Genomic DNA, 67,252 nt, shown 5'->3' with positions numbered 1-67,252 from the left:
TCCGGCCAGGAGTGCCGCCGGGCCAGCCCGCCCTGCAGGGCAGGAGTGGGGGGGATACATGCCCCCGAACCCCTCTCCTCGCCCGCTCTCATCTCCTGCCCCTGCCCCGCAGAGGCCAATCCAACTGGAGGACAAAGGGCAAGGCAGCTAAGAGGATGCAAAACCCAGAGGTCAGCCTGCCGGGGGGCCCAGGGCAGTCGCGGAGGGGTGGGGAGCGGAGGGGCGGCCCTGGGCGTGTGTCCAGCACCAGTGCCGGCTAGGGTGGCTGTGCCTGTTGCGACAACGAATGCCTGTCACTCGAGGACTTGGCAGATCTTCATGCCTTGCAAGGAGAGCCACAGAGCACGCAGCGTGCTGCGCTGTGACAGCGGGTCTCCCTCACTCGCAGGGAGGACAGAGGCGGCTCCTGCTTTCTATCCGGCCGCGCCCCAGGAGAAGCGTCAGGCCTTTTTATTTACATCGCAAGCTGTTTGACGCACCCTGAAGCTACGCTTAGGGATGGAGTGGAGACGCTCACAACCAATGCTACGCCGTATTTCTCTGTTAACGTTTATTTTACCAACTCAGAAACCTTGGAGGCCGGCCCCACCCCCCCAACCCCGGAAGTTTAAAAAAAGATAAAAGAGCAAAACTCGTATCTGAACGGTGCTGGTGGGTCTTTATTCCACTGTCTCAGGGCAGCCGGCCTGCTACAGGGACCCGCTGAAATTCCGGGGACGGGAGCAAGAAAGCAGCTCCAGGCTCAGAATGCTGAGTCACGGAGAGCAGGCGCTGGCCGCTGCGGGGAGGTGGTTACAGAAGGAAGAACGCCGTGCGCGCGAATGTTCACATTTGACACATCTTGCGGGGCGAGCAGGGGAGGTGGAGGGGAGGAGGGCGGAGGGGAGTTGAAGGCGGTGCCTGCTTTGGATCAGGGAGGAGGCCAGGCCCAGACCAGGCTCCTCCCTGGGGCTCATCTTTACTCAGCCGGGTGGTGCCAGCCCCTGGGCCTCCCTGAGCTCACTGTCACAACGTCCCTGTGGGGTAGCTGTCGCCCCCGTTGGCCGGACGAGGACAAAGCCACCGGTCACTAGGGATGTCTGCATCTGAGCCCAGGTGTGCACCTCCAGAGGCTGGGTTCTCAGTCATTCAGGCCGAATTTTTGCCCTTTCTGTGTGTTACCTGTATTATCATTTACTTAATATTGTTTTGAAAATGACCTTTTTTTTTTTTTTTGGTACGGTAAGCAGTTTTGTTTTAAAAGGAAGCTGGATCACTACCGTGAACGGAGAGCTACACTCACCTATCTTAAATAAGGTGACTAGGCATCCCCGGTGGTGCAGTGGTTAAGAATCCGCCTGCCAATGCAGGGGACACGGGTTCGAGCCCAGGTCCGGGAAGATCCCACAGGCCGTGGAGCAACTAAGCCCGTGCGCCACAGCTACTGAGCCCACGTGCCTAGAGCCCGTGCTCCACAGCAAGAGAAGCCACCGCGATGAGAAGCCCAGGCACTGCAACGAAGAGTAGCCCCCCGCTCGCTGCAACTAGAGAGAGCCCGTGCGCAGCAACGAAGACCCGACGCAGCCAAAAAAAAAAAAAAAGAAATTGGATTGTGTGCTAGTAGTCAGTAAATGTTTAATAACCGGCTTTCCAAAAATGAATGTATTATGCACACATAGTATAAATCTTACTGATGTCAATGACCTGTATAGCACACAATTTACAAATTAAAAAAACCCACAGGGCTTCCCTGGTGGCGCAGTGGTTGAGAGTCCGCCTGCCGATGCAGGGGAAGCCGGTTTGTGCCCCGGTCCGGGAAGATCCCACGTGCCGCGGAGTGGCTGGGCCCGTGAGCCGCGGCCGCTGAGCCTGCGCGTCCGGAGCCTGTGCTCCGCAACGGGAGAGGCCACAGCAGTGAGAGGCCCACATACCACAAAAAAAAAAAAAAAAAAAAAAAAACCCCACAGAACTCTCTATTGTAAATTCTGTATAGCCGTTTGATTCCTTCAAAATGCTTTCATTGCTTTCTGCTGAACTTTTCCATCTGTGGCCAACCTGTGGTTGAAATTGACGAATGAGTGTATTAAGACGTGGACGTTGGTTGATATCGTCAAGGTTAAAGTGAAGCAACAAAGACATTTGTCAGAATTTCACTTAGTCCATTCATTGTCATCAGTGATATGAGTGGCTTCTTTGCTGAACTGGGTAAGAGTTTTTGAATCCTGGGAAAATACTTCCTCACTTTTTTTGTTCTATTTGCAATGTAATGGATTCCCAAATGTGACAAACTTTTAAGTGAAAGCTGCACTACTAACACTTTTACCTTCACTTTCTTATGTCTCGATAATAAGACAATAAATCAAGCCCCAATTTGTAGCACTTGCTGATTTCTGTGGTGTAACTACTCCTACCATGGCCCTTTTCAGATTACCAACGTGACACCGCTGAGCGTGATGCAGATTTGGGAATAGAAGGGCAGAGCTCGCCTTTTATAGTATTTCCACTGTACGGATACAAAAGACATAAATAGCTGTAACAGCCGAGATAGTAGTTAGATGTAGCAAAATAATTTGGAAGTTGCCAGTATTTAATACTTCTGTTTTTAAATATAATTTATTTAATTATAAATTGCTATGACTTAATTTTTAATAAGAGCTGTGTTTATCAACGGAACCTCCAGATTCCTCAGAAATTCTGTCACCACTGGTGGGTGTCAGCTCCAGTGTACCAGTGATCTCAGCCTTACCTTGAAACTAGGCATATTGTATGTGCATGAAGCTTGGAGCCAGTGGCCAGAATAATTTCTGCTCTTTTCAGAAGTACACACTCCACTGTGCCCTACCTCAACAGAATAACGGAGTTTGTCTCTCCCCTTACTTCTCTAACTTCGAATCCTCTACTTTCCGTCTTCTGACGCTGCTCCCTAGATATTCCTCAGACGCACCAGGCATGTCCACCTCAGGGCCTTGGCACTTGCTATTTTCCCTGCCTAGAATGTTCTTCCTCCAGCTATCTGCATGGTTCGCTCCCTTCCCTCCTTCAGCTCTTTGCTCAAATGTCACCTTCTCAGCGAGGTTTTCCCTGCCCACCTTGCTTATAACTGCAGCCCCTCCTCTCCATTCCCCTGCTGACTATCCCTCTTCCTGGCTTTATTTTTCTCCCTAGCATCAAGTACTTTCAATGTATTACACCGTATACGATCTTCCTATTTTGTTTATGGCCTGTTTTCATCCGCAAGAATGTAAGCAACTCTTTTAATGTGGGATCCTCCGCGTATAGGACAGTGCCTAGCACAGGGTATGTGGTCAATACATATTTGTTGAGTATATAAGTGATTGAATAGTAGAAGCCCAATAAATATGTATTGAATAAACAGATAAATGAATGAATGAATGTTGCCTCAAGTTCTGGAGGCATCAGATTATCAGGAAGAGATTTTAAAACTATATATATATCTAGCTTTATTGAGATATAATTCATATTCCATACAGTTCACCCACTTGATGTATACAATTCAGTGGTATTTGATGTGTTCAGAGTTTTGAGATCATCACTAATACCAATTTTAGAACATTTATATCACTCCAGAAAGAACCTCATGCCCATTAGCAGTCACTGTCCATTGCCTCTGAATCCCCCCAGCCCTAAGCAACCGTTAATCTATTTCTGCGTCTGTCGATTTGCCTATTCTGTATATATATATCTATGGAATTGTACAACATGTGACCTTTTTTTTTTTTTTTTGTGGTATGCGGGCCTCTCACTGCTGTGGCCTCTCCCGTTGCGGAGCACAGGCTCCGGACGCGCAGGCTCAGCAGCCATGGCTCACGGGCCCAGCCGCTCCGCGGCACGTGGGATCTTCCCAGACCGGGGCACGAACCCGTGTCCCCTGCATCGGCAGGCGGATTCTCAACCACTGCGCCACCAGGGAAGCCCAACTTGTGACCTTTTATATCTGGCTTCTTTCACTTAGCGTAGTGTTTTCAAGGTTCATCTATGTTATGGCTTGTGTTAGTACTTTATTTCTTTATTTTGATGAATAATAGTCCACTCTATGGATATACCACGTTTTATTTATTCATTCCTCAGTTGATGTATGTTTAGGTTTGTTCCATTTTTTCACTCTAATGGATAATGCTACCATGAACGTTCGTGCCCAAGCTTTTGCGTGGATATATGTTTTCATTTCTCTTGGATATATACCTGGGAATAGAATTGCTGGGTCCTGTGATGCCCTCTGTGTTTATTTTGGAGAACTGCCCGTCATCAGTGTATGAGATTTCCAACTTCTTCACATCCTCATCAATACCTGTCATTTTTATTACAGCCGTCTTAGGAGGTGTCAAATGATTAGTGAATTCGTTTTGCATTCCTTTCTTTTCTTAAATTGAAGTATAGTTGATTTACAATTTTGTGTTAGTTTCAGATGTACAGCAAAGTCATTCAGATATTATTTCCAGCTTCTTTTCTATTATGGTTTGTTACAAGATATTGAATATAGTTCTCTGTGCTATACAGTAAATCCTTGCTGTTTATCTATTTTATATCTAATAGTGTATATCTCTAATCCTATACTCCTAGTTGAACCCTTCCCCCCTTCCCCCTTTGGTAACCATAAGTTTGTTTTCTATGTCTGTGAGTCTGTTTTTGTTTTGTAAATAAATTCATTTGTATTATTTTTTAGATTCTACATATAAATGATATATAATATTTGTCTTTGTCTGACTTACTTCACTTAGTTTGATATTCTCTAGGTCCATCCATGTTGATGCATATGGCAATATTTCATTCTTTTTTTATGCCTGAGTAATATTCCATTATATATATATATATACATATATATATGTGTGTATATATATATATATATATATGAGGGACACTTAGGTTGCGTCTGTGTCTTGGCTATTATAAATAGTGCTGGTTTACATTTCTGTGATGGCTAATGGTGCTGAGCATCTTTTCATGTGCGTATAGGCTGTTTTTCTATCTTTGGAGAAATGACTGTCAATTTTTAAATTTGGATTGTCTTTTTGTTGAGTTGTAAGAATTCTTTATATATTTTGAATACTAGACGTTTATTAGATATATGATTTACAAAAACTTGTGGGCTGTCTTTCACTCTGTTCTTGATGGTGTTCTTTGAAGCACAAATGCTTTAACTTAAAAAAAATTTTTTTTAATTATTATTATTATTTGGGCTGCGTTGGGTCTTTGTTGTGGCACGCAGGATCTTTTGTTGTTGTTGTTGCCTCATGTGGGCCCTTTGTTGAGGTGCGTGGGCTTCTCTCTAGTTGTGGCATGAAGTTTTCTCTCTCTAGTTGCGGCGTGCGAGTTAAGTTGCCCTGTGGCATGTGGGATCTTAGTTCCCTGATTAGGGGTCAGACCCGTGTCCCCTGCATTGGAAGGTGGACTGTTTACCACTGGACCACCAGGAAGTCCCACAAATGTTTTAAATTTTGATGGTGTCCAGTTTACCTCAGTTTTCTGTTGTGCTTGTGCTTTTGCTGTCATAGCTAAGAAACAGTCACCTAACTCAAGGTTATAAGGATTTACACCTAGGTTTTCTTCTAAGAGTTTTATAATTTTCACTCTTACATTTAGGTCTTTGATCCATCTTGAGTTAACTTTAGTGCATGGTGTGAGGTAGCTATCCAACTTAATTATTTTGCACATACATATCCAATGGTCCCAGCACCATTCATTGAAAAAGCTATTTTCCCACATTGAATTGTTTTGGCACCCTTGTCTAAAACAAGGGGAGATTTTAAATCAGATTTTTGTGATTATATTTGCTTCTTTGTGATTTACTTTGGTGGAAGCACTGAGAAGTCTAGTTAAAGTCTATTTAGGTATAAGGCAGGAAATCCTTTCAAACTGGGTCAAGAATAAAGGGAATGCTCCTAATGTCTAGACTGTGATTTTTTCAAAATGTTTTAGCTTTTTTTGGAAATTGAGGTATAATTGCATATAACATTATATTAGTTTTAGGTATAAAAAGTAATGTTTTGATATTGCAAAATGATCACTGCAATAATTCTATCTGACATTCGTCACCATAGTTATAAAAATTGTTTTTCTTTTGATGAGAAGTTTTAAGATTTACTCTCTTAGTAACTTTCAAATAGGTAATACAATATTATTAACTATAGTCACTGTGTTGTAGATTACTTCCCATGACTTTATTTTGTGACTTTTGACCCCCTTCACACATTTTGCCCACCCCCAACCCCTGCGTCTGGGAACCACAAATCTGTTCTCTGTATCTTTGAGCTTAGTTTTTTAATTTTTGTTTTCTTTTTTACATTCCACATCATAAGTGAGATCATATAGTATTTGTCTCTCTCTGTCTGACTTATTTTACTTAGCGTAATACCCTCTAGGTCTATCCACGTTGTCACAATTGGCAACATTTTACTCTTCTTCATGGCTGAATAATATTCCATTGTGTATATATACCACATCTTCTTTATCCATTCATCCATCGATGGACATTTAGGTTATTTCTATGTTTTGGCTATTGTAAATAATACTGCAGTAAACATTAGGCTGTAATCTTGAATTATTATTCTCCACTAAAAGAAACCAAGTTTCCTCGGAGACATAGTTGATTCTAGGTTGAGGACAGGAAAAGCCTGGAACATCAAAGACTGCCATCTATAGTCATATCAAAAGGACCCAGAAACCAAGCTGCATAAGCATTCACTAGGCCAAGACAGAACGATATGATTATCAGTAAGGATAAGAACTACAATGGACTGAAATACGTTAAAAAATGTTTAAATCCATGATTCATAATGATGTTTTAGAAAACTGTTTCGTCACTGTTTACTTTTGGAGGACGCTAAGAAATCACCTCATTATTTTGTAAATTGATGAAGGAGAAGAATCAAGCATTTATCTTTCCTTTCCCTTGTAAAGTGTACCTTAGGGTAACCAAATAGTTGAAAAGAGGGAAGTTTCTTACTATAGAAGTTTTCCAGTCAATAAAGAAGGAATAATAGATTTGGATTATCATTCTGTAATTCCCTAATAAATGAATACGGGCCATCAGTGGCTGATAACATCACCTAAATAGAGAGAGAGAAACGGGGAGGGAGAGAGGGAGAGGGAGAGAGAAAGAGGAAGACAGGTTATTTTGTCCTTCCTGTTACGGAAGTACACAATACTTCCACCACCTATGAAGCAGGCTTGTTAAAAAATAGAAAAGAAATCAAATATGAATCATCAAGCCTCTTGTCCTAACTAGTCATTGAAAGGAAATACAGGGAGCAGAGGAATATGTTAAATGATATTCTGGGGATGTAATGAAACTATAGGAAACTCTGTTTTAGGAAACCTGGGTTCTTTTTTTTTTTTTTTTTTAACATCTTTATTGGAGTATAATTGCTTTACAATGTTGTGTTAGTTTCTGCTGTATAACAAGGTGAATCAGCTATACATATACATATGTCCCCATATCCCCTCCCTCTTTTTTTTTTTTTTTTTTTTTTTTTTTTTTTTTTTTTTTTTTTTTTTTTATATATAAGGGGCTTTTTAGAATCCCCTCCCTCTTGCGTCTCCCTCCCACCCTCACTATCCCACCCCTCTAGTGGTCACAAAGCACCGAGCTGATCTCCCTGTGCTACGCAGCTGCTTCCCACTAGCTATCTATTTTACATTTGTGTAAAATACACAAATGTGTGTGTGTATATGTCAATGCTACTCTCTCACTTTATCCCAGCTTACCCTTCCCTCTCCCCATGTCCTCAAGTCCATTCTCTACATCTGCATCTCTATTCCTATCCTGCCCCTAGGTTCATTAGAACCTTTTTTTTTTTTAGATTCCAAATATATGTGTTAGCATACAGTATTTGTTTTTCTCTTTCTGACTTACTTCACTCTGTATGACAGACTCTAGGTCCATCCACCTCACTACAAATAACTCAATTTCGTTTCTTTTTATGGCTGAGTAATATTCCATTGTATATATGTGCCACATCTTCCTTATCCATTCATCTGTCCATGGACACTTAGGCTGCTTCCATGTCCTGGCTATTGTAAATAGAGCTGCAATGAACATTTTGGTATATGACTCTTTTTGAATTATGGTTTTCTCTGGGTATATGCCCAGTAGTGGGATTGCTGGGTTGTATGTTAGTTCTATTTTTAGTTTTCTAAGGAACCTCCGTACTGTTTTCCATAGTGCCTGTATCTATTTACATTCCCACCAGCAGTGCAAGAGCGTTCCCTTTTCTCCACACGCTCTCCAGCATTTATTGTTTGCAGATTTTTTGATGATAGCCATTCTGACCAGAGTGAGGTGATACCTCATTGTAGTTTTGATTTGCATTTCTCTAATGATTAGTGATGTTGAGCATACTTTCCTGTGTTTGTTGGCAATCTGTATATCTTCTTTGGAGAAATGTCTATTTTGGTCTTCTGCCCATTTTTGGATTGGGTTGTTTGTTTTTTTGTTATTGAGCTGCATGAGTTGCTTATAAATTTTGGAGATTAATCCTTTGTCAGTTGCTTCATTTGCAAATATTTTCTCCCATTCTGAGGGTTGTCTTTTCCTCTTGTTTATGGAAACCTGGGTTCTTGAATAAATAATTTCATGGAAAGAAAAGAGATGGAAGGAGAATCTATAGATTAAAAGCGATGTAACCTTTCATCAGTAGCAATGTAAGGATCTTACATGGATCCCAATTGAAACAAAGGATCCAAATTCAGAGTATACATCAATCAGAGAAATATGAACAATAATTGGGCATTTGTTTATATTAAGGACTTATTACTACTTTTTATAGGTGTGATATCAGTATTGTCATATAGTTTAAAGCCATTGTCATATACTTTAAAGTCTTAATCTTTAGTTATTCTATACTGAAATATGCATAGAGAGATGGAATGATAGATGAAATATATACATAGAGAGATGAAACGTAATGCCCGGGATCTGATTTCAAAAATACACCTGTGGATGTAGGTGAGGGTACAGATGAAGCAATATTGACCAAGAGTTGATAATTGTTGAAGTTGGTGATAGGTCATTATTCACCCTTCCTTCTTTTGAAAATTTACATAATCAAAGGTTTTGAAAGTAACCTGCCTCCCTCCACGTCTCAGGGCCTCTTGTTCCCACATTTGTGCTTTCCTTGCTGGTGCCTGTTCCCTCAACCTGGTGGAGCCCCGACTGGGATCCCAGGGCCGTGTGGTTCCAGGGCCCAGCACCGACTGCCTCCCATCCTATCAAGAGAATCTGGCTGATTGAACTCAGCCAGCGAACGGCCTGCCTTGGATTGGGTCATGTCAGCTGTGGTCCCTTTTGTTAGTTTGTGTGTGTGTGAGTTATTGGGGATTCGAATGGAGATTTCCAGGAACTATGGGCCTGGAAACTCTCTAGAAGGAGTAGGTTTAACTGTGGGTTGGCCATGAAACTTAGCAAGTGTGGGGATGTATTGGAGAAAAGAGAGACTAGAATTAGGAGACCAGACAGGATCCTGTTGAACTCAACAAATATTCACTAGGCACCTTCTACGTGTGTGGCCTTGGTTTAGGTGCTGGGGATGTAGGGAGAAAGGAGATGTAAGAGATGGAAAACAGTGCAAAGGGGATATGGTGAGGTGGGCAAGGCTGGATCCAGGCACTGAGCTGATTGGGCCTGGTCAGGGAGAGGCTGCCCCTTTCTCCTTTCACATCCTCCCGAAAGCCTCAGCCCTGCAAAGTCCTGTGCAATTCTCAAGGCCCATTGCACACACTACCTCCTCCCCAAGAAGCATTTTCTGATCCCCCTTTGAACTCCATAGCAATTCATGTGTCCTCTTACCTTAATTTGCATTGTAATGATACAGTGTATGTAGTTGTAGTTGCATATTTTGTATTGTTGTAATTTCCCTCTTCGTCTTTTGCTTTCAGATTTCTGCTAGACTGCAGAGCCCCTATCTTAGCCTCATCTGCAGGCTGGCCAGGCTGTTGGAAGGGCTAGAGTCCTGGGTTTGAATCTCATTTTCACCACTTGCAAGCTTGTGACTGTGAGCAAGTTACTTAGCCTCTCTGAGCATCCCTTTATTTGTTAGTGAGAATGATAATACTCACCCAAAAGTGTTTTGTGAGGATTAAATTCCATCAAGGATGTAAAAGCACAGGACCCAGCGCAGAGCAATTTATGGATGTGTATTGCACGAGGAGAAATAAGTTCGGCCTGGAGGGGTGAGAGGCATTAGCATAGCTGGAGAGATGAGCAAGGTAAGGGAAAGAAAAGTGCATATCTAGTGGCACGCCCTCCCTCCAGGCCCTCAGGGGACAGGTGAGAGGGTGGGTCGGCTAGGCGGAGGGACAGCCAGCAGTGTCACACTGTGGACTGGACAGCTCCTCCTGTTGTCGGCAGAAGCCACGCCCTCGTCTGGTGTAATGGAAACTCTGCCTTCTGAGCTGCACTGTGCCGCTATCACTGTCCCAGGACCCGAGTGGCCAGTAACTAGAGCAGGACGGACGCAGGGCTTGGCTCTCAGGGAAGGGCGGTCGCACGCTCTTCTCAGCAGCGCTCCACAGCCGACCCCTCTGTTCTACCTGAACCCAGTATTCCCCCGGGGGCCCTGTGACACCACGTTCTCGAGGAGTTTCCCTCACTTTGACAGCCACTCCTAGAAGTCTCATTTCTGTGCTCTGGTGCCTCACGTCACCTCTCGTGAGGTTGGCAGTCCTGGGGTAGGGGCCCGAGTCTGTCTCTCTTTTCCCTCCATATTATCCCCCCAGGTCTCCTCACCCTGCCCTGCAGCTCACATGCCCTAGAGGTGGGGATGGCCCCAAATGCTGCCTCCAGCCTGGCCTCCCTCACAACTCCAGATTCAGATGAACAACTCTCTGCTTGCTGCCTTCAGCCATGCGCTCTTTCTGGATTTTTCTCCCCTGAACTGGCTCTTGCCTCCATCTCTTTCATCTCAATAAGTGGAACTTCCCTAGCTACTCAGGGTAAAAACCTAGAAGTGACCACCTTGGCTCTTCCCGTTTCCTTATTCCTATAACTGCCTTCCCACCCCGTCTCTGCATGCAGTCCTTTGGCACCTCCTGTCAACTCTACCTTTAAAACATGGCCCCCCATGTGCCCGCTTCTCTTTAGCTCTCCCTTTCTTGTCCAAGCCAAAATCACGTCGCCCCTGGACTAATGCAATAGCTTCCGAAATGCTTTCTTCGCTAAGTAACTAGAGCCAGTTTTAAAAATCTAGCACTACACTCATGTTTCTTCGCTAAGTAACTAGAGCTAGTTTTAAAAATCTAAATCCTTCTTAAAATTCTCCAGTGGCTTCCTCTTGCACCTGGAAAGAAATTCAACCCCTAGCTTTGGCCTCATGGGGCGGGAATCTGGTTCCCCACTGACCTCCCCTCAAACCCTCTGCCCGCATCCACCTTGCCCCCGCCTCGCTGGCTGGTTCTACCTCAGGCCATCTGCACCTGCCGTCCTCTTCTTGCTGTGATGCTTCCCTCCAGGTGTTTTTGCATTCATTTGCATTCCTTGGCCATTTGATCTAAAGCAGCCATTTGGTCATGTCTGACACATCACCCCATTCCTGTTCTCCGCCGAATGCTTCTCATATTTTCTCGTTTGGTCTCTCATCTGTTGTTCGTCTCCCCGCCCCCGCCCCCACCCCCACCACCGTTGCACGTACATTCCATGACAACAGGCGCCCGGGCTGGTTTTGTGCACTGCTTTGACCTCAAGACCCAGCATGGGGCCCAGCACACCCTAGGTGCTGTTGGGTCTGGAATTTGATTCTGACCCCGCTTACAAGCTAGCAAGTTAGCCTTTCACTCTTGCACGGGTGCTGGCGGGAGACCTGAGACACCAAGGTCGGAAGCAAAGGACTTTATTCCTCCCGGGACGGCAAGCAGCACGTTTGCAGCAGGTTTCCCTCGCCCCCTGTTCTCAAGGGGGAGACACGACCTGGGCCAGATGGAGAGGCCGTGCGCAGTGAGCTGTGCTCTAGGTGAAGGGCACGGAGCTTGGGAAATTCATGACTTTGGTAGTCAGCAGTCTGCAAGCCTGTTCTTTGTCCCAAGGGAAACATTACCTCATCTCTCAAGGTTTCTTGCTGACGACACAAGCCTGAGAAATGGGCCAAGGAAAGAGCAGTCAGTCCTTGTATCCTCGGCACGCACAGCTAGGTGTACAGGCGCGTGAGTCCCATGGAAGAACGTGGTAAACATTTGTTGAATGAATGAGTGAAAGAAACCCAGCCTGGTGACTAGGTACCAGGAGTTGATGCCTGCAGGTGGACTCACCTGAAGTCAGTACGTGCCTGGATCCCTGCCTCTCACTTAACTCTGAGAAGTGAGAGGCGGGGAGGATCCTTTGACCACTGCTCTTCTCAGCCCTCACGGCGCCTCACTCCTGCCCGCATTCACTGTGGCTGACTGTTGGCTGGGACTGGTAGCATCTTCTGATACCGCCGAGCCAGAGGCGACCTTTTGCTTGCGGGATGGCGATTCCGCCTAGTGTCTGTGGCTGGCTGTCTCCTCCCGATCTCCCCACCCCACCGGCACGTCGCACTGCTGTTAAATGTCGCGGCGTTGGCCCTGTCCCAACACGTGGTGCGAGGCATGTTAACGACGGTGCCGTCGTGGCATTCTCTGGTACGTCCTGGGCGTGTGAGAGCACGGATGGCCGCTGTAGCTCCCTTGTTCCTCACCCGAGAAAGTCCTCTGGGAGATGGCATTACATTGTCCTCTCCCAAGATCCAGCGTCCAGACTTATGGATTCAGAAACAGCAAATGTCTAAATTTCGGAACTTGCAACCCAGGCGGTTTCCTGAGGTGACATAATTTGGTGACGCTGACGGACCAGTAGAGCTCTCAGAGAATGAAGAAATATTTGAAAACCAATTAACTGAATTAGCAGAAAGGCCTGTCAGGTGGTTGGAATGTTGACAGTCGTCTACGCAGAACATTCTTACCCCGCAAGCAAACTACATGGGGAGTTAGATTCTATTCAGAAAGTGGTCTGGAGGGCACAGCATTAGACCCCAAGCCACGAGGAGCTGGCCAGGTGACAGGGAGTGTTAATGGCGTCCCGCTCTGAAAGCCTGATGTATCTATCTTCATATTAGAAACACTCCTGCCAGCTGGAGCCGATTGCTGCCTCTTGGACTCTCCTTTTTAAGTATTTCTAGGGTTGACAATTCTCCCTTTTTGATCAACACACTCTTTTTCTTTCTCTGGATTTTACTTCCAATTATTGTCTGTTCTTTTACTATGTAACTAACGTGTGAGTACATTTTCTTGTAAAAGATCCAAGCAACACATACATCTGTAGAGACAAAACGCAAGAAAGTTCTCCGTCATATTCCTCTGCCACCCCCCTCTCCTGTCCCACTTTAAATGGGACATCATGGAAGTAAATGACCTGCAATATGGAAAGAATCTGACAAGAAGACCTCAATATGCGTCAGTGACTAGTTCTGGGAGAGGAGTTTGTTAGTGATTTTTATTTTTTCTTTACATTTTTCTGTCTTCTTAAAATAATAACTCATATATTACTTCTATAAGAAGAAAACAGTTTTCTTAAGAAAAAGGGAAAAAGAGCATAGCCTTTGGAATTCCACAGACATGGCTGTGAAGGCTGGCTGTAGTCCCTTCTCTCTCTCTGGCTGTGCACCCACTAGTTTACCTCCTTGAGCCTCAGTTTCCTCATTTCCTCATCTGTAAAGAACAGGAGTAGCACCCCCCTCCCTCCCTTATGGGGCTGTTATGAATAAAGTCCGTGAAAGCACCTGACATATGGTTGTCACTCCCTAAGCCAGTTTCCTCCGAAGGAGAAGAAAATGCATGTTGCCCTGAAATCCCGTTGCAGATCGTTTCTAATTTTACACGTGAAAGGTTTCAGAGCCACAAAATTATGCAGATACCGTGTATGCACGTGGGTAGGTGTGTGCAGGAAGAAGAGGGAGGAAGTATAAAACCGTTCAAGGATTCATAACTATGCGCGTGTACTTAATACCACTGAATTGTGCGCTTCAGAATGGTTGGAATGGGAATTCCACGTTAGCGAGTTGTACCACACCAAAACACGTTGAAAACAAAAGCTGCTCAAAGAAGACTGAGAGCACCTCTTTTCTCTCTCACACCCTCGGAGCCCTGGACTTTCTCAGGTGAAGATGCAAAGCCACATTTTGTGTTTTCTTATAGAGTTTCAGTCGAAGGGGCTATTTCTACCTGTGTGAATTCAACTGTCCCAGTAAATACAGATCAACATGCAGTATGAAAAATGGTTTTTTTGCTTGTCTAGTTAAAAAAAAAAACCCTCAGGGGTTATGTACCTTCGACCACTGGTACACGCTGGTTCTCCAGTCAGGGTAGCGAGCTGGGGCAGGAAGGGACAGAGGGGGGCTAGATGCAGGGGCTGGGGCGGGGGACGGGGACAGTGGAGGCGTGTGGCAAAGGAGACCGCCTCTGACTTCCTTTCCCAGGGACCTCACTTGGAGAATATGCCGGGGGGAAGGAACTGCGATGTCTCGGCTCTTAACTCCTCAGACGGCCACCTGCTGATGCCTGGGTTGATCTGACTTGGCTGGTCGGAGTAGCTGCCAGTTATCACGGTCCTACTACGCGCAAGCGCAAACCTTCCATCCTTTGCGCTCTGCCTGTATTTCTCACAGTGACCCTCTGAGGTGGGCGTTATTATTTGCATTTTATAAATGTGGAAACTGAGATCCAGGGAGGCTAGTGTTTTGCCTAAAGCCTCTCCGGTAGTAAGTGGCAGAATCAGGATCCAAACCTTGCTCTGTTTAACCTCTCAAGTCCACGCTCTTTTCATCACGCTTGGTGGGCCGCTTCACTTGTTTTAATTGTAATATAAAAACAAGGGGAAAAGAAAAGAAAAGAAAAGAAGGCAGTGGAGTGGAGCTAGGTTGGTGTTTCCCAGCTCTGGCTGCCTCTTGGACTCTGCTGGGAAGCGTGAAGAAGAGCACAGAATCCCTGCCCTGCCGCCAGGGATTCCAGCTCAGGTCCCGGTGTGCTTTAAATCCCCCACGCTGACTCTAAAGGGCAAGTAGGTTGAGAACTCCTGGTCTACACCAGTGCTTCTCAAACTTGAACCTGCATCCAGTCCACTTGGGTTTGCGTTAAAGTGCAGATTCTGACCCAGCAGGCCTTGGTGTGGCCTGAGATGCTACACTCACTTCTAACCAGCTCCCAGGTGATACGGATGCCGCTGGTACACGCGCCACCCTTTGAACGGCGAGGGTCTTAACGAGCCTACGTTTCTGTCCCCTTCTCACGTGCTGCGGCAGCGGAGAGCGCCGTTCTCAAGCACAGGTGTTCTGTATCCACCAAACTTCCCGCACCTCTGTGTCCTGCCACCCTTACCTGTTACAAATGAGCGGTATTTCTGTTGGTGGTCAAAACATGTGGAAGCCAGACACCAACACTGTAGGACAATGGGACATAACGAAGGGGCGTGGACTACACGTGGGTTCATATCCCAGTTCTCTCGTTTACCAGCTGCGTGGGTTCAGGCAAGTTCCTTAATCTCTCTGAGTCTTAATTTCCTCAACTCCAAATTCAGGATAATAAACTCCTATTGCATTGGGATATGGGGAGGATTAAATGGGTTAATATAGACGAAGCCCTTTGTACCAACGGGTGCCCATCAAATGGCAACCGCTGTTATCAGGACTTTCCACGTTGATCTCATCTGGTGATAGAGCTCCCTGCAAGCAAGAGGAGCCTTGACCTGTGTCCTCTGCACAAAGCAGAGTCTGCCTTTGATCTGAATGTCAGGTGACACTGCGACATGACATCTCAAGGCACGGGACCTTCGGGCCAGCGTCCTTGCCGAGAGGATATGACAGAGCAGAGAAACCTTTTGTCTCCTTCCTTCTCCGGATTGTTAGATTACTGTCCCCTGCCTACCTGTGGAAATTCCCTGGTGGATTTTGGTATAAAAACGGAGAAGGTTAGCTCTTAACGTATTGGTTCGGTGCTGCGCTCAGACTAAATTTATTCAGTCAGTATTGACTGGTTGCCCAGGTGCCAGGGATACAAGGACAAACAAAAACTTCACAATCTCTTTCACCCTGGAGTTTGTCGAGGGGGTGCGGGCAGATGTTGAACAAATAAAATGTACGGTTGCCATCGTGGAAAGTGCTACAGAGGGAAAGGGAAAGGACAAGGCCTCCCGAAAGAAAGTACTGAAGAGCTCGTGGCGCCATCAGTTTTCACTTAAAAAAAGCCTTGTGACTTCCTAGGTGTAGACTGCGTTGGAGCAGGGCAAGAGGGAGGAGGACAGGCAGTTAGGAGCTCTGACAGTAGTGCAAGCCCAGATGGTGGTGGCAATGGAGTGGGGAGAATTTGGCGGAATCAAGACGGGGGGCGAATTCCCTTCCTTTGTCTTAATTATCATAAAATGTCAGCTTGTAGTTTGAATAGTTTTATAATTTTCCCCCTTTTATTCAATACACAAGACACCATGTCGTCACCACAGGAAATTCTAACTAGTTGTGTGGTTTTTTAGGCCAGTGGTTTCCCCTCTGTATGTCTCCATCCATTCATTCTCTAAAATCGTGGTAGTGGTAGCAGGTGTTCATATCAACAGGGTCTAATGTTCTTTCTTGCCCTGTCCTTTGGGGACTCCAAGACAAATTAAACGTATTCACAAATAAAAAACTTTAAGCTTCAGGCGAGGAGCAGAAAGTTTAATCCTGAGTACGAGACTTCCTATTCTTTAAGAACCCTTGACTCCCTTTCTTCTGGGCCAGCACAGGTCAGTGAAATTATAATCATACTTCAAGCACAGGATGCATGAGTCAGGAAAGGTCAAGGCCGCAGTCCCCTCAAGCCGGAACTACAGAGCAAAATTGATTTCAATGCCCAGACACCATCCCCGGCTCTGAACCGTGTGGGAATTGAGAGACAGCTGGAGTGTGACTCACCTGCTAAGGCTGAATGACACACGCTGGGTCACAATGATCCCTGAGCCGCCTTGTCCAGAGCCCGCTGAAATGACTTACACACCTGAAGTTTAAATAGCTCAGTTGTCTCACGAAATTAGCATCAGAGTAAAAACATTTAGGAAATGGAACTTCAAATGTTGCAGGTCAGGACACTCGGGACCAGAGAGGTCAACTCATGGACCTAAGGTCACACCGCTGGCTATTTGGCCAGCCCCAAGAGCCTGAAGTTAGGGACAAGGAGAACTGCTTGGGGATGGTTCTGTATGGGAGTTGCAGGATTCCGCTGCTAAGACAGAGATACTCAGCCATGTGTTTGAATCTGAGAACGGAGTTTCAGATTCTACTCAGGTGCATTCGACCGCGGTTGATGCCTCTATGGCCTCTTCTCTGAAGTTTCCCATAATTTGCACTCGACGGTGACGGTTCGCTGTGAGGACTCCATCCTCTTAATCCTCTAAATCCTAAGGATCTAGGGAAACCAAGGCCAGTTCCTCCTCGCGTAAAAGTTTGGAACCCCTGATCTCAAGGTTGGTTAGCTTAAAACAATTTAAAAAAAAAAATAGAGAATAATATAAATACTAATATAACATACACCGGGTTCCTGCAGCCCAGAATTAGTGACTACTAACATTGTCTTCACGGTATTTTGAGAATCTTTTTTTCTTTAGAATGGCTCAGGCATGTAAGATACAGGCTGAATCTACCATCTTGCTTGATCAGCCAGATTTCTATGAAATTAGAACATAGAGCTAGGACGGAGAAGAGAAAGAAAATTTTTTTATATGGTACATAAATGTACCATGTGATGAGTTTTGATAAATGCCTATCACTGTGTTTTATTTTTATTTTTATTTTTTTTTTGCGGTACGCGGGCCTCTCACTGTTGTGGCCTCTCCCGTTGCGGAGCACAGGCTCCGGACGCGCAGGCGCAGCGGCCATGGCTCACGGGCCCAGCCGCTCCGCGGCACGTGGGATCTTCCCGGACCGGGGCGCGAACCCTCGTCCCCTGCATCGGCAGGCGGACTCTCAACCGCTGCGCCACCAGGGAAGCCCCTAGCACTGTGTTTTAAATTGCCTTTTGCAATTGGAACTACAAAAAAAGAGATTTTAATTTACATAATCTTTTTTGCTGTTTTCACTTCCACTTAAAACAGGGAATCACCTGGGGATTGTTTGTTTGTTTTTTGGCAGAAAATGCTTAAGTTTTAAAAAAAAAGAGAGTAAAAGTTAAGTTTACAGATTTCCAGTGACAGATTAAAGAGAGCTAGAAAACTACGGAAAGTCAAAGTTCAGTTTTGTTGCCTACAACTGTATTTTCATTTGTTAAGTTCTAGAAAGGTGTTTGAATGGGGAGTCGGGAAGTCTGAATTCTGGAATCTGCGCCGCCACTAATGCACTGTGTGACCGCCGGCCCATCCCTTTACCTCCGGAGGCTGATAATCTAACATGTTATGCTTTGGGAATAGCTTGGTTCCACTGCCTGCTCCACTACAGTCTTTGATTATAGTTCTACCCTTTGGTAACTACCTCATGGACCAACCACATAGAACAGGACGGGTGAGCTGTGGACACCACAGGATGATGACAAGCTAGGCTAGTTTATGTCCCAAACACCTTGCCTGGGTGTCATACGTGCACTGGACTGCCATCTCTGGACCAGCTCTGCCCCCCGAGGGTCAAAGTCCACCTGTTCCTGGATCCTCGTTTCACCTCCAGGCATTCCTCTGTGTACCGGCTTGAAATGTGACTTTCTTGGTGACAAGGATTGTGGTTTTTCATTCATTTACTAAACATGTGACAAGCACGTTCTTTTTTTTTTTTTTTTTTTTTTTTTTTTTTTTTTTTTCATTTTTTTTTTCGGTATGCGGGCCTCTCACTGTTGTGGCCTCTCCCATTGTGGAGCACAGGCTCCGGACGCGCAGGCCTAGCGGCCATGGCTCACGGGCTTAGTTGCTCCGCAGCATGTGGGATCTTCCCGGACCAGGGCACGAACCCGTGTCCCCTGCATCGGCAGGCAGATTCTCAACCACTGCGCCACCAGGGAAGCCCAAGCACGTTCTTTTATTCGTGGCACTGTTTCTCACCTTTATATGAAGAATAGCCTTGGAGATAAGTTGCTCTAGCAATTCCTTAACTGCCAAAACTCTTTTCCTGGCTAAAAACTCAGTGTCCTCTAAAAAACAAAACAACCCTAAAGCCGTCGCTCCCACCTGGTGCCTCTCTCACGCCATCGGGCCACGAAGGTAAGTAGTCAATCCTCACCAGGCATTCAGGGCTAATATTGTGAATTCCTCTGAGGGTTTAGGGTTGGGACGTAGGGACTGGGTCACCCTGGCTTCGAACCCGGTACTCTGGACATCAGCTCCAGCCAGGCCTCTTCCTCCTGATTTCTGTCAAGCAGGAGAAATAACTCTCCTTCCACAAGCGCTGGCACTGTCAGGCAGAGAGAACCGCTCCAAGGAGGAGACCTGCTGCGCCGATGACACTCTGTGGTTCAGAGAAGTGAGTTTGGACCCCAGTGGTGCCACCAACCCGTGCCATGACCTTGGATGAATGACGGTGTCTCCACGTGGCAACAGCGAGAGCTCCAAGCCCAGGGTATGGGTGAAGCTTCACGGCACCCGCACCTCGTAGGTACCCAACGAATATGCATTATTCCGCTCAGAAGATGAAGCAGGCTATTCATTTTTGAAAAATATTTATTAAAAAACTAAAGTGAACGTGGCAAAAACAAACAAACACACCCAACACATACCTTTAAACGGTAAGCAGATGACACTGGTTACAGAGCGTTTCCAACTCTACTCATCTAGTCTTTCCCACCATCTAAGTCAAGGAGGGCCACCGAGGGAAGCCACATGTAAACAGGTCTTCTGCACTAGTGATGAGCAAAAACTACGGGAGAGCCATCAACAGCCATCCGACTTGCTTTCCTAGGCGATCCACCCCAAAGCCGAGACAGGGACCAGGTCTCAGGACTGCCTGTGTTCAGGGGGACCTGTAGTTCTAGTTTTAATTTGGGGGGGGGGCGGGGTGTGTGTGGATGAAATAGTAGAAAGACAGACAGTATCAGCAGAGGGCAATCTTAGAGCACCTTTAAAATCTGGACCCTTTCCCACAATTTAACCCATTAATTCTCAAACGTTACTGTTGGAAGAATCCCCCGATGAGAGTGTTAAATTCGCAGGTTCCGCAGACCGCGGGTTTCAGGGGGGCCCTCCGGGTGATTCTACGCACGTGGGTTAGCCATCCGCTGTGAGAAGCACTGTTTCAGTGGCATTAGAACAACTCCTACCCCCTTAAACGCAAGATAAAAGTAACACTAAGGAACCTGCTGACAGTCACTGTGCTTTCGTCAACTTCCAGGAACCAACAGAGGGAGGGAGGCAGGCAGGAAAGAGCCTCCGACTGCTAACGGACTGGCCTAGAGGAGCCCCCAGCAACCCGCCAGGTGCTGTTCAGCAAGTGAATAAAACCGAATAATAAAGTTGATTTCGGGTCATAGAGCGGCCTCCAAATGGCTAACAGGCCAACCTCCTCCGTCCCAGCCTAATGAGCTTTGCTGAGCCAATGCCAGATGGGAAAGCTGCCGTTCACACAGGACACGGGGCAACTGTGCGTCTTGACTCGTGAAGACACAGTGAATAAGACATCTGTAAAAACCTTTATTAACCACAGAGCGCTACGCCCGGATCATCTTGGTGCGTCACGGACAACACGTAGAGATGGTCACATTGATTCCGAGGTTCCCGTTATCGGCAAAAAGGTGCGCTATGGCCGTGTCGAACACCAGGCAGTCGCTGTTCACGATGGCCGAGGACACGCCGTCGTGGATGGACCGGGGCGTGGCCTCCCAGGTCAGTCTCCTGCGGTTCCCGTTCAGCTCCAGCCTGTAGGCGAAGTTCTCGGCCTGCTTCCGGGTGCCGATGAGCAGGACGATGGCGAAGAACTGCTGGTGGCCCTCGTACTTCTCTTGCTTCTCCAGCACCAGCATGAAGTGGTGGCCGAAGCACGACTGCATCATCACCCAGTCCACGGCCCCCGGCAGGTTAATGTCCGTGGCCAGGAAGACGATGTCTTCCCCCTGAAGGGTGGTGATGCTCTTGTGGGCGTGCATGAGGTGGGACATCACGGCCTCCAGGGACCCCTGCCACTTGCAGGAAGCACCGGGACAGGGGCACGAGTAGGGACGGAATTCACAGATGTCTTCGTGCTCCGGCTTCTCCGTGTGGTGCAGGGTCAGGGAACAGCCCGTGGTGGCGTACTGCGGGGACAGAAAAGAGTCCGAGTGAGACACCGGGCCCCCTCAACCTCTCTGGGCGAGAGCCTCTAAGGGCCTTCACCCGCTCACGCTGCATTCTTTTTTTTTTTTTTTTTTTTGCGGTACGCGGGCCTCTCACTGTTGTGGCCTCTCCCGTTGCGGAGCACAGGCTCCGGACGCGCAGGCTCAGCGGCCATGGCTCACGGGCCCAGCCGCTCCGCGGTATGTGGGATCTTCCCGGACCGGGGCACGAACCCGTGTCCGCTGCATCGGCAGGCGGACTCTCAACCACTGCGCCACCAGGGCAGCCCTCACGCTGCATTCTTATGTCAACTCCTTTTGCTCGAGGGGAGTTAACCATCGGACTTCAAAGCCTCAGTGCCCGTTCCTCCTCGGTACTGCCGTGCATGAAATCGGGCGCATCCGGAACCAGGAATGAACTGCATTCCTGCCCCTGTTGCAACACGTTAGAAACATGGGAGCTCAAGTGCTCTTTACTATAAAGGTCTCAAACGAAATTGTGAAGCCAGCCCTAGAAGAATCTGGCCTTTTCCTTATTTTCTGTGAATTTAAAGAATTTTTTAAAAGAACTTAGAACTGCTTAGGGGTAGGATAAGGAAGATATGTCACCTCCAGACTAGTTTTCCCCCACAGACAATTTTGCAGATAGTGCAGTTGCCCTCCGTCGTCCCTGTGCACTTCTTCCTGGCTCACGCGGTGGCCAGCAGGCAGCCTGTGGGAAGGCTGCCCTGTGGTGCCCTGCTCTTGCTGCTGGAGTGACCAGCCCAGGGCAGAAGAGGGCTGGAGACCCCTCACGTTGCTAGCAGTATGACCTCGCCTTCTTCACCTTTTACCTTCCCCTCGGGGTGGGCTTTGCACATACTCTTTGTGGGAAAGGAAATCACATCCAAGAGCTACTTAACTAACTCGGGAGGCTGCTGGTTAGTTTGGTTCCAGTGGGCGCCCCCCCCCCCAGACCCCTTCCTCAAGCTCATGTGCACGTCTCTTCGTGACCCGGGGGGTCAGGTCCTCATGACGGGCCCGGCAGGAAGGGGAACTAAAGCGGGTCCTGGAGTGGCCGCTCGTCCTAGATGAGTTTTCTGACAGCCTCTCCCTCCCACGCTGCCTTAATCGGGTGAGAACAAAACCTTTTTCTCCCTGCACCCGGGATGACATTCCTGACGGATCAATCACATCTATCAGGAGACAGGACCCCCGCCAAAAGGAATTAGATTTCTCTACCCAACCTTCATAAGGATGACCATGTTAATTCCCAGATACCAGATGGAGAATCAGCTCACAAGTAGACACTTGCCCAGAGTACTGTGCGGTGGTTTTGTCAAGGATAAGGGAACCTGAATGAACTTTTCGGGTGAAACCAGAAGTTACTTTTACCCCCCTTGGCAGGTATGCCATCTGGGTTCCCCCACTTGGATCCCCCCCCCCCCCCGCCGTTGACACAGGAAGACACCAAATGAGGGAAGGGCCATGTCTTTTTTTTTTTTTTTTGGGCCGTGCCAGGCAGCTTGCTTGCAGGATCTTAGTTCCCCAACCAGGGACTGAACCCAGGACCACAGCAGTGAAAGCGTCAAGTCCCAACCACTGGACCGCTAGGGAAGTCCCCCACGCCATTTTCCTAAGATGCTATGTCCAGGGCTAAAAAAGCAAAACCCCCCCCCACAGCTGTTTTTGCTTCTCCCTCCCCTGCCTTAGGGAATAAACCCCTTATAAACTTTAAATAGGTCACAGTCTAATCTTTACAGCTGAATTCATCGCTAGCAATAAGCAGACACTAGGCATCTTCTCCTTATAAGACCCTAAGCTGTGGTCACTGAGGGGATACAGAGCAGAGAAGGCGGCTACCACCCTTAGGGAGATGAGTCTCCCCTAACACGGAAGAAGAGGGTGGCTTAAAGAGAGAAATGCAGCTCCTTTCTCCTCTGTACCTCAAGTGAATTATAACGGCCTTCGGTAGGAACTGGAAGAAATAGTTGACAGTTACTTACTGTGCCTGTAGGAATTGTGTATTCATCTTTTAAAACCACAGACTAATTTTAAAAGCACCAGTATAAGAAACTTAATCAGAAGGAGAAACAAATTTATTTATCCACATATATTTATAGTTTGTGTGCCTAAAAGCGTAAGGCCCTAAAAAACAAACCTCTGTTAACTGTGTCTTAAATCTAGGGTGAGGCTCGGGACACAGAGCCCTCCGAAGGTCTTCCGTGAGTGATGGGTGAGGCGCTTCTGCCGGGCGTTTAAAAACACACATCCACACAATAAAAATAGCAAGGATTGGCCCAGAGCCTGGCCGATTCCCTGGCTGAAACAAGCCCTCAATATTTGGATCTGAAGACCTTTCAGCACTGGCTGTTTACCACAGCTGCCCAGGAATAATTCCAGGAATGGGATGGACTCTGGCACAGAGTGTACAGAAAAGCACCACCGGCCCCTCTTCCCCGGCCCAAAGCCCCCAACCGCTCCGGGTTCACAAAGTCAAACGTACAACAAATATTTATCACCTAGCAGTCATTTTAGGACTTTTTCTTGCGTAACCCAAGTAGGAATATTTATCTTCTGAATTACTGGTCTGCCTTACAAGTCACACACTCTTCCTTTGACCCGCATACAGAGAACAGGGGACCTCCCCAAATTACACGAATAGACCAGGCGTCACTTAGCATCTGTGTGGACAGGGACCTTGTGAGAAAAGGTCTTGCTACGGCCTCTATTAACTTAAATAAATATAATTGTAGGGTGTTACTGTGCTGGCTCTGCTTTTCCTAAACAAGCTGAGCTTTAACGCCAGTCTATTCCTCCTCTTTTCCATCATGGGTGAGGGTGTGTCTTCATGACCACTGGCGCCGCCGCCGTGAGGACGACTAGATTAGAGATGATCTCTGAAAAGAAAAGATCTAAACTTTACACGTGTGTGTGCTCTCGTGCCACACTTCGTACTCGGGACAGTCTCGCCATTGTTCTGGAGTGACGTTCTTGTCACCTGCATTAGGGGAGCTCCTCCGGGGATCAGAGGACAGGCTTCAGGGTCTGTGAATTCCCCGAGACTGTCTACAAAATGGTCTAGGTGCCACCGAGGAGCCACAGCCCAACCCGCACTGGTCCCGGGGCTTGTGTTTCCTCGATAAGCTCCAAGGATTTCTAAGGGCTGCCAACCTCTGCGGCGCAGATCCTGCCCCTGTGGCGTTTGCTGTCAGAGGGGCCCCACCATGCAACAAGAAACAGCTCAGATACATCAGAAAAACAGGTCACGATGCAAAGGAAGGCGGGGTGGGGGGCGGTGATAGATAGGCGATTTCAGAGTGGGGACAGGTTGAGGCAGGGGGGATGGGAAGCTTCACTGTGGATGAAGCGGATTGTGGATGGAGCAGGTCCATCCAGTGCTAGCAGAGGGTTAGTGGAGCAAACAGTGGGGATAAAACCTCAAGGAGCACGAGGGTCCAGGTTCCGCCAGGGACATCACTGACAGTTTAGTTCATTTTCCGGGTTTCTCTCCAGCGGCACTATTGACAAAGAGCAGATAAGTCTGGGGTTGGGGGGCTGTGCGTTGGGGGATGTTTAGCCGCAACCCTGGCCTCTACCCACTAGATGCCAGAGCATCTCCCCACCCACCACGTTTTGACAACCAGAAATGTCACCGGGCCCGGCCAGATGTCTCCTGGGCGGCAAAATCACCCCAGTGGAGAGCCACGGATCTTCAATGAGTGACAGAGCCCGGCAGGGCAGCCGCACTCGCAGCCGCGAGGAGGGGCCACACCAGGAAGCGGGTCGGGCTGGTCCCCGGCCCGGCCAGCGGGCGCTACCCAGGGCAGCTCAGCAACGCCAGCCCCGACGCACGACTAGACGCTGATGGCTTGTGCAGCGTGGAGGCGGCCCGGGGCGCTGGTTCCGCCCGTTTCACAGACAGACTGACTCGCCCTGGCCACGTCGTCACCGGTGGCCGCGCCGGGGTCAGAGCCCTGTGTTTCCAGGTCCTCTGCTGCCCTTTCCTGGCGCACAACAGCTTAGGAGTCAGACGGGCTGAGAACCACTCTCGAGAAAAAGAGACAATTTCCATCCTTCCTGGATGCCCCGTACCCTCCACCGAACACACACGCAACACCCAGGGTCCACAGATACACTGCTTCTGGAAGCAGGTTCGAATAGGAACGTCTCCCTTGGGGGGCAAGGAGGAAAAACAGAGCCCTGAAAGCAGCCCTCCCTAAGGAATGAGGTGGAGGTACCTCACCAACAAGTCACTAGTAATTAGGCCCTCCCAGCCTGCCCTGGCCTCTGGCAAGAAAGTCCTGAGGCTTTTCCCTTCTCTCAGTCTGGCTGGGGCCTGCGCACCCAAGGGGGGGGGGGGGTGGTTCAAAGGATGCCCGCTTTCCTTGAGACGCCCGCCTCTTCACTGCACACTCTTGTTCCTGAGATAAAGCACCCGGGCTGCTTCGCGGAGGGCTGTCTGCAGCCTGGGACACATCCGTGGTTATAAATGAGATTTCTCCCCCGGCAAGTATCGGCTGGTCTCTTCCGGGACCGAGCGGGATCTGCTTTAAGTGAACCTCTTTAACGGGAGGTTAGGGGAGACACGATCACACAGAGGAGCCCAAAGCTAAAGACGAATGTGTCTGGCATGGGGGAGACGTGGTCCAGCAGGGTGAGAAACAAAGCGATGTTGAAATAACATTTCTGACTTCTCTTTTAGAAACTCTGCACATTGCGACGGCTCAAAAGTCTTGTGCAAACACGTTCTGCCATGAAAAGGGCAACCTGTGACCCGGCGCCTCATTTTGATGTCTTTGCAGAAAGCAGTAAATAGTGCCAATTGTTTTCTGGACGTGGGGTTTGAAGGCTGTTTTGCTTAAGCTGGAATTTAGAGGAGGCTGTTCCCTTTTTGGCATAGAGACACTTTGACACTCAAACACACACGACGAGGTATGTCAGAAACGTAGTCAAACGCTAGACACCTGTTATTTACCTAAGAAACACAGGCATATCATATTTGTTTATGGAATGCGTGTACAAACAGAATTCTTAGCCTGCATGCTAGTTAAGGTCATGGATCCTGTGACTGGTTTAGATTAAGTCTTTTCACCTATTTAATCAAATCGGAGTCCGTGCAATTCAAGAACGCTTTGCTGGACTCCAACCATCGACAGGCTATGACACCGGAGGCGCCACACACAGAAGCAGGTCCCTCCTGGGGACTGGGAGGCCTTGCCTCCTCCTGCTTACCTCCTAGGAAACGGTGAAATGTATTAGCAAAGTATCTGCCAGCACCTCAAACGAGACTGGCTCAAGAAAAACGAAAGTACAATATATATTGTGCTGTTGATGCTTATAAACTTCTGAATTAAATCCAAGAAATGACCTTGTCTTGGAGCAAGCAAAAGCAAAGTGCACTTTCTTTCCATCTAAATAAGCTGTAATCATCACAGAATGCACACTGACAGCCAAATGCAATGTCTGACCCTGGACTGGGAAACCAAAATTGCTACAAAGGGCATTACCAGGGCAACCACTGAAATTTGAATATGGACTATAGATTAGATAAGAATATCTACTGCATATCACATTATCACCTTATTTACATAAACTATTTGTGCGGGGGCGTGTTTACAGCTTTTCTGAAACCTTACATGGATGGGGAAACATGATGCTTTTGTCATTTTGATGGCCATGTCCCCCCTGCTTCAAATGTGTTTACAACCACTGGTAGAGTGGCTGTGATTAGAACTCAGGTACCCAGTGTCCTGTGTCATCTTGGATTGAGCGAGCCTACCTACCAAGCCACCTCTGAGTGGGTCCATAAAACTACCTACTACTCAGCCCTTGGCTGTTATTACCAGTGGAGAATTTCAGACGTGGGCAACGGGAGAAGGTGACATCTCTTCTTTATTATAATAATCATACTCACCCTGCATCTGTCTGTCTAGCATCCTTCCTCTAAAAACTTCAGGGGATTTTCACTTAACTCAAAGGGTATATTCCTCACCTCTGCTATGAGGCAGTGCAAAGACATAATTATCTACCCATAGTGCAGTAACACTTTCACAGAGAAGACAGTGTCACTCGGTACTGGAACTGTCAAACAGTGGTGAGGTTAAGAAAATACTGACACTTAACTGTATAAAACTTTCTTCTGGAGAAGGCAATGCTAATTAACATCTTGGGCTCAGAAATTCCTCCTTTTTGCCTAAGAAAAAGTCGAGGAGCCCCACGTGGCAGAGCTTTCTTGCTGAAGGTGACTTGGCAGAAGAGTCTGGCATCTTATTATCGCAGTCATCTGAGAACACCATGCTCTTGTGGATGTTTGGCCTTACAAAGACTCCTTGGGCTGGCAGGGGTTTTTTTTTTTTTTTTTTTTGCGGTACGCGGGCCCCTCACTGCTGCGGCCTCTCCCGTTGCGGAGCGCAGGCTCCGAACGCGCAGGCGCAGCGGCCACGGCTCACGGGCCCAGCCGCTCCGCGGCACGTGGGATCCTCCCGGACCGGGGCACGAACCCGCGTCCCCTGCATCGGCAGGCGGGCTCTCAACCACTGCGCCACCAGGGAAGCCCAGGGGGTTCTTTTTAATCTTGGAAGTGTTCAACAAAAGTTGACTTTTGACCAAATATACCTCTCATCTGACCGTAGCTCGAGCTAGCAGGCAACCCCACAATGGCTTGAAGAACCACTTTCCTAAGGTCCCTTCAGAGTCTCCGTTCAAGCAAACAAAAGCACCGTAAAGCAGGGGCTGGAGCGAGAGGCGTTCTGGGCCTTGTCCAGCCTTTCTCAGGACACCCTTCCCGCCAAGCTCCCACCTGCGCGATCCCGTTCACTGCCCCGCCCACCCTTCAACCGGCGCTGCAGTCCCTCTGGACGTTTTATTTCTCAGTGAATGCAACTGAATTCACAAGAAGGCTGAAGCGGTAGGGCTGCCAGATGTAGCGAATAAAGATACATGCAGCTCAGTATTGTTCCAGACAATATTTGGGTTATACTTATATCAAAAAATTATTTGTTTATTTGGAACTCAAATTTAACTGGACATCCTGTATGCCCAGTTAAATAAAAGGCCCCTCTGGTACCACCACTGCCATCCCTCCGAAAGCCACTACGTGAGGCTGGGATCCCTGTTCCTCAGCTGGTGGAGTTGGTAGCAGAAAAGGGCAGGAGGCTGAGACACTGGATGTGTAATTATAAGGCACATTCTGGAGTTTCTGCCCCCCAAACTTACAAACTTTGGGCAAATCTCTTAGGGGAGATGCTAACCGTGTCCTACTTCCTTTACAAAGTAATTAGGAGGATACCATGAGATAATGCACCCAGCTCGGACCAGGTAAACAACGTTTTCTACAAGCACTGGCCTTCCATACAGCCCCATCAGGATCTTCCATCCCTTCCTTCTCCATGGGCATGCTGCTGCCCATTCTTTTTATTTTATTTTAATTTTAAAAAAATTTTTATTTTTGGCTATGTTGGGTCTTCGTTGCTGTGCGCCGTCTTTCTCTAGTTGTGGCGAGCGGGGGCCACTCTTGGTTGCGGTGCGCGGGCTTCTCATCGCGGTGGCTTCCCGTTGCACAGCCCTGGCTCTAGGTGCACGGGCTTCAGTAGTTGTGGCACACGGGCTCAGTAGTTGCGGCTCACGGGCTCTAGAGCGCAGGCTCAGTAGTTGTGGCGCACAGGCTTAGCTGCTCCCCGGCACGTGGGATCTTCCCAGGCCAGGTATCAAACCCGTGTCCCCTGCATTGGCAGGTGGATTCTTAACCACTGCGCCAGCAAGGGGCGTCCTGCTCATCCTTTTTAATGCAGCTCCAACACCACCACTGAGGGAGGCCTCCAGACTCCTCTGCTCCTACTACTCCAGAAGGGCTCTGTTGGCACATCTATCTCCAGAGTTAGGCTCAGAGTTTCAGAAGGGTGGGGAGGGAGGGGTGGGGCGATGGCTGGCTAGGCAGATGGTTTGTAGGAAGAGAGGGCTTGGGGCTGCAGGGGATTCCAAGGTAGGGGTGGGTCTGATGAAAAGTTAGTGGGTCATTAGGAGGGGCCAACTCTCGCCGGATGTTACATGAGGGAGAAAAAGCAGGCGGCAGCATTAAGAAAAGCAAAAGGATAACACCCATTGCTGGTGACGCTAAAGAAAAATGGGCACTTGATTGTAAACGATTCTACGTGAGAAGGCAGTTTGGCTGTATGAGCAATAGCTTCTGATTTCTGCACATACCCTTTGGCCCTATCATTCAACATCTAGGAATTTATCATTAGGAAATAATTATTTTCTTATGCACAAGGATTGTTATAGCAGTACTTTTCTTTTTTTTTTTTTTTAAACACAGTAAGAAAACAGAACGATTTAAATGACCACAAACTGGAGTTTGATTAAATAACTGATACATTCATGATCAATGTTGCATTCCATAACATTCCAGAGTTATGGAACTGTAATACTATGCAGCCATTAAACAGGATCTTAAGGAATATTTATCAGTGTGGAAAAGCAGTCACAATGTGTTAGATGAAAACACAGGTTATGAAATAGTATGTGGACTTCCCATCTTACTTGTTTTTCATTGTTTTTTTTTTGTTTGTTTGTATATCTTGATATTGCGGTAAGTTTGCAAGGACATATGCAGAAATGGTGCAGTGGCTATTCTAGGTGGTAGAGATTATAGAAAATAACATCAAATTGAAATCTCCTATATGTTCTACATTAAAAATAATGATCATAACCTTTAAAAACATAAAATACACACATAAAAAGTGTTACCTAATCTAAGCAGGCTTTCCCTTCTAAAAGCGTTTAAGAGATTTTTTTAAAGTCTCATCACTGAAAAACCAATGCCAGGGCCAATTTATATAATAGCTCTATGAAAACCCTACAAGATTAGGAGTAGGGAAGAGGAGCTCGGTGGGAGAAATTGATGGGAGAAAATAAGATTCCTGTTCTTCTTTTTAAAGTGTATCCTGGACCTGACCTCAGACTCTGGCTGTTTGCTTTCTGTAGTTTCTAACTGTGCACATTTATTTAGTGTTTACTACGTGCTGGGCACTTTGCATGAGTTATTACATTTGATCCTCACAACAACCCAATCATCTCCCCATTTTACCTACGAGCCTCTGGGGCTTGGAGAGGTCACCAAGTAGTCACAGTGGGGAGGCAGTGGGGTGTGGACCAGGAGGCTCGAGTAGTGCAGCTCTCAAAACTACCAGAGTAAGAGGTAGCCTGGGCGAGAAGGAGTGAGCCAAAGACACTACCTTTATTGACTGAAAGTTATAAAATAGGGCCCAGGCCCACACATTTAACACAGGTTACCTCCCATCCATCTCGACAGGGTCTCTGGCTGAAAACTGGGAAGGGGGTAACCTTTTACCCACAGACACTGTACAGTGTAACATTCATTACAATAAAGCCTTTACCCAACTGGAAATGAGAATGACAGCTTCCCAGTTTTTAAGAAACGAACGGAGAAAGATGCACACGTGGGGAAAAGTTGATGAAATTCTGCTAGGGAATTTTCTGTATCTCTCACAAGCGTCAGAAAGTACACTCAGGTTTAATACAAAAACACATTTGCGGGCTTCCCTGGTGGCGCAGTGGTTGAGAGTCTGCCTGCCGATGCAGGGGACACGGGTTCGAGCCCCGGTCCGGGCAGATCCCACACGCCGCGGAGCAACTGGGCCCATGAGCCACAACTACTGAGCCTGCGCGTCCGGAGCCTGTGCTCGGCAACGGGAGAGGCCGCGACAGTGAGAGGCCCGCGCACCGCGATGAAGAGTGGCCCCCGCTTGCCGCAACTAGAGAAAAGCCCTCGCACAGAAACGAGGACCCAACACAGCCAAAAATAAATAAATTTATTTTTTTTTAAAGTAAAATAAAATAATTTTTTAAAAAATTGAAAAAAAACAAAACAAAAAACCGCATTTGCTCAGGAAGCCTTTCTGTGTGACTCACCAGCAACACACAATGGCTCTGAAGGCTGGTGTTCACTCTGGCAAATGCGTACCGACTATGTGCCCCTTTCAAGGAGTGAGGAGGCCCTTACGGGTGGGAATGAGAAACGTCACAGTTCACACATTTTGTCAGATGTACAAGTCTGGCTCTTAAGACATTTTACACTGAGATCTTACTGTAGTCATTTGTATACAGCACTTTATATGCGGCTTCAAAAAAAAAAAGCGCAACTCTAACCCATTCCTAGGCTGGGGACTTGATAGGTCAGACCTGCTGTACCTTCTGGTTCTGCTTGTACTAAAGATGACCTTTAAGTAGCAATGATTTAGTCTAGTTCCAGGTGGTGGCGACCTGTGAAAAATCTCTGGCCAACTCTGTGTAGAATCAGCATTAAACTTTGGTACTCTTTCCTAGTTGGTGCTTCTGTTCTTGATTTTATATTCAAAAGCTGTCAACTTTGTTCTTGAAAATCTTCAGCCTCACCAGAAATGCACATGGACCCCAGTGCCTGCCAGCACTGGCTTTTGAAAGGAGCCAACCTGGTCAACTTCAGTCAGGGGTGAGGGCGGCAGGGACAATTTCCAAAGTAAAGGATTTTGTCTTAGGGGAATTACTGAGGCTCAGAAGAGATCTTTGCAATTGTTTTGGCAAATCAGCTTATCCCCTCAGAATTTTAGCTGACTGATCACCCATCACCTAGCAACCAACTGTGACCCCACCCATCTTCCATCTGATTTGGTGAAGCAGAAACCCTCTCCAGCACTTCTGATCTGAGAGCGCCCACCAAGCTCGGGGTTATCTCCGTTCTTTTTTTGTGTGGGTGGTACGCGGGCCTCTCACTGCTGTGGCCTCTCCCCTTGCGGAGCACAGGCTCCGGACGCGCAGGCTCAGCGGCCATGGCTCATGGGCCTAGCCGCTCCGCGGCACGTGGGATCTTCCCGGACCGGGGCGCGAACCCGCGTCCCCTGCATTGGCAGGTGGACTCTCAACCACTGCGCCACCAGGAAAGCCCTATCTCCGTTCTTTTTAACTGATGAACCAAAAGGTCCAAGGAAGTAGTGACTGGACTGAGGTCACAGAAAGCCAGGATGAGAACCCAGTCCTGTCTCCTGTGTAGTGACCTTTTCCCTTGGACAGCTCACCAGATTCCAAAATTTTAGGGCAAAAAAAAGATCCTTGGTATAATCATTTAGTCCAACTCTTTCTCTTAAAGGCACTGAGGTGCCTTGTACAAAGTCAAACATCTAGTCAATCGGACAACAGTTCAGGTCTCCCAAAGGCCAGAAGGTTGGCATTCTTTCTGGGCAAAACAAAGATGAAAAGGGAATAAGCTGTAACAGTTGGGGCCTATCAGAGTTCCAAAGTTCATGCATGCTCAGAGTCAAATGAGAACTTCCAGGCTCAATGGATGCTTTCTAGAAGAGAACCAGGTCAGAGGTTGCACACTGGCAGCTGGAATTTGGTCTGCAGACATGGTTGGCTGGGCCTGCAAGTACTGGCTTTACATTTGAATTTGGCCAATGTTAAAAAAAAAAAAATTGAGACTTAAAAAAAAAAATTTGTTTATTTATGGCTGCGTTGGGTCTTCGTTGCTGCGCACGGGCTTTCTCTAGTTGCGGAGAGCGGGGGCTAGTCTTCATTGGGGTGCGCGGGCTTCTCATCGCGGTGGCTTCTCTTGTTGCAGAGCATGGCCTCCAGGCACGCAGGCTCAGTAGTTGTGGCGCACGGGCTGAGTTGCTCTGTGGCATGTGGGATCTTCCCCGACCAGGGCTTGAACCCGTGTCGCCTTCATTGGCAGGCGGATTCTTAACCACTGCACCACCAGGGAAGCCCAAATTGAGATATGTAACATTCAAAAAATCCAGATTTCTGGCTTTTCTTGAAAAAAATCCAAAGGTCTGGCATGGCTGCATCCACATTCCCATCCCTGCCAACCAGCCAGACTCAGGCAAAAGTTGCCCTCTTTGAAGGTGGCACGTGTGGTCCAACTCCCAACCACCCCCACTGCCCCTGACGTCACCCGAACCTGAGGTCACGTGTCAGATGCCTCTGTCCCTCGCATTACCTGTTCCTGCTGGTATTTACAATTTGTCCCTACCTGACTAGATGAGTCCACGCTGAAGAGCTTTTAACTTTCAGCTGGATTATCTAATTTGACTTCTTTTTATTTTTTTTTTTGAGGGACACAAACAACGCTGTCACAATCCCACTGCAGGGAAGCCTTAATCTGACAGAGGCTTTCCAGTTCCATAATTATGTGGTGCTAATGCCGCTAGGAACTTTTAGAGGAGCCAAAGAAAAAGTGCAAAGAAGACGTCTCACAGTGTAAGTGGGCTGGGACGGTTGAGCATTTCCCACGGCTGCGGAGAGAAATACTTGGCTAATGTTAAAATACACTGTTGAGTGGGGGGGCACCAGTGTGTCAACCTTCACTTCTCCCCCTACACCCACGCTCCCCGGAGGTGGCGCTGGGTTTGAGATAAAGGGATAGGATGCCCAAATTTCTCAGGCGTGGCACAGGCCATAGAATGGACTAAAAATACCACAGGTGGCAGACAGCCATACTCTGATAGAGATCCTTTTTTTAAAAGGAGACCTGAGCTAATAGCGCATATGGTGCCCTCTATCAAAGGTGCTGGCAGGACTCTAGCCTTTCATGATGTGACCCCTCACCTACATAAGCAGTTCAGAGGTGGGTTGAAGTCCCCCCAAATATTAGCTTTGTCAGCTATTCCCTCCCTCCTCTCCCCGCCACCCCGCCGGATCTTCCCACCCCACAAGCCCTACGACATTCCTGCCAATGAATTTTATAGTCAGCGTCTATGTTGTCTCATTGGGATGTGTCCATCTGGTGAACTCATCCAGTCGGATGATTTTGTTACTGGTGTCAGCCTCAAGTTATGATTTGGAGCCTTGGCGTGTAAGCTCAGATTCCAAATCCCTACATAGTGAGTAGTACAAGGATGTGTGCGTTCGGGATGCAGGCTTATGGGCTGGTCCACTGTGTGATCTTGACAAGTCACTTAACACTTAACCTCTCTACAGGCGCTTGTTTCCTCACCTGCGAAAAAGAAAAGCAAACTCATAAAAGACGACCCATGCAAAGGAGCTGGCAGGCAGAGGGCATCCAACAAGCATTCCACAGAGCCTCCCTTCTTTTCATGGAATTCTAGAAGCTACAGGTCCTTAGAAGTTGAACAGTCCAATCTCCTCATTACAGATGAGGACATCAAGGCCCCCAGGGGTGGTCTCTCAGGCAAACAATGGCAGTGCTAGGCAACTCTTAAGACCTGGCTTCTGGTATTTTACCCAACATTGGTTTTCTCCCATGAGCCAGCCCATGAGAGAGACTCAGAGCAGGTAGGGACAGTGACAAGGCAGTCCCTATGATTTCCAGGGGCAAGTGTGAGGCATAGGGCTTGCTAGGCAGACCTAGTTTGCTGAAGTTTGCCACAGACCTCACCACTCCCTATTGCTCTCAGACGCCCCAACAAACATCTCAGTTGCTTGCTGAGCCTCTGTATCCAGCCAAGTTTGTTTTATCCAAACTAACTGGCTGAGCTGCCCTGTCAATAGTCTGGATTACTGATCAACCAGAATTGAGGCATGCATGTACTCCAGCTCTATACATCTCACACACATGCATTTGCACAAAAGTGAGCCCCTAGGTCACTTTCTAAGCTCGGTTCCTGGTCTGCAGGGGGATGGTTGACCCTGTCTAATTTCAGCTTGTAAAGTGACAGCTTTGTCCAAGTGCAGTCTTACAGAATGGGAACTTTAAAAATCACTGACATGTACAGAAATGCTTCAATAGGAACCAGAATTCTGGATCCTGAAAGTGAAACTTCATACTTCAGACAGCATGTTGTAACTGTCCCTTTCCCTTTCTCTAGGGAGCAACATAATGCTTTTTTTTTTTTTTTTTTTTTTTTCGGTACGCGGGCCTCTCACTGTCGTGGCCTCTCCCGTTGCGGAGCGCAGGCTCCGGACGCACAGGCTCAGCGGCCACGGCTCACAGGCCCAGCCGCTCCGCGGCACGTGGGATCCTCCCGGACCGGGGCACGAACCCATGTCCCCCTGCATCGGCAGGCGGACTCTCAACCACTGCGCCACCAGGGAAGCCCCATAATGCTTTTATGATACTGCTTTTTAAAAATAAATTAGGGATTGCTGACTGATATCCAATGCTCATTTGTGACCTTTAATTCATCTAAAATAATTTCTTTTATCAGCCACTGAAGGTTTGGGGGAAAGTGAAAGGCTGAGAAGATGGCTCCCCAGAAACCCTGTGGGGCATCTGCCACCTCCTCACCCAGGCCCCACAAAATATCTCAAACCTCAAATATCCACTCTTATGTCACCTATCGCCAAATCTTCTCTTTTTTAAAAAAAAAAAAATTATTTATTTATTTACGGCTGTGTTGGGCCTTCGTTTCTGTGCAAGGGCTTTTCTCTAGTTGTGGCGAGCGGGGGCCACTCTTCATTGCGGTGCGCGAGCCTCTCGCTATCACGGCGTCTCTTGTTGCGGAGCACAGGCTCCAGACGCGCAGGCTCAGTAGTTGTGGCTCACGGGTCCAGTTGCTCTGCAGCATGTGGGATCTTCCCAGACCAGGGCTCAAACCCGTGTCCCCTGCATCGGCAGGCAGATTCTCAACCACTGCACCACCAGGGAAGCCCACCAAATCTTCTCTTGATCACTAGGCTGCCACCTTCTTCATGACTCTAAGAAAATTTTGGAACTATTTTGTCTAAATTTTATAACAACCTGCTACTGGGCTGGGTGAATTAGTAAGCTTTACATGAGGAGTAGTTGAAAGCAGAGTAATTTATTAAGGTTGACTGAAAACCCATAGCCCAGACACGGCTTCAAGCCCTTATTTGAATATGCTATTTTAAACTTGATTTGTGGTAGGGCACAGACCAAATTAAATCACTCATTTTACTGACTTGAGTCCCAAGCTTCAATTCTCTGGTGGATTATTTTTAATTTTAAAATAAGCTCTTGCCCTATAAAAGTAAGCAGCAGCACAGAGAAATGCAAGACAGCCTAAATGGCCCAAGAGACAGTAGTTACTTTTACAAAAAAACACAGAAGTATTAATGACATTATTTCTAAATTCAGAGAGTGAACTTTATGGTAAAATTCTAGGTTATAATAAGGTAACATAGATAGGTATGTCTCTGAAACTGCTCCTGAAGATTTTTAAATGACAGATGTAGGTTAACAGATGCCACAATATGACCACACAATGCAATATTATGCAGTCATTTAAAATACAATGAGGTAGAGCTAGGTTGCAGACATAGAAAAATACGTGTGATGAAACGAATTTAAGACAGCAAGTTGCAGAAGCCATTTTTGGAGAAAAACTTATGTGTGCATATATAAACCTTTCTGACACTGACATCTACGATTCTCTATTCAGCTGCATAAGAGTATATTTATATATGGTTAGAAAAAACCCTATGCAGATGCATACTGAACCTAACATTGGTGGGAAAGGAGGTGAGACATCTTGCTCTTTCACTTGACTTCTTGTCTCAGTGATGTGCTTTTTTTTTTTTTTTTGCAAGATCATCGATAATTTTTTAACTAAATAAAAAATAAAGTGATGGTCTTTAAAGAACTGTAACAACAGCTCCTGCGTGCCCTCCCTGTTAAATTCCCATCAACTCTTGCTTTCACCCCACTTAGTGAAAAAAAAACAACTCCCCAAGTCCTTGGAAACCTGGGAGAGGGAAAGGCGTGGCTTACAGGGTTCTCTTGTTGCTGGAGGAAAACAGGCTGTAGGCACCCTTTTTTTAGCTACCCTCCCGAGGGCTCCCACGTGTCAGGGGTGCGCTGAAAGCAGGCGCGGGGTGCAGGAGGAATACAGTAGCAATTCTTCCAAGCCCAGCGCTGGTAAAGGGTGCGTTTGGTTCGCCCTTTCCCCCGCTCCTCAATCCCCCAAAGATAGTCAGCTTCCCGGTCCAAGTTTTACTTGGGCGGCCCAGCTCTACCCAGCCTGAGTACACGTCTGCAGAGTACGTAGGCTCCACTCCGGGTGGGGAGAGCGTGAAGTGTTCTAACAACGATCGCGTGCCAATTAGGCTGGGGTCAGTGATCGGGCAGCTGTCAGCTCAGAGCTACTCCCAAAGTGGACAGGTGGGCATGGGGGAGCGTAGACAAGGTGTAAACATTTTTTTTTTTTTCCTTTAATAAGAGAGATGCCACCTGCCTCTCAGCGCCTGAGAGTGGGCTGGAGGACACAGGAGTTCCGGGAGGTCGCCGGGCGGAGGTGCGCGGCTGGCACCTGGGCTTACCTTGCAGGGAAACAGGACTGCCGAGGCCACCTTCTCCATAGCCAGGTTCCTGATGCTGGGCGTCAGGGCGCCCCTGCACGTCGGGCAGCAGCTCAACTTCTGGCGGCATTGGTTACACACCAAGTGCCCGGCCTGGCACTGCAGGATGGGGGGCAGGACATAGTCAAAGCAGACCGGGCACTCGAAGAGCGAGGTCAGCTCGTGGTGCTGCGGGGACACCGGGCCAGCCCCGCCGCCGCCGGGGCCCGAGATCACCGCCGCCGCGGCGGGCACCGCGGACGAGCCGGGGCCCGCAGCCGAGATGGTGGCGGCGGCCGGGGGCGCTGTCGGGGACTGAGCGTGCTGGGGCTGCGGCGGCGGCTGCTTGCTGCAGGGTTTGTTAGCGCTGGGGCCGGTGGAGGACGGGCGGCTCATCGCGCTCCGAACCAACCATGGAACTGCGGGCGCCTGCCTGCCGCGGGGCCGCCGGGGTCAAGGCGGTGCGCGCCCCGCGGGCGGCGGGCTCCTGGGCAACGCCACCGCGCCCAGCCCGGGACCGAGCAGCGCAGGCGGTCGGCGCCGGGCAGGCGGGGGCGCCGAACCGCGCCGACGATCTCCGCGGTCCCCGGCGCTCCGAACACCCCTCCGCGCCCCCAGACTCCTCCTCCCGGAGGCGTCGCAGCCCCGAAGCCTGGCGGTGCGCAGAACCACGGCCCACTCGCTCCTGGAGCGGCCGCTGACGCAAGCCCCGGGGGCGCGCGCGGACGTGACGCTTGGATACGTGTGCGGCCGCCCAGGAGCGCGGGGACTGGCAGAGCCACCCTGCGCTGGGGCGCCGGCTCCGCCCGACTCCAGCTGGCAGCACGGGGGACCGCCTAGCGCGGGCGCTCCCTGCCGGGGCTGAGGGCCCGACCCGCGTCAGTGAGCATGTCGGGTCGCCGCTGTAGCTGCCGCGCGGGGTCTTGATTTTCCGGGCTGCGGAGGGCGGGCCGCTCTTCGGGAAGGCGTTGCCCGAGTCCTCTGGCCACACCCCGGGGAGTCACGCCGACGCGTCCCGCGGGCGCAATCCAGGACAACTTTAGGCGGGGCAGGGCCTTGGATGGTGGGCGGGGCAGGATGCGGGCGCCCGACGACGACAGGTCGGAAAAAATCGAGAGGTTTCTCTTCCCCGGGTTGAGTCAGCAGCGCGAGGGGGAGGCGTGCGGCGCGGCCAGCTCAGCTCTTAGTGTGGAGCGCGGGGTCAGGACCCGGAACTTTGAGCGAGAGCAGGGCAAGGGGCTGGGGTTGGGTCTGAAGCGGGCGCGGGACCTAGTGCTGGGCTGTTGGGGGTGTGTTTGGGTCACTCCTTTGTCCTGCTCCCCAAGATGGAGAGGAGGTAAACTACTCCTTTCTCATCGGACCTGCCGAAGCCTTCGTTGAATCGAGCGTCTCTGCCTTGCTAACAGGCCGGGGAGGGAGTTCATGGACAGAGTTGGCTAAAAGGAGAGTTCGAGATCTCCAGAATCTAAGAAAGTCAGAAATGTGGCTTGGGTCCTGAAGCCCCCGGAGGACAGTGGGTGATCCTCCAATACAACGCATCCTCATCTTTGAGATCCCTTGAAAGTCCAAGACTTTGGTGCAAGGTGTAGGAGAGACGGTGGTAAGGACTGGGTGAAGAACGGTGGCCTCCGCTTACCACCTGTGTGACTTTGGACAAGTTCTTTAATTTCTCTGTGCCTCAATTTCCTCACTTGAGAAAGTGGAATAAAAAGAGCACCTATCTTATAGGTGGGATAGTGAGGATTAAGTGAGTTTGATATATTCCAAGAACCTGGCCAATCATAAGCACTGCTTAACATTAGCTGTTATTAAAAAAAAATACTACTAGTGAATGTTTAATAATATTAATGAGTATTAGTGAATAAAATCTGTCCAAGAAATATACTGTTAGAGGCCGGAAGAAAGAAAGCTTAATCTTATACAGGGCATCTAGAAAGACTACATGCATGGAATTGGTGGAATTTGATCTAAATTTTGAAAAATAATAGGCGTGATGTCATTCAGTCCTTCAGTGAATGTTTCCGGAGCATTTATTATGTACCAGCCACTGTTTGGGCTCTGAGAATGGTTCCAGTTTAGTCTCCGTCATAGTAAGGGAGCAATGCCAGTAACCAGACACTCATGGAAGAGGTTTGCAGATGAGTAGGCGGGGGTGAAGTTACTGTAGCAGCAGCTAAAGCACAGTGAGAGAATGCATTGGGACTTGGGAGTGTGGAGGTGGAGCATGGGAGCCTCAATTGGCCTGATAAGACCTTTATGTCAACGTCAAGGGATAGCCACTGTAGGGTTGTTTTTTTTTTTTTTTTTTTTGCGGCACGCGGGCCTCTCACTGCTGTGGCCTCTCCCGTTGCGGAGCACAGGCTCCGGACGCGCAGGCGCAGCGGCCATGGCTCACGGGCCCAGCCGCTCCGCGGTACGTGGGATCTTCCCAGAACGGGGCACGAACCCGCATCCCCTGCATCGGCAGGCGGACTCTCAACCACTGCGCCACCAGGGAAGCCCGCCACTGTAGGTTTTGAAAGGCACAATAACATGGCTGAATCTGAGTTTTTGGAAGGGTGCTTGGGGAATACAAAAAAATAACTGATATTTATTGAGTGTCCACTACGTGCCAGGCATGGATAGTTCTAAGGACTTTGCAATAATCTTACATGATGGGTATTGTTATCATCTCCATTTTACAGTCGAGACACAGGGAGATTAATTTGCTCAAGATCACACAGGTGATCATATTTGAAAAGCTTCAGAGCCCTCCTTCTTAACTACTAGTCTACATCCCTTTCAGTTATACCCGACAGCTACTTATAGTCTGGTTAAGGAGTCCAGGTTAGCACACTCAACACAAAACAGTTACACAGCTGTAATAAAGCACTGAATTTTGTGGGTACACTTTACATAAATTCTTTCCTTAGCTGGCCATGAGAGGAAAACATTTAATCATATTCTGTTTGTTCCATTTTTACCTTTTTATAGCATAAAGAACACAATAGTGACAACAACAGAAAAAACAAATCACCCAGTTTCACTTTTCTTGGAGAAGATATAATATTTTCCACTTTTCATTTAAAACCCAAGCAAGTGGAATTTATTACCAGAATTTGTTTTCCTTCTCTCCTGCTCTGGCCTCTCAGTGCAGGTGGCCACCATTCTCAGATCCCACTAGCACTCTCTGGAGGAGTGTGTCCCCTCCCCTTGCCATGTTGATATGCGACATCTCCCCCTCTGTACTACCCTTTAAAGACTAGGGTTATAGTAAGTAACAATATCAGGGTGGGTCTTGTTTGTAAAAACTCACAGGTGACCCCTAATTTCACCCAAACTGCTGAGCACGGTGAGAAATGCCCCAGCTAGGCAGACAAGCTCTCGGGATCTTCTTTCTGTAACTTACAAATTGTGTGGTTTTGCAAATTAGGCAGCTTCTGCAGTCAGGCAACTGGTGTGAATTTTCAGAGTGAAGTGTGACTTTTTCTGTTTAGATGTAGAGGTGACTCAGGAGTGCATTGGAGCTTGCTGGGTGGAAATTCCGGTAAGGGGAGAGCTTGTGGGGAATTTGGAAGTGACTATGAGGCCCCCCCCTGGTAATTATGGTAGGTACTTTTACCTTTAGAAAGTACTTTTGTTTCTGGGGTAATTTCCATGGGCTCAAACTTCTTTTGAGTGATGAGGGGTCTTTTAAGGCAAGTGTTTCTTGAACAACCACTGCGATCTTAGTACTGCGCATTGTACAAAGTAGGTATGTGCATTTGCATTATTTTTGTATCCATACTTAGCTAATAGTTCTCTGGTGTTCATCGTGTGCTGGGTAGTGTTCTCAGCACTTTACATGTTTTAATTCTCTTAATTCTCATAATGTCTCCTTTAACGTAGATGTTTACAGATGACAAAACTGAAGTACAGAGAAGCCAAGTTACTTGTAGTAAGTAGCCTTTAAGATGGCTCCACTGACCCCTCTTCTTGGTGTCTGCCCTCTGTGTCTTCCCCTCCCTTCAAGTGAGAGCCAGAGGTGCTGACTCACTTTATTTATTTATAATTGAAATATAGTTGATTTACAATGTTGTGTTAGTTTCAGGTGTACAGCAGAGTCATTCAGTTGTACATACATATGTGTATATATACATACATATATATAGATATATTCTTTTTCAGGTTCTTTTCCATTATTGGTTATTACAAGGTGTTGACTATAGTTCCCTGTGCTATACAATAGGACCTTGTTGTTTATCTATTTTTATATATAGTAGTGTGTATCTGTTAATCTCAATCTTCTAATTTATTCCCCCCACCCAGCCTTTAAATGAATAGATATGGCCAAAGTGATAGAATGGCGCTTCTGAGATTAGGTTACAAAAGACTAAGATTTCTGTTTAGCGCTCTCTCTCCGAGCCCTCTCTGTGGGTGAAGCCAGCTGCCACATACGAGCAGCCCTATGAAAAGCCTCACACCACAAGGAACTGCTGTCTCTGGGCAACAGCCAGCAAAGACTCCAGGCCTGGCTGACAGTTTGATTGCACTTGTGAGAGCCTGAACCAGAAGATCCAGCTGAGCTAATGCACAGAAACTGTGAGACAATAAATGCCTGTTGTTTTAAGTCACTGAGTTTGGGGCAATTTGTTATACAGCAGCAATATGTAACTAATACACTGGTCCAACGTCAAAAGCTTGTGTGTCAAAAGAAATGCAAAGTATAGATCCTCTACTTTGTCTGTCTTACATTGTCTTTATCATAATGCTACTTAGGTATATAGAAACAAACCTAGGAATAAGGTTTTTATGATTATTTTTATATACAGCTACAGAAATTAAAAAAATGGAATACTAAAAAAATCTAGAAGTCATTTTTATTTTGATTTAAATTTATATTTTTAAACTGATAACTTCATGTGATGGAAGATGTGCTAAAATGAAGTCATTTAGTTTGGAACAACTTCAGTACCCATCAACAGGAGAACAGCCTATGTAAAGACATCCTACAGAATCCTCTGAAATTCGGAAAAGATCTATAAGGGAGATTTCTATATGAAAAAAGCAAGCTGCAGCCAAGAAGCCCCCAGATGATCCCATTTATGTAAATAGAACCAAGCAAAACAAAGCTACTGTATTTTTACATGTGCGAAAGGGCATAGAAAGATTTGGAAGGAGACAGTGAACTGACAGCAGTGATGGGTTCTGGGGAAAGAGTGTGAATGGATGTGGAGGAGCTTTGCTTTGTATTTTCTATATTTCTGTAGTTTCTTTTTTTCTTTCATCTTTTTTATCTTTCTCTATTCTTCCCCCCCTTTTTTTCCGCAATGAGGATTTATTCATGTGTTTCATGTGTAATTAAAAAAAAAAAAGTGTTGTCTTTGCCTTCTAAGGTTATTTTAGTGTAGAATTTATTTAGCTGTAGGGTTGGTGCCAAAATGAGTGGTACATAAAAGATCAGTCAGCCAGCCAGAAGAGCTGGTGCCTGTGCTGCCATGGGAAGGACCAGGAGCTTTGGTCAGGGCTTTGGGTCTGGGAGATGACTTGCTGAAATTTTGGTGTTTTCATAAGAGGAACTCAAAGGCAGTGTGTGCATAGAACTTGGAGACCCGGGAGAGGAAGAAATAGACAGGCTGGGGGGCCTGGTGCTCCAAGGGGGGCTTCCTGGGACAAGCGGAAATTCAGTCCTGGGCAGAGGTGAGAGTGGAGCTGCGAGCCAAGTAGCTGTGGCCATCGGTCAGCTGACCAAGTGCAAAGGTTTATTTAAGTCGATAGTGTCACGTTTGGAGGCCAAGGATAAAATCAAACCCAGGCTTGACTTCTTGGGGAGTTCGTAGCCCAGAGGGGAATAATATTAGTGAGAGCTCACTCTTACACAGCGCCGCTATACATCTGACACCCTTTTAAGCACATAATGTTTAATCCTCATAAGAACCCTCTGAGGCATGTGCTATGATCCTATTTCATAGATAAAGACAGTAAGCGTCTTGGAGGTTTAATATTTTGTCTTAGTCATACAGCTGGTACGTGGCAGAACCTGGATTTGGCAGGTGGTTTTAACTCCAGTATCTGTGCTCGTAACTACTCGGCTGTCCTTCCAGAAAGTCTTTGGAAACTAGTACAGTGTGGTAAATGCCGTAATAGAGTTGGGAAAAGAGAGGAGGGTGAAGCTGGTGCTTCCTGGACAAGTTTGAAGACGATATTAAGAAGAAAGGGCGGGGCTTCCCTGGTGGCGCAGTGGTTGGGATTCCGCCTGCCGATGTAGGGGACACGGGTTCGTGCCCCGGTCCGGGAAGATCCCACGTGCCGCGGAGCGGCTGGGCCCGTGAGCCACGGCCGCTGAGCCTGCGCGTCCGGAGCCTGTGCTCCGCAGCGGGAGAGGCCACAACAGTGAGAGGCCCGCGTACCGCAAAAAAACCAGAAAACAAACTTTTGCTTTCCCTGGGCGTCTCCTGTCCGCTCTCCTTTATGTACACCCTAATCAGACCCCTGCTTTCCTCCTTTTTCTGAACTAACTGATGAGGTAGAGTTGCATACCAGGCAGCTCTCCCAGGACTGTTTACTCCTAGGTCTCTCCCTTCATGAGACAAACAGCATTTAGTCCTTTAAAGTGAAGAAAGGCAGAGCGGAGAGGGTCCCCAGTACCGCCCCCCTTGTCCCTGCATCCCTAGGCTTGGTCTAGGATTCCCCAGAGAGGCTCTTCCATGTAGGGCCCAACACAGAACATGAATCATTGAGAACCAGCAAAATTGACATAACCTTGAGGCCTCAAATAATACATTCCTCTCCTTCAACATCAATTTCATCAGATTAAAAATTCAATAACAGGCTGTCATTGAGTCTGAGAAAAGAGACGGTAATGAAAAGGAGAATCTGATTCTGTAATGGAAAGCAGGTGATTTTTAAAATTAGTTTCTCCAGCCGTCTGTGCTACAGAAATTCAGAAAAGGCAGAAAAGCCTGTGCATGTATCTTTCTCCCCAGTTCCCCTGACTTCCCCCCTGACACACCGTCCTTCCCATTCTGTTTTCTTGGACTTGCTGTGCGGCCCCATTATGGCCTCTGTTGGCCTGCCTGGGACTCGCGGAGTTACGTTCACGTCTCCCTCCTTCCAGCTCAGCCTAGCTCTCTCCTCAGCATCCCCCAGTCCGCCCCCCGCGCCATCCCCGCAGCCCTGCATAAGTCAGCTGGGGACTCTGCATCTTGCTGCTCTGTCACTGGCTTCCCTCCTCCAGCACCTCTCTGCCGCCTCTAAAGCACAGACAGAAATAACTGGTAAATGAATGGCTGGATACCATGTAATAACATGTAAATCATTTACCTTATCACTGTATTCACCAAGTATAAAAGTAAGCGCTTGAGGTGTGCCCTGTCTTGGGTTAAGTCTGCCTGGGCTCTTTCGATTGCATGGAACTTATTTCAGACTAATCCAGGGGTCTCACGTGGAAAACAAGGGTAGACAGTGCTAGCAGGCCTTGACATTGGAATCAGCGACTCGAAAGCCTCCTGGAAGAGGCAGCTTGCGCTCTCTGGTTCTTCCCCATAGTCTAGTGTTTGTTTTTCTTTCTCTTTCTGCAAAATGGCTCTCACTGCTTCCCAGAGCCCAGGGTCAAATGTAGCCAGCCTGCACATTTGGAGTTTATGGTCCCCTGGAAGATGAGTCAGTGCGAGATCTCAGTTTCAAGCCCAGGCCTCAGGAGAGAATCTGATTGGCTCCGCTTCGGGCAGCTGACCATTCCCTGCCCAATCGCCAAGGCCAGGTTGGCAGCCTTGCTCAATGTGAACTTGGCCACTGGTTGTCCACCCTTGTCCGGGTGGAAAGAATTCTGAGAAGGGGAGTTTGGGGCTGGCCAGATACTCCTAAAGTTGTCTGTTAAGTTGTCTGTTGTCTGTAAGGAAGGACATGACCTCTAGCTTCTCAGCAGTTGAGCTCCACTGGGGAAATTGAGTAGCGAGTTGGGGTTACTTCAAACAAATGTGGAATATTCAATTTTATGAAAGAACTTGGAGATTATGGGGGAAGTGCTGACTTCAAGGAAGTACAAGTCTTTGAGTTTTGGAAAGAATGATTATTTCAGATGAGAAGAATAGAAGGGTTCCTAACAGTTAGGAAACTCACGGGTTCCCAACAAGAATGAGTGAGGGTAGTAAAGACTCCTTCCTAGGGCAGGTTCAGTTTTGAATGGTGAGGGTTGAGATTAGGTGGGTAAAGTGGGAACATTCACCAGAAGGCTTTGAACACCAAATAAATAAGCTCAGACTTAGCCCATTAAGGACAGTGAATTGGGGTGGTTAAATGCAAACAGTGTGTTCTGGAATCAGACACCTCTGCATTTGAGTCTGTCTCATCTTGTAGTTTATGTGATTTGGTTAGACTCCTTACTATAGAATCTCAGTATCGTCATCTAGAAAATAGGGATAATTGTACCAGCCTGTAGTGGGAATCCGTTATCTTTGTATGTCCAGCATCCATTCCCACTGCTGATAAATGCTCCTTGGTGTCACTTTGGGGAACCACTCTGTGGTTTGGATAGGATTGACCCCATCTCCCGTCTTGGGGATGAACCGATGATGATGATTCTGGCCAGGGCTACCCATGTAGCACCTATACTTCCATCTTTTGGAAATTATGGTAATTCGTGTACTACAGATCTATGGTATCTGGTATGAATGGCGCCACCTATATGTGGTGCTTTATGTACTACATAACCTGACTAACTGCACAAAGTTGCTCTGATCCTGGCCGGCTAAAACAGTCTATCCCCTGGCCACGGATCAGGGAAAAGGGAGTGACCCAAGCCCAACCAATGGGAGGTAATTGTATCACATAAAGAGTCTGTCTGGGAGTAATGCCAACACAGCAGAGAAAAGAGCTGGGCGACAGAGAGAGGCATAAATGTATCATGTGCGCTCCTTGATCCAGCTATGCCTGAAGCTATAGAGTTACTACTAAAATTTATCAGTCACGTTATCTAAAAATTGTTGAGAGAGACGGTTCTCCACGGATCCCTCACGCTCCTATATATATATATATATATAGCTGTGCCAAGAACACTGTATATATATATATATATATATATAGTGCGCCAAGAACCCAAGGGCCATTCTTCACAGTTATGTTTGCAGCAAATAACCTTGAAGGATGAGGTGATGTCTGCCTCCGGGACAAACAGGAGGCTTTCTTATTGCTTGCTAGAAAAGTGATGGATTCCCCAAGCATAGTATTCCTCAGCTGTGACGCAAACCTCCTATGCGCAGAGCATCCATCTGAGCCATATCGTGTCACCCCCAAGGACTCAGGGGTCAAGGGAACCAAAGTAAATATGCTCCTGCGCATGCTGCTTGCCACAAGTAGTCAAGTCCTTTGTCTCTGATCCAGGAGTCGTGTGTCGTCTGCCAGCACCTCTGGAGTCGTAACAGTCTAACTTATTAGCTTGTAAGTGGGGTAAAATTAAATACTAGACCTGACAATAAACCTCTCCTTATTTTTTTTTTTTTTTTTTTTTTTTTTGCGGTACGCGGGCCTCTCACTGTTGTGGCCTCTCCCATTGCGGAGCACAGGCTCCGGACACGCAGGCTCAGCGGCCATGGCTCACGGGCCCAGCCGCTCCGCGGCATGTGGGATCTTCCCAGACCGGGGCACGAACCCGCGTCCCCTGCATCGGCAGGTGGACTCTCAACCACTGCGCCACCAGGGAAGCCCCTTATTTTTGTTTTTAAGGCAGAAAAAAATTGAGATTTTTGTTCACTTGCAACAAAAAGTTCTAACAAATTGTCTCCCACTTCAACTGAGATTTCATTTATACTGGGCTCCCAGGTATGTATAGTCCTATGATAGATTGTTTTACTAAACAGCTTTATTGAAGTTTAATTGACATACAATAAGCCACACTTATTTAAAGTGTACAATTTGATACTTTTTGACCTAGGTATGCACCAGTGAAACTTCACCGCAACCTAAAGATAGATGATTTTTCCTCTTATCACACTTATTTTTAACACTTTTACTATGGAAATATTAAAACATACATAACAGTAGAGAAAACAATATAATAAACTCCCAGGTACCTATCACACATCATATCAACCTTCTGCCACTTCTGTTTCATTAACCTTCCTCCTAATTTTAAAAATGTTGCTGGAACATTTTAAAGGAAATTCCAGATATGATACTATTTTACACACAAAGAGTTCAGCCTATAGCTTTAACAGATAAGAACATTTTTCTTTAATATAACCACAGTAGCATTATCACAGCTAACAAAATTAACAATATATATATTTTAAAATAAGTGTATTTATTTATTTACTTTTGGCTGTGTTGGGTCTTTGTTGCTGTGTGCGGGCTTTCTCTAGTTGCAACGAGCGGGGAGCTCCTCTTCATTGCATGAGAGGGCTTCTCCTTGCGGTGGCTTCTCTTGTTGCAGAGCACGGGCTGTAGGCGCACGGGCTTCAGTAGTTGCAGCACGTGGGCTCAGTAGTTGTGCACGGGCTCTAGAGCGCAGACTCGGTAGTTGTGGCTCACGGGCCCAGCCGCTCCGCGGCATGTGGGATCCTCCCGGACCGGGGCACGAACCCGTGTCCCCTGCATTGGCAGGCAGATTCTCAACCACTGAGCCACCAGGGAAGTCCCTTAACAATATTTTAAAAATACCATCCAAAAGACAGTCTCTGGTTTTCAGTTTCCCCAAATGACTACAAAAACATCTTTATATGGTTTGATTTTTGAAATCAAAATTCAAACAGGGTCCGCAGATTGCATTTACACAGATAATATGTCCCTTGAGAATCCTTTAATCTGTAAACATCTCTCCTCCTCTTTATTTTCCCTTACCAGTTTTTTGTTGCAGGAACTGAATCCTTCGCATAGAATTTCACAAATTGGATTAGGTTAATTGTATTCTTCCTTCGATGGAGAGAGGTGTCCCTCTATTTCTCATATTTCCACTAAACTGGGAGTTAGTGGGTCTAGAGCTGCGCTGTCCATATGGCACCTACTAACCATGGGTGGCACTTAGGCGTATTCATCATGGTTAATCTGAATTGAAATGTGCTGTAAGTGTAAAATACACACCAGATTTCAAAGGCTGAAAAAAGAGAATGTAGAACAATTTATTAATATTTTATATTGATTCATATTAAAATGATAATATTTAGGATACGTTAGCTAAATACAATGCACTCAAAAATTAATTTCCCATCTTTATTGTTGTTTTTTTAAAATGTGGCTACTAGAAAATTTTAAATCACATGTGTCGCTTGTATTTTCTTTCCATTGGGCAGTGCCGGTCTAGGGGCTTCATTTGGCAAGAGTACTTCTGAGGTGGTGCGGTATACTTCTTGCATCACAGCTGGAGAGACATGTTATCCAGCTATCCTCCTTTTAACGACGTGAAGATTGATCAGTGGTGAGAAAGAAAGAAACAGGTCCTGACAGGGGTGGGCCTGGCATTCATGGCTAAAACTTGGGTGTTTTGTTGAGCATCAGAAATTTCACAGAACACGAACATCATGCAGGATCACTCTGTGACGGCAATGGAACAGGAGAAAAATGCGAGGACTCCTGGATCGTGTGTGAGCACATATAACTAGAAGAGCATTGTCCAAACCACAAGACTCCCTTCCCTGTGGGCTCATATGCGTGGCTGCTGCTTCTTTACCAGTTACGGTTTTAGCTTCACTTTGTTCCTGCTGCCTTTTATAGGAGATTTATTTAAAATACCCAGTAATAGAATCACCCTGTTCCTGACAGCATCCAATGAAGAGCAAAGCCCTGCTTCCTTGAACTATACCCCAAGTCATTATCAAGTCCACATCTTATCAGTCCTTTCCGACACCCTTTTATGAAGACCTCCAGGGCTCCCTTTGGTGTGTGTCCTCCCCTGTTACAATGAGACAACAGACACAGCTTTGCTCGAATGCGGGTGTGTTTCCAATAGACTTTGGCTAGAGAGCACGACAGTGGGTTCAGGCAGTGTCAACCTCATCCTTCCATGATTATTTCTATCGTTAGTAAGGTGGTTCACTAGATTTTTAAGCAGGGGTACAACTTAATGCAATTAGATGGTTTGGGAATTACACAGTTAGTAGCTATTGGTAACCCTTGTGAAACTGGGCTTATCAGTCCGACGAATTTTTGAAGCCTTTTTACAAATAGACCTAAGCCTATCTGCTCATGGTGTTAGTCTGTCGGTGCCGCTGTAAAATAGGACCACACTCCGGGTGGCTTAAATAACAGCCTCGTTGTCTTGTAGTTCTGGAGGGTAGAAGTCCAAGGTCAAGGTATTGGCAGGGTTGATCCCTTCTGAGGGCTATGAGACAGATCTGCTCCACGCCTCTGCCCCAGCTTCTGGTGGTTCGCTGGCCATCTTTGTGTTGCTTACTTTTAGACGCACTACCCTGATCTTTGCCTTCATCACCTGTGGGTTCTTTCTGTTGTCTGTATCTACCTCCAGATCTCCCCTTTTTATAAGGACACCAGTTACACTGGATTAGAGCCCATCCTAATGATTTCAGTTTAACTTGATAACCTTTGTGAAGATCCTGTCTCCAAATAAGGTCACATTCTGAGGTATGGAGGGTCAGGACTTCAACATATGCATTTTTCAAGGATACAGTTCAACTCATAATAGTCATTCGTAACTATCAGATTCTTTCTGGTGGGTATTGGTAGCCACCGACCTTAGAGTTCAGTAACAGTGGATGCTTCTTGACAATCTCACTATAACTTGTTTGTATTCAAAGTGAGTCTTTAGCCTGATTCTGCACACATATGGACATTTATTTTAAAAACATGTGTCGATAAGGAGAAACAGTTCACACAACCTGTTGTATAATTTCAGGAAGTCCCAGTTCTCTTTTTTTGGGGGGGCCTCTAGCCACATCTTGTTTGAAGGACTCATCTGAGACAGATGCCCCAGCTAGAGGCAGGATTCAGTTAACCTTATAGTGATAGCAGCCAACCAGAATCCTCTGAAATCAGGGCTGGACGTAGGACCATTTCTTCTTCTAGCTCTGAGCGCCATCCTTATGGGCAAAGGTGAGGGGTTGACCTTGCTTGTGAAAAGGTGAGGAGTGTCTCTAAAACATTTTCTCTTGAGCAGCAACGATTTTACCAAGGGCAGTTCATTTATAGTATCCATTATGTTACTAAACGAGTCACTAATTTCACCAACGAAAGCCTATTAATAACATTTATTAAAATCAGCAACGTCTCTGGTGTTGATTGAAGGTAGCTGAAGCCTTGTGATCCTTCTCTTTGGTGTGTGGCATTTTGATTAAATACCCGCTGTGAATTCTTGATTAGGGCAACCAACTGCCCTAAGAGTGTACATGGAGACTAGCAAACCAGTCTGAGCTGAAGTGTTCAAGGTAAATTACAGACATCATAACCCGGCCACACCATTTTCAGAAGGTGCTTGGGAGGGTGCATAATAAATGAACGCACCTTGGAGTATAGAGACCATGGAACTCGGTCAAGTGTGCCCTTGATCAGCAGTATCTGTGACCTTGAGCGGATCATTTAAATTTGCTGGGTTTCAGTTCTCTTCATCTATAAAATGAAAGGCCTGGCTTAAATGATCCTTTAAGTTCCCTTCGGCACTTAAATTAGACAATTCAGTTCCAAGAGCTAAAAATTCAATAAATATAAAATAATATAATGTAGACTGAATACACGACTGCTTGGGAAAATTGTATAGAGGTGAGATTGGCTTAGTCAAGGAAGGCTTTTTGGGGAAGTAAGGCAAAACCAGTTACTAGTGAATTATTTCATTTGACAGTGTGCGTGTGTGTGTATATACGTACGTGTGTATTTTTTCTTCCTTTTCTTTCCTTCCTTCCTTTCTTTCTTTCTCCTTCCTTCCTTCCTTTGTTTCTTCCCTTTCCTTTTCTTTTCTTTCTTTTCTTTCTTTTTTTTTTTACCTATAATAAGCCCATTGACCTGAGTAGGTCAAAATGATTCTTGGTACTCTACAACTCAGACTTGGGATATTAGATATCATTTAAGGTGACTTTGTTAGCTTGTAGAATTTGTGCTTGGTGAGGAAGCAGAGTGTTGGTTTTGCTTGCTTGAAGCTGACCAGTGTTTTCACGCAGATCTGCATGCCGGCTTCAACTCAGAAAAGTCTTGTGTCCTACCAGCTAAGCCCTGTATCTTCTGTAGTGCCACTTGGAGTAAAATGGCTATTTACACGACTAAAGTCTAAACAAAGATGCACATTCCTTTCTGATCAGTAAGAAAAGGGAAGAGCATACTGATTTCATATGAAAGTACCTTGATTAAAGCACTCAAATCCTAAACATTGCCATAGGCAGGTAATTCAAATGAAGCCCACAGGCAAATTAGCTGTACTTCACTGGATGGAGTGTGCTTCGTCGAAATTCCCAGACTTCCTGCCCGGGGAGGGTAATGGAGGATGTAGCTGCTTCCCTTTGTCTGGGATGAAAACACATGCTGAACGGAATGGGGGGATGGGACAGACAGCAATGTCCACAAAAGGCCAGGCAACTAAGGTCAGCAAATGTAACCAGGTGACATGAGTCAGTGGGATAAAAAGGGGCAGACCTGGCCCCATCAAAGGGGGAAGGCCACCAACCAGCCCCTATGGGCACCGGCAGTGGCAACTGTCCATCCAAGGCTGCCAGATGTTCCAGCATGTCCAGAGTTGCCAGAAGACACACTATTTTGTCTTTTCCTAAAGCTGGAAATCCAGATTTTTATGTGACATTTTATTTTTTATTTTTTATTTTTTTTGCGGTACGCGGGCCTCTCACTGCTGTGGCCTCTCCCGTTGCGGAGCACAGGCTCCGGACGCGCAGGCGCAGCGGCCACGGCTCACGGGCCCAGCCGCTCCGCGGCACATGGGATCTTCCCGGGCCGGGGCACGAACCCGTGTCCCCTGCATCCGCAGGCGGATTCTCAACCACTGCGCCACCAGCCACCAGGGAAACTCTCACAGGTAACTTTTTTTTTTTTTTTTGCGGTACGCGGGCGTCTCACCGCCGTGGCCTCTCCCGTTGCGGAGCACAGGCTCCGGACGCGCAGGCTCAGCGGCCACGGCTCACGCGCCCAGCCGCTCCGCGGCATGTGGGATCTTCCCGGACCGGGGCACGAACCCGCGTCCCCTGCATCGGCAGGCGGGCTCTCAACCGCTGCGCCCCCAGGGAAGCCCGGCGTTTCTTGATTGTTGAGTGTTTGTAATGAATTCAACATTTTTAAAGCTTCATAGGCTGAACAAAACATCCATCTGTGCAATGTGGACATTTAAGCCATTGGTTTTTCCTGGAAAAAATAAGGGTTTTAGACACACCCGGGAAAAAAGTTCAGCAAAATCACTTATTGGCTACGTAACATGGGGTAGGTATTTAAGATATACGAATCTTAGTTTTCTGATAAGTACAGATGAGGGTTCTTTACCTTTTTAGTAGGGTTATTGTGAATGTTGAATGAGAGAAGATATTTGACAAGGAATGCAAATACACCTGGCATTTAACTCAATAAAAGAGATAATTGTGTTTGTTCTTTTCAGACACCCTTTAGGTCAATGGATATAAACAGGTGCTCATAGGGCAAATCCAGCCCACAAATCCTTTTTAAAAAAATTAATATAAAATTAACATATAGCATTGTATTAGTTTTAGGCATACGACCTAACAATTTGGTATTTGTATGTTTTGTGAACTGATCACCACAGTAACCCTAGTTAACATCTATTACCACACGTAGTTACAGATTTTTCTTTCTTGTGATGAGAAGTTTTAAGACACAAATATTTGAACAAATTTTTTGTGTGTGATTTTTTTTCTCCTGGGTTTCAGCATGCCCTCCGCCATTCTGCTTACTCTCAAGACTGAGCATAAACAGAGTAGTTTGCCCAGAGGAACTTCAGTCTTCTCTTCTTTGCTCACCACGATCTGGTGTGATCATGTCAATTCAGGTGGTCAATTCATTGTTTTCTTAAAATCAATCAATTAATTAATTAATTTTTGGCTGTGTCGGGTCTTCGTTGCTGTGTGCGGGCTTTCTCTAGTTGTGGCAGACGGTGGCTACTCTCTGTTGTGGTTCACGGGCTTCTCATTGTCGTGGCTTCTCTTGTTGCAGATCACGGGCTCTAGGCGCGCGGGCTTCAGTGGTGTGGCACGTGGGCTTCAGTAGTTGTGGCTCGCGGGCTCCAGAGCGCAGGCTCAGTAGTTGTGGCGCACGGGCTTAGCTGCTCCGCGGCATGTGGGATCTTCCCGGGCCAGGGCTCAAACCCGCGTCCCCTGCATTGGCAGGCGGATTCTTAACCACTGCGCCACCAGGGAAGTCCATCAATTCATTGTAGGTCTAGCCAGGAGTATAGCATTTGAATGAACTAATAATGACAGATTACTTAGCGAAACTGCAGGCAGCTACTACGATACACCGAAAAGACAGGCATTGCCACTGGGCCATTATTTTCGTCCTGATGTCCGTATGTTGAAGACTTTGTCCTCTGTCTCGGTGCCTGCGTGTGGAGCTGCTGATACTTTTTACTTTCTTAATTCTTTGTTGCATTAAAGTCAGAGAGTCTTCTGTTTACAGAGCAGAATCCTATGGCAACTTTCATCTCTGCTTTACTAAGTAATGACATCGAGAGCATGTAAACTTTTCGGTGAAACACAATACTAGACGGATTATAGTAACCCATCCTTTTCAAAGTTTTACAGGTACGTTTCAATATTCCTATCTCACTGGAACTTCAAAGCAGCCCTATTTCCATCCCCCCTTCATGATGTGAAAAGTGATATGCGGTGAAGAAACTAGGCTTGCCTGTGGTTACAAAGCTCACAGATCTCTTTTCAGGAAAGCCTCCAGCTGTCTGGAGTGGAGTGTCAGCCTCCTCCCTTGCGATGAGGCATGAGTTCTTCCGTGGGTCCTTGTCCTCCTCAGTCTGCTCTTGTCGGTTTTGGTGCATCCCTGACCCCTTCGCCATCTCAGTTTGTGACCTCAGCACATAGGATATTCACCTGACCCTGAATGTCGTATAGTGACCCTGACTGCCGTATCTCCAGTCCCTTCTGCATCCAACTGTTCAGCGGTAGGAAGCTGGATAACACTGACTGTGGAGAATCAATAGGGACAACATCACCTGTCCAGAGACGGGACAGTGCAATCAGGATGATAGTAAAGTCAACCTCGTGGTTTTATATGGCCTCAGTTTCAGCCATGGCACCAAAGCATAAATGCTCATTTCCCTAGCATATTCTGTGCTAAAAGCATGGTATAAAAATCCAGCCAATAGTGTTTCCTCTATCAAATAATAATTAAAAGGTTCCATTCCAGGGGTGCGGGAAATATCATGGCTTCCCCAGGAAATGGCTGTGGAAAGACTTCCCAATGTGGCTTGACAGTAGGCGGTATGGAAATGAATGCAGTGGCCGTGAAAATATGCACGAGTCCCAGCTCCTGGGCCTCAATGAAATATAATGGGTGCCTGGTGGATCTTAACATTTTCAAGCCTGGAAAATTGTGGTTTGGGGAGTTGTAAGTCCTTTATGCTTCCTAGGGCAGAGTTTGCAGTTTGTCTTTGGGGCTGAATCAGAGTCATTTGGTGCAAGCAACAGAAACAGACTTTGGCTGATTTAGCAAAAGGGGTTTTTGGGGGAGGCTGTGGGTTAGCTTAGAGAACAGGAATAAAAATGTGTGGACTGTGGTCTTTGATAGAACTAGGAAACAGGGGGAAAGAGCTACCAGACAGTCTCTTTGGGGCTGCTTTTAGGGTGAATGATCATTCATCTTCAGCCTCAGAGTCACTCAGCTCAAGGTTTGGATTCAAGGGAAGAACGTTCGGTTTTCTAACGGGTCTCTCACTCATGCCTGGGAGGAAGTGCACTTTGATTGGCAGTCTCACGGTGACTGCCTGCCATGGGGTTGCATAGTCAGAATCAAATTCTGATGCTGCTTCTAAAAGACGAGGGCACAATGCCAAGAAGCCATCTTCCCTTTGTTGCAGGAGGGACTACTTCCCCAGACCTACTGGTTTAAAGAAGATGTGGCACATATATACAATGGAATATTACTCAGCCATAAAAAGAAATGAAACTGAGTTATTTGTAATGAGGTGGATAGACCTAGAGTCTGTCATACAGAGTGAAGTAAGTCAGAAGGAGAAAAACAAATACCGTATGCTAACACATATATATGGAATCTAAAAAAAAAAAAAGGTCATGAAGAACCTAGGAGCAAGATGGGAATAAAGACGCAGACCTACTAGAGAATGGACTTGAGGATATGGGGAGGGGAAAGGGTAAGCTGGGACGAAATGAGAGATTGGCATGGACATATATACACTACCAAACGTAGGGTGGATAGCTAGTGGGAAGCAGCCACATAGCACAGCTCGGTGCTTTGTGACCACCTAGAGGGGTGGGATAGGAAGGGTGGGAGGGAGGGAGATGCAAGAGGGAAGAGATATGGGGACACATGTATATGTATAACTGATTCACTTTGTTGTAAAGCAGAAACTAACACACGATTGTAAAACAGTTATACTCCAATAAAGATGTTAAAAAACAAAAAAGACTAAGACAAATACCTACTGTTTAGGGGATGGGATTCAAGCAGACCTGCGTCAAATTCCCAAGAAAGAGCATCGAACTGTCTAAGATTGGGTCAGATGCCCCCTCTTGGTTCAGGGACTCTGCTCTGAGCAGCTTGTTACCTTAAGAGGTAAACTGAGTGATTAAAGGCTTTGAGCAAGATTTTGTAAAGGATAATTAACTGAGAGGATTTTCAGTAATGGCAGGAACTCTAACTCACTCCCCTGGAGGGGAGGAAAAATGAGATCTGATCGTTGAGATTGTGAAGGGGCTGGGGATGCAGAGCTCAGCCTCCTCTTTCTCTCTGGAAGCCAGTTGGCAGACAGGAAGCCAAGGTGAATCTGGCATTGCTTTCCAGAGCAGAGGTTCTTAAAGTACAGTCCTCAGAACACTAGGGGTCCCCAAGACCCTCTCAGGGGGTCAGCAAGGTAGATGTACTTTCATAACAGTGCTAAGATGTTATTTGCCTCTTTCACTGTGTTGACATCTGCACTGATGGTGCAAACACAAAGGTGGGTGAAACTGCTTGTGCCTTAGCGTGAATCAGGGCAGAGACACCAAACTGTCCTAGTAGTCATTATGTTCTTTCCTGACACACATCCAGGAAAAAAGAAAAAAGAAAAAACCCAAAGGGTTTCATTTAAGAATGACTTTGATGAACATTGTTAATTTCCTCACACCAATGGTTGAGTGTACTTTTGCTGCATCCGGGAACACAGTGGTTGTCTAGAGGAAAAGCATTTGTGCTATTGTTTGAGTTGTGGGCTGAACTACATTTTCCCTCCAGAACATCATTTTACTTGCCACTCATTACTGACAAACTATGAGTATTCAGACTTGGGCATTTGGCAAACTTTTTCTCTTATGAAGTGACAGTCACTTCAAGGAAACTGACAGTATTTGTTGCTAATGATAAAACTGTGTTTACAAGCAAAAATTGGAATTTTAGGAAAATTGTATCTGCCACCATAGGCTTTACAGCTTTCTAATACTTAAAGACTTTTCTACCTATGAGATGCAGCAAAAGCAGTTGTAAGAGGAAAGTTTATAGCTATACAAGCTTACCTCAAGAAACAAGAAAAGTCTCAAATAAACAATCTAACCTTACACCTGAAGGAACTAGAGAAAGAAGAATAAACAAAACCCAAAGTTAGCAGAAGGAAAGAAATCATAAAGATCAGAGCAGAAATAAATGAAATAGAAACAAAACAGTAGCAAAGATCAATAAAACTAAAAGCTGGTTCTTTGAGAAGATAAACAAAATTGATAAACCATTAGCCAGACTCATCAAGAAAAAGAGGGAGAGGACTCAAATCAATAAAATTAGAAATGAAAAGGAGAAGTTACAACAGACACCGTAGAAATACAAGGCATCCTAAGAGACTGCTACAAGCAACTCTATGCCAATAAAATGGACAACCTAAAGAAGTGGACAAATTCTTAGAAAGGTATAACATTTTCCAAGACTGAACCAGGAAGAAATAGAAAATATGAACAGACCAATCACAAGTAATGAAATTGAAACTGTGATTAAAAATCTTCCGAAAAAAAAAGAAAAATCTTCCAACAAACAAAAGTCCAGGACTTGATGGCTTCACAGGTGAATTCTAACAAATATTTAGAGAAGAGCTAACCCCCATCCTTCTCAAACTCTTCCCAAAAATTGCAGAGGAAGGAACACTCCCAAACTCATTCTATGAGGCCACCATCACCCTGATACCAAAACCAGACAAAGATACTATAAAAAAAAGAAAATTACAGACCCATATCACTGATGAACATAGACACAAAAATCCTCAACAGAATACTAGCAAACAGAATCCAGCAACACATTAGAAGGATCATACACCATGATCAAGTGGGATTTATCCCAGGGATGCAAGGATTCTTCAATATACGCCAATCAGTCAATGTGATACACCATATTAACAAATAGAAGAATAAAAACCATATGATCATCTCAATAGATGCAGAAAAATCTTTTGACAAAATTCAACACCCATTTATGATAAAAACTCTCCAGAAAGTGGGAATAGAGGGAACCTCCCTCAACATAATAAAGGCCATATACGACAAACCCACAGCAAACATCATTCTCAGTGGTGAAAAACAAAGCATTTCCTCTAAGGCAGGAACAAGACAAGGATGTCCACTCTCGCCACTATCAGTCAGCATAGTTTTGGAAGTCCTAGCCATGGCAATCAGAGAAGAAAAAGAAATAAAATGAATACAAATTGGAAAGGAAGAAGTAAAACTGTCACTGTTTGCAGATGACATGATACTATACATAGAGAAGCCTAACGATACCACCAGAAAACTACTAGAGCTAATCAATGAATTTGGTAAAGTTGCAGGATACAAAATTAAGGCAAAGAAATCTCTTGCATTCCTATACACTAACAATGAAAAATCTGAAAGAGAAATTAAGGAAACAATCCCATTTATCATTGCAACAAAAAGAATAAAATACCTAGGAATAAACCTACCTAAGGAGACAAAAGACCTGTATGCAGAAAACTATAAGACACCATTGAAAGAAATTAAAGATGATACCAACAGATGGAGAGATGTACCATGTTCTTGGATTGGAAGAATCAATATTGTGAAAATGACTATACTATCCAAAGCAATCTACAGATTCAATGCAATCCCTATCAAATTACCAATGGCATTTTTTACAGAACTAGAAAATAAAATCTTAAAATTTGTATGGAGACACAGAAGACCCTGAATAGCCAAAGCAGTCCTGGGGGAAAAAAACGGAGCTGGAGGAATCAGACTTTCTGACTTCAGAGTATACTACAAAGCTACAGTAATCAAGACAATATGGTACTGGCACAAAAACAGAAATATAGATCAATGGAACAGGACAGAAAGCCCAAAGATAAACCCATGCACCTATGATCAACTAATCTATGACAAAGGAGGCAAGGATATACAATGGAGAAAAGACAGTCTCTTCAATAAGTGGTGCTGGGAAAACTGGACAGCTACATGTAAAAGAATGAAATTAGAACACTCCCTAGCACCATACAAAAAAATAAACTCAAAATGGATTAGAGACCTAAATGTAAGACTGGACACTATAAAACTCTTAGAGGAAAACATAGGAAGAACACTCTTTGATATAAATCACAGCAAGATCTTTTTTGATCTGCCTCCTAGAGTAATGGAAATGAAAACAAAAATAAACAAATGGGACCTAATGAAACTTAAAAGCTTTTGCAAAGCAAAGGAAACTACAAACAAGACAAAAAGACAACTCTCAGAATGGGAGAAAATATTTGCAAACGAATCAACGGGGAAAGGATTAATCTCCAAAATATATAAACAGCTCATGCAGCTCAATATTAAAAAAACAAACAACCGAATCAAAAAATTGGCAGAAGACCTAAATAGACATTTCTCCAAAGAAGATATACAGAGTGCCAACAAACACATGAAAGCATGCTCAACATCATTAATCATTAGAGAAATGCAAATCAAAACTACAATGAGATATCATCTCACACCGGTCAGAATGGCCATCATCAAGAACTCTACAAACAATAAATGCTGGAGAGGGTGTGGAGAAAAGGGAACCCTCTTGCACTGTTGGTGGGAATGTAAATTGATACAGCCACTATGGAGAACAGTATGGAGGTTCCTTAAAAAACTAAAAATAGAATTACCATATGACCCAGCAATCCCACTACTGGGCATATACCCAGAGAAAACCATAATTCAAAAAGGCACATGCACCCCAATGTTCATTGCAGCACTATTTACAATAGCCAGGTCATGGAAGCAACCTAAATGCCCATCGACAGACAAATGGATAAAGAAGATGAGGTACATATATACAATGGAATATTACTCAGCCATAGAAGGGAACAAAATTGGGTCGTTTGTAGAGACGTGGATGGATCTAGAGACTGTCATACAGAGTGAAGTAAGTCAGAAAGTGAAAAACAAATATCGTACATTAACACGTATATGTGGAACCTAGAAAAATGGTACAGATGAACTGGTTTGCAGGGCAGAAATAGAGACACAGATGTAGAGAACAAACGTATGGACACCAAGCGGGGAAAGTGGCAGAGGGGTGGGGATGGTGGTGTGATGAATTGGGAGATTGGGATTGACATGTATACACTGATGTGTATAAAATGGATAACTAATAAGAACCTGCTGTATAAAAAAAAAATTAAATAAAATTCAAAAAAAAAATAAAGACTTTTCTGTTATTATTGGTGATGATATTAATTAATGTGGTTTTGGATACCGTATAATGAAATGAGGCAACATTTGGAAGATCAGATTGACTCAGTGAAACAAAACTTTAAAAATATTTAATGCATAATGTTACAAAAATCCATTCAAACTGCAAGATAGGTCAGAGAATTTTAATGTATCAGAGTTTGTAAAGTTCATTGATTTAGTTTTATATTCCACATTGCAATTAACCTTTGAGAAACGACCACTTACTGAGTTTTGGTGTAGTATCAAAGCAGAATATCCATAATTATCTGAAAATATTAAACTACTCTTCCCTTTTCCAATTCTAAATCCTTGTGAGGCTGGATTTTCTTGATGTACTTCAAACAAAACATTGCAAAACAAACTCAGTGTAGAAGCTGCTGTGAGAATTCAGCTGTCTTCTATTAAGCCAGACACTAAGGTCGTAAAAATATGTAACAATTATAGTCTTAATTTAAAAATTTTTTCTGGAAAATATAATTATTTTTGATAATGTTATTTATGATAATAATGGATTTATTATTGTTTAAAAATGAATTAATACATACATAGTTTAAATTTTTCTTTTTTCTTTTGGCCGTGCCACATGGCTTGCAGGATCTTAGTTGCCCGAGAACCCGGGCCCCTGGCAGTGAAAGCACTGAGTGCTAACCACTGGACCACCAGGGAATTCCCATAAATATTTAAAATTTTATCAGTTTTAAATTCTAATGTGGTAAATAACCATAGATATACCCTAGATTAATAAAAGCTTTTAAAAATCCTCAATAATTTTTAAGAATTCAAAGGGGTCCTGAGGCCAGAAAGTTTGAGATAACTGTTTTAGTGGAATTCATGTCACATGGAAGGAAATATGAGGAGTAGGAAAAATGATTCCTCTCTTTCACAAGTAAGGTCCTATGTCAGGAGATGTTTTCGAAGACATTGTTGATTGGCCAACTGAGTCGTTCATATCCCACAGTAGAGGCTGAAAAACCAGATATTTACTTTCCAAATATCCACTGTACTCAGAGGCAGCCGTGTGACCTAGTTTTAGACCGTAAGATTGTAGAAGATGGTTTGGCGGCCTGTTCAGCTCTCCTTCGCTGGGACAATGTACCCGTTCCCCGCTGCTGTGAATTGCCCTCAGCCAAAGGAAGCACCCTTGCTTGGAAATGACTAGGAGATTATACCATACATCCTTGGCAGCCTGCAGCTAAAGGCTGACTGACAGGGGGATTTGAAAGCCAGAACCCCAGCCTCAATAGGAGATGGCTCTGTGGTGGGATCAGGCTGAGGTGAGATTTCTCAGCTGAACCCACATCTTTGCCTGCTCTCTTTACTCCCTTAAGAGCTTCTCTGAAAACACTCCCTCAATACGTCACTTGCACAAGAATTTTAGAGAACCCAGCCTAAGACAGACATGAGAAGTCAGTGGGAGTGCATTTGCTTTCTAGATTAAAAAAAGAGAAAGAGGAACAAATGCAGTGGGCATGGCCCCTCCCCCTTGAACATGGCTGTGATGTCTGGAGCTAGAGCTCCCATTTTGTGGCCAAGAGGAAATAGACATAAAGGAAAGGCCAAGAGAGTCCTAGAGCCGGTGACAGTAGTTCCTATCTCCAAACTTTCATATGTGAGAAAAATACACCCTGTTTGCTTAAGTCACTTTAGATCAGTGTTTCTGTTATTTGAAGCTGAACACATTACTATCTGATAGAGTTGTTGTGAGAGTATAATGAGAAAATAAAGGGCCTAGCATATAACAAATGTGCAAAAAATAGTAATTTTCTTTCCCCCCATCTCTTCCCAAATTAGTTTTCCCAGTTAGAGTTTATGGAAGGCCAAATGAGATTACATAAATACCTTTGTATATTATATGTCCAAACTAGCCCTTTCTGAGCGACTTGTATTTTTGAACCAATACCCTGATTAAGAGAGGGATAACTAAATAATAGGTAGGAGCAGTAAATTTTGTCTCTTTCTCCTTATATTTCAGCAGTGGATCGTCTTGTGTGTTGGGAGGGTGGACCCAGCTCACTGCTTTAATATCTCCTAAGGTCTCAGGAAAAACACCTTTACATTTTATTAAAATGTGTTATCATCACAGGCTCATATTGGCTAACCCTTCAAGTTTATAATAATAGCACCAATATTTGTACCAAAGTAGAAGACTATGATTGGGTGGCTTGGGTGTCAGGGATAGTAGAACCTGTGTTTGGATTGTGATTCCATGTATGTATCACAACATCTCTTTGTTTTTTGGGCCACCACTCCTGCTCTGTGCATATGTATCTTACAATTTATGGAAGTAAAGCTTGTCCTTGGAGTAATGAATCTGCTGGTGACAGGGACATATTGCTTGAAATGCACTGAATGCCTCAGGTTTACATGATGTTAAATAATGCAGTTCAACCCGATTTAGCAGATATTTATTGAATGCTTGCTATGTGCTGGGCGCGGTGAGGCCTGTGGCCATGCATCAGTCATGGGCTGCCTTTCTGGAACCAAGATCTGTGGGGTAGCAGACATATACCTAGGTCACTTGGATGCAGGGGTGGTACTACAATAAAGATGCGAGCAAGGTTCTTTGGGACTTTTGAAGGAGGGAAGGAGAGATCCATTTCACTTTGGGGGTTGAATAAAGGCATTTAGATGTCAGGGAGAAAAGAAAATTATCTCTGTTTGTGCTTTTTTTTTTTTTTTTATGTCTTATGATTGTTAAAGTATCAGATCTTTTCACCTAGTCTAACTGAAACGAATCCTCACCACGCCACCATGGGGTGGGTTATCTTGTAAATTTACACATAAAGAGGTAAACTGAGGTTCAGCAAAGTTTCCAGCACTCATGTGGCTTCAGATGATGAAGAACCCAGGTATTCTAACACCAGGTTTAGTTCTTTCTCTGTAGAACAGTGGTTTTTATGGTGCACAGCAGTGCTTCTCAAATGCAGCTGCACATTAGAATCTCCTGGGAGGTTTTTTTTTTTTTTCGCAGTACGCGTGCCTCTCACTGCTGTGGCCTCTCCCATTGCCGAAGCACAGGCTCCGGACGCGCAGGCGCAGCGGCCATGGCTCACGGGCCCAGCCGCTCCGCGGCACGTGGGATCCTCCCGGACCGGGGCACGAACCCGTGTCCCCTGCATCGGAAGGCGGACTCTCAACCACTGTGCCACCAGGGAAGCCCGTCCTGGGAGGTTTTAAAAATCCCCTTGTCCAGGCTGTACTCCAGACCAATTAAATCAGGCTCTCTGGTGGTGGGACCCTGGCATCAGTGTTGTTTGTTTTTTTTAAAAAATCAATTAATTAACTAATTATTTTAAAATTGTGGTAAAATACCAGTAATGTAAACTTCATCCTCTTAGCCATTTTTAAGTCTAACGTTCAGTGGCATAAATACATAGACATTGCTGTGCTACCATCGCCCATTGCCGCTACCCATCCACAGAACTTTTTTTTCTTTAGACAATTTTTTCTCTTGGCCACACCTAGCGGTATCCTGGATCTTAGTTCCCCAAACAGGGATGGAACCCGTGCCCCCTGCAGTGGAAGCTAAGAGTCTTAGCCACTGAACTGCCAGGGAAGTTCCATCCACAGAACTTTTCATCTTGCAAAATCGAAATTCTGTACCAATTAAACAGTAACTCCCCATTACCTCCTCCCCCCAGCCCCTGGCAGCCATCAGTCTACTTTCTTTCTTTATGAATTTGGCTACTTTACATATCTCATATAATTAGAATTATAGTGTTTGTCTTTTTTGCGACTAGCTTATTTGCCTTAGGATAATGTCCTCAAGGTTCATCCTTGTTATACCATGTGTCAAAATTTCCTTCCTTTTTCAGACCAAATAATATCCCCTTGTATTTTTACACCACATTTTGCTTATCCATTCATTGTTGATGGCCACTTGGTTTACTTCCACCTTTTGGCTTTGTGAATAATGCTACTATGAACATGGGTGACCCTGCTTTCAATTCTTTTAGGTATATATCCAGAAATGAAATTGCTGGATCATGGTAATTCTAATTTTTATTTTTTGAGGAACCACCATATGGTTTTCCACAGTGGTTGCACCATTTTACATTGCCACCAGCAGTGCATCAGTGTCTTTTAAAGCTCCTTAGTGATTTCAGTGGACAGCCATGGTTGAGGACCCTGGTGATAGACTGACCTCCTCAAGGACAAGGCTCTGTTCTATTCACCTTTGTCTCCACAGCTCTCTGGGAAATTGCATCACAGCCCTGGTGTTGAATGGAATTCCTCCATGTTGGGTTCATTTTATTTCTACATAAATTTTGCAACTCTGTGGCTAGACCTGTTTTCACTCTAAGGCAAATGTACTGGCAGACCTCCGAAGTTTTCTTCTGGTATGAACATGTATTCCTGCCCTAGTCACATTTATTGTTTGGTGTTGCTGGCACCAAGCGTGCAGGAGAAGGAGTTGCTTCTTCTAAACCAAACAGAAGAGGAGAAACAAAACAAGAGAAAGGCAGGCTGCCAGGCTGTCTTCAGGTCTGTAGCACATGCACCCACTATTTTCCATGACTGACTAAACATCTTCCAGATGTGGCTTCTTTATTAAACTTTTTCACCAGCCTCCCCCCATCCTAGTTCTTGCAAACCAGGAAGGCGCCTTTATAACTTGAAACAAATTGTGTTGTCCTTGTTGGAAGTAGACAACGATCTCCTCAAGCTAAGAGGATGTTTGGGAACTTGATCCATAATCATCTTAATTGAAGGGCTGCCAGCCCCCCCACCACACACACACATCTTATTAAAATGAGAATCTGTGAGTTTGTGTAGGGAGGGTGACAGAGGAAGAGAGAGGAGCACGATGGGGAGGGGAGGGCAAAAGTCACTGCATTTGGGCTTCCCTGGTGGCGCAGTGGTTGAGAATCCGCCTGCCGATGCAGGGGACACAGGTTCGTGCCCCGGTCTGGGAAGATCCCACATGCCGCGGAGCGGCTGGGCCCGTGAGCCATGGCCGCTGAGCCTGTGCGTCCGGAGCCTGTGCTCCGCAACGGGAGAGGCCACAACAGTGAGGCCCGCATACCACAAAAAAAAAAAAAAAAGTCACTGCATTCAGTGTCTGTTTTCTCTTGGGGTTGTTGTCAAGAATGATTTATATAATCATCTTGATTCAGAAGACTTTCAGTGTCAGGGAACAGTCTTTTTTATTACTTCTGTCTTCTGCTGGCCTTTCCTGGGCCTCTTATATTTCCATCAAGCTATTGGCATTCTGTCTGAATCAATAGCAGGCAGAAGGTCTCTTTCCTGGATACATGACACAGTCTGTTCTACCTGGGATCAGAGATGAAGAATTATAGTTGTTTAGCATGAAGAGAGACATTGAGAGATGAGCTTCTAGCCCAATCAAATTTGGCCTACAGACACTGTGATGTAGCTGGTTAATGGCAGAGCTGAGACAAGGACCCAGGTCTTCTCTCACTGTGTCCTTTACTTTTGCCATATTCTATGCTTCCATTCACTAATATTTTTCATTCAACATTTATTGAGTATCTGTTGTATTTTAGACACAGAGCTAGGCACTGGGAGAAGAGCAACACAGACATATTTCCTATTCTTATGATGTCTAGTAGAGGAGACAGCTAATTAACCATGCAGTGCAGTGCAAAGGGAGGTACCCAACCCCCTTGGTGGGGGAGATCAGGGAGGACTTTCTGGAGGAAGTGATGTTTAATCTAAAAACTGATGAACAAGTAAGAGTTTGCTAGAGAAAACATGGAGGGTGTCCCAGAAGGAGTAAAGAATACATGCAAAAAAGAGTGGTGCATTTGAAGAACTGAAAGAAATTCAGAGTGAGGGAGGTAAGCAGGGGCCGAGATCAGATAAGTCCTCGTGGGCCACGCTGAAGATTGCGGACTTCACTCTGAGGGCAGTGGGGATCTGCTGAAAGGTTTAAGTAAGGTTTTAACATGATCAGAATCGCACTTGAGAAGGCTCATTCTCACTGCCCCATGGAGGATGGGTTGTGGGTGGGCCAGACCAGTGGGTGAGAGGCCAATTAGGAGATCCTTGTGATAGCCCAGACGAGAGAGGGTGGTGGCTTGGATCAGGTGTGTTGCTGAGGGGATAGAAAGAAGTGAGCAGATTGCAGAGGTGTGCTTGTGATGGGTTGACCAGGGGAGGTGGTGAGCCAAATGGGTGCCACGTCCTCGAAAGAGCCCATAGCTCAGAGGATGAGGTCTGAGGGGTAAAGATGGAGACAGTGGTGGACATGTTGATTCTGAAGTGACTTTTGGACTCACTCATGCAACTTAAGTTGACATACCAAGTACATGCCTGTGGGGCTGAATTGCATTCTCCTCAAATTCATATGTTGAAGCCCTAACCCTCTAGTACCTCAGAGTGTTACTGTATTTTTTTTTTTTTCTGCGGTACGCAGGCCTCTCGCTGCTGTGGTCTCTCCCGTTGCGGAGCACAGGCTCCGGACGCGCAGGCTCAGCGGCCATGGCTCACGGGCCCAGCCGCTCCGTGGCACGTGGGATCTTCCCGGACCGGGGCACGAACCCGTGTCCCCTGCATCGGCAGGCGGACTCTCAACCACTGCGCCACCAGGGAAGCCCCAGAGTGTTACTGTATTTGAAGACAGGGCCTTTAAAGCAGTGATTAAGTTAAAACGAGGCTGTAGGGTGGGGCCTGATCCAATCTCACTGGTGTTCTTACAAGAAGAGGAAATCTGGACACACAGAGAGACACCAGGGGTGTGTACACAGGAGAGACCATGTGAGGACACAGTGGCAGGTGACCATCTGCCAGCCAAAGAGAGAGGCCTCAGAAGAAGCCAACCCCGCCAACACCTTGATCTTGGACTTCCAGCCTCCAGAACTATGAGAAATAAATTTCTGTTGTTCAAGCCATCGAGTCTGTGGTATTTTGTTATGACACCCTGAGCAGACTAATACAATGCCTTAGACAAGTTTCTAATTTATCTCCCCTTCCGGTGAATCCTCTTTAAATGGAGATACCCATAGTTGGATATAAAGGTCTGCAGAGAGGGCCTAAAGTCAGAGCTTTGAAGTCCTCAGCATTTGAACTAATTGAAGCTCCAAGAGGGTGGGGTAGCCCACAGTGTG

General features: G+C 46.2%; 1 protein-coding gene across 1 annotated transcript; it reads right to left on the bottom strand.

The window, feature by feature from the left end:
* Nucleotides 1-20,549: 20,549 nt before the first annotated feature.
* Nucleotides 20,550-38,395, bottom strand: SIAH2 (siah E3 ubiquitin protein ligase 2). The gene is made up of 2 exons (XM_059064221.2): nucleotides 37,402-38,395; nucleotides 20,550-21,168 (listed from the first exon to the last, which is right to left on the bottom strand). Exons 1-2 carry the CDS (start codon nucleotides 37,813-37,815, stop codon nucleotides 20,611-20,613), a joined length of 972 nt encoding a protein of 323 aa, XP_058920204.1. The 5' UTR covers nucleotides 37,816-38,395; the 3' UTR covers nucleotides 20,550-20,610.
* Between the last annotated feature and the right edge of the window lie 28,857 nt (nucleotides 38,396-67,252).

The sequence above is a fragment of the Kogia breviceps genome, chromosome 5 (genome assembly GCF_026419965.1).
Source record: "Kogia breviceps isolate mKogBre1 chromosome 5, mKogBre1 haplotype 1, whole genome shotgun sequence".
NCBI classification, from domain to species: domain Eukaryota; kingdom Metazoa; phylum Chordata; class Mammalia; order Artiodactyla; family Physeteridae; genus Kogia; species Kogia breviceps.
This window is presented reverse-complemented; position numbering and strand designations above follow the sequence as displayed.

Excerpts from the sequence above, each read along its gene's own strand:
- SIAH2 (XM_059064221.2), bottom strand. The coding sequence starts at position 37,815 with ATGAGCCGCCCGTCCTCCACCGGCCCCAGCGCTAACAAACCCTGCAGC. Across the intron at positions 21,169-37,401 it reads CAGTCCTGTTTCCCTGCAAG|TACGCCACCACGGGCTGTTC; the intron begins GTAAGCCCAGGT and ends CTGTCCCCGCAG.